The sequence below is a fragment of the Balaenoptera musculus genome, chromosome X (assembly GCF_009873245.2).
Source record: "Balaenoptera musculus isolate JJ_BM4_2016_0621 chromosome X, mBalMus1.pri.v3, whole genome shotgun sequence".
Classification (NCBI taxonomy): domain Eukaryota; kingdom Metazoa; phylum Chordata; class Mammalia; order Artiodactyla; family Balaenopteridae; genus Balaenoptera; species Balaenoptera musculus.
Genome location: NC_045806.1, coordinates 88,228,632 through 88,300,720, shown reverse-complemented (window position 1 = coordinate 88,300,720; position 72,089 = coordinate 88,228,632).

The window sequence follows — 72,089 nt, the reverse complement described above, 5'->3', positions numbered from 1 at the left end:
GTTTTTCTCTTTCTGACTTACTTCACTCTGAATGACAGTCTCTAGGTCCATCCACCTCACTACAAATAACTCAGTTTCATTCCTTTTTATGGGTGAGTAATATTCCATTGTATATATGTGCCAAATCTTCTTTATCCATTCATCTGTTGATGGACACTTAGGTTGCTTCCATGTCCTGGCTATTGTAAATAGAGCTGCAATGAACATTGTGGTACATGACACTTTTTGAATTATGGTTTTCTCAGGGTATATGCCCAGTAGTGGGATTGCTGGGTTGTATGGTGGTTCTATTTTTAGTTTTTTAAGGAACCTCCATACTGTTCTCCATAGTGGCTGTATCAGTTTACATTCCCACCAACAGTGCAAGAGGGCTTCCTTTTCTCCACACCCTCTCCAGCATTTATTGTTTCTAGATTTTTTGATGATGGCCATTCTGACCGGTGTGAGATGATACCTCATTGTAGTTTTGATTTGCATTTCTTTAATGACTAGTGATGTTGAGCATTCTTTCATGTGTTTGTTGGCAATCTGTATATCTTCTTTGGAGAAATGTCCGTTTAGATCTCTGCCCATTTTTGGACTGGGTTGTTTGTTTTTTTGATACTGAGCTGCATGAGCTGCTTGTAAATTTTGGAGATTAATCCTTTGTCAGTTGCTTCATTTGCAAATATTTTCTCCCATTCTGAGGGTTGTCTTTTGGTCTTGTTTATGGTTTCCTTTGCTGTGCAAAAGCTTTTAAGTTTCATTAGGTCCTATTTGTTTATTTTTGTTTTTATTTCCATTTCTGTAGGAGGTGGGTCCAAAAGGTTCTTGCTGTGATTTATGTCATAGAGTGTTCTGCCTATGTTTTCCTCTAAGAGTTTGATGGTGTCTGGCCTTACATTTAGGTCTTTAATCCATTTTGAGTTGATTTTTGTGTATGGTGTTAGGGAGTGTTCTAATTTCATTCTTTTACATGTAGCTGTCCAGTTTTCCCAGCACCACTTATTGAAGAGGTTGTCTTTCTCCACTGTATATTCTTGCCTCCTTTATCAAAGATAAGGTGACCATATGTGCATGGGTTTATCTCTGGGCTTTCTATCCTGTTCCATTGATCTATATTTCTGTTTCTGTGCCAGTACCATACTGTCTTGATTACTATAGCTTTGTGGTATAGTCTGAAGTCAGGGAGCCTGGTTCCTCCAGCTCCGTTTTTCTTTCTCAAGATTGCTTTGGTTATTTGGGGTCTTTTGTGTTTCCATACAAATTGTGAAATTTTTTGCTCTAGTTCTGTGAAAAATGCCAGTGGTAGTTTGATAGGGATTGCATTGAATCTGTAGATTGCTTTGGGTAGTATAGTCATTTTCACAATGTTGATTCTTCCAATCCAAGAACATGGTATATCTCTCCATCTGTCTGTATCATCTTTAATTTCTTTCATCAGTGTCTTATAATTTTCTGCATACAGGTCTTTTGTCTCCTTAGGTAGGTTTATTCGTAGATATTTTACTCTTTTTGTTGCAGTAGTAAATGGGAGTGTTTTCTTAATTTGGGAAACAACTTTGAACTGGAAGTGGAATTGAGGGAATGACATTTATGTCTATATATTTGGATGCAGCTAATTTGAAAATAGTGATAATAATCCTTATCATATTATTAAAGAGGTTTTAAGAGTACCTAAAATTACAGGGAGAAACTACTTAACATATGATTTTCAAGCCTCCTTATACATACCAGGATGACTCACTTGTCAATATCAAAAAAATATATATATATATATATTTTTTCTATTTGTGAAATCAAGTTTTATAACCTTTGTTTGAAATATTCACTGCCTCTTCCTACAGGAATATTATACACCTTTTACCCTATTGTCTTCTGTCCTAGACATATGACTTGCTTTGACCAATGTAACATGAGTGGAAGTGATGTGTACTGATTCCTAGAACTTTTAAAAGCAATCGAGTGATCTAACACCTTGCTCTTTTCCCTCAAATTAAAATGCCAGTGTCCTGGATGGGGATGGTTCTTGAGCCTAGATCCCAGAGTGAAGAGAAAATGGAGCAGAGCTGCAGTCAACTTGCAGAAAACTCCTGAGTGATAAATGAATCTTTCTTTTTGTAAGCCACTGAGATTTGGGGGTTGTTTACTACCGCAGCATAACTTAACTGAAGCTAACAACTGTAACTTCCATGAGGCAAAATAGTATATATGCTTGAATTTAATGGGACTTTGTTAAAAACCCATATATTTACGTATATAAGTGTCTCTACACACACACACATTTTAAATTTTCTTACTTGTAAGTCCCATTTATATTGCTCTACTATCTCTCGTTGCTTGGATATAAATTCACCTATATGTTGGTTCTGTGGTATAACTTTTTTGGTGTTAAAGTTTCTAATATGTTTTATAATTTTTATTTTTGAGCTCAAGTTCCATGGAAATGTGAGCATATTTTCTGCATAAGACACAAACAGACCACGGGTTGTGATGGCCTCCTCTTTCATGATTTCATAGATGCTTCTGCCTAAGTACTAAAAGATTCACCATTTCCAAACCAGTTTTTAAATCTATTTATTAGCTCTAGGTCTTTAAAACTCAAGGATAAGGTTCTAGTTTCTCCCATATGACCTGAAGCTTAGGGTAATTAGTGAATTATCCTACACCAGCCAGCAGAGATTTTCTGATAGCTCTTCATAAATGATACAGTGCTTTTTTGGCTCTGGGAAGCATGTACAAAAATGAATTCCTGTTCCTTTCCCTTTAAAAAGCTTGTGATCTTGATAATAGGCCAGAGGCAGATTTACCACATAGCTAACGAAGCTTAGGTCTCAAGGCCTCACTTGTATGGGCTCCTTCCATGGTCCAAGGAATAGCCCTAGAAATGTGTCCACAGGATCATGAATTTTGGTGAAATTGGAAAGATAATTTTTAAGGAGAGCTTTTGAAATTTTATACATTTTCAGGTCCCAGAAAACTTGAAATTACTCATGCTACCAACCTGTGAAGTATTTAATTCCCAGCCCCTAAGATAAGGTACGTTTAGAGCCCAGGTCCTTCACAATCTGTGCAGCTTCAACAATCACTTCCCCATTTAGCTGTGGTTTCTTCCTCATTTCCAACATCTATAGACACCCCCCCCCTTTTTTTTCTTTCAGGTTTGGCTATAATCCGTTTTAAAATATATTCTATATAGCATTTTGTTTGTTTGTAGTAGTAGAGTATTTCCTTTCTGCTCAGTCCACCATCTTGGTCAGAATTTATTCATGACACTAAATTATACAGGATTTCTCAACAGCAGATACAACTTAAAAATGGTCTGAATGCCCACCATGAGTTCTTTTGGAGGCCAGGCATGTGGAGAATACAATGTAAGACAAAGCCATGATTTCTGCCCTTAAAGAACTTATAATTTAATTGAGACTATAAGTTTAACTCCCACAAAAGAGTTTAAAATAATTTCATTAAAGTGAACAAAAGTGTTCCTTCAAGATGGTAATTGCCATAAAAGTCAAGAAGTTCTGATGTATAATGGGGATTAACTAGACGAGAAGGAATCATTCACACCAATATTTTGTTAACATCTCAGATGTCTCAGTTTGCATTCAATCACCTTTGTGTGTCCTATCTGGAATCCTTCCAAGACCTTCCTGTCCCTTTTACACAGGGGAGTTTAGAATTAGGTACAGTAGACTAGTAAAAAGTATAAAATTTTTTCAGGAAAAAACCCCAGAATGACTATAATCACTGAGGATTTTAAAATAATGGAAAATGTTATTTAGAGCCAAATCACCCACGGTAAGGATAAAAAATGATGTCAGAGTTGGAGAGGATCCTAAAGGTCAACAAGACAATCTCTTTGTTTTAAAGATGAAGAAATTAAGGACAAAAGAAACTAAATGGCAGTACGTGGTTCTATATTTCTATTTTTGTGTCCCAGACTTGTATTATAATGTGACAGCAGAAAAATATATCATTTGGAAAAATGGAAGAGACTATGTGCAGGTTTCCTTCTACATTTTAAAACAGTTATAAAGGCAACTTCCTTACAAAGGAAAAAATTAGTAGAAAACTTGAGTATAAAATATTTCTAAACAAACCGACTTTTTGAGTAAACAGTCTGATTTAGTGAGATTTATATGAATAGGGACACACTTATCCAGAGGATTTTTACATACTCTGAAACTTTTTCAAATCATACTTGTTTCCAGTTTGAGTTTCCCCCATATGTTTATCTTTTTGGAGGATCTGAAAATGCTGTCCAGAGTCTCAGGAGAAAGTCCACAAAGGGTCTGGTTACACAGTTGGGGTGATTTCACAGTTAGAGTATTTTCACAGAGAACTCAGGACCTTGGTGTCATTTATATAGAGAGAAAGGAAGTGCTCCATAAGGCATACGAATGCCTTCCATACTTACAATTGACAATTTGGAAATGACAGGAAACAAAATAAAAAAGACTTAAGTTTTCCTGAAGACAATTTTCTCTCTTAGGAGGAGAGAATAGAACAGTTCCAGGAGAGCCAATAAAACAAGGCATTCTGAGAAAAATCACAGAGAAAGGAAAAATAATGCCACCCTGACAATTTCCCTTAATAGTGTAACAGACAGTTACAATGATTGCAGTATATGGTGGGGAGATGTGTAGGACGGCAAGTAAAGGGAGGTAAGAGTTAAGAGCATGGACTTTAGAGTCAGCCAAAACAAGGAGTGAATCCCAGTTGCCCAATTTATGATGTGGCCTTGAGCCAGTTACTTAACTTCTCTGATTCTCAGCTGCCTCATCTGTAAATTTACAGTCTCTCGTTTGTAATAATCCAGATAAGGCGCTTAATATAGCAGCTGGCACATAACAGGCACTCAATACATGCTAGTCATTATTGTTATTCACAGTTAAATGTAACTATAAGAACACATTCCAATGCCATATACTGATCCCACCACCATGTGACAGTCATGAGTAATCACAAATCTATTATATTTTTAAATAAAGTAAGCTTACTTAGTATTCCCCTCATGGAGTTGTTGTGAGGATAAAATGAGATAATGCATATAAAGTGCTTAGCACAGCACCTAGCACATTGTAAGCACTCAAGAAGTAGCCACTGTTCTTACTCACAGAGCTGACTGCTGGCTCCAGACTCATTTGATCTATACCCTTATTCAGGGAAGTGATTGTAAAATGGCTGCAAGGGCAATATATTACTGTTGTGATAATGGAAACAGCAACACCCCAGGGATATGTGTTACCATGGGGTCTCTGTGGGATGCATATAAGAAACAGACACTCTAATAATCCCATCCAAACAGAGATAAATTTTTTAAAAATAGGAGTCATTCTACATCCAGTGAAATAGATGTTTTTCCAACTATTACCAGAAATGTGCCACAGGGTAGGAGTGATGGAATAGATCTTAAAGAAGAAATGACATTGGAAGGGTGGGAACTAAACCTCACCAATACAACTTTCTTCCTATTTTCTATCTTTGAACGTCTGCATCTGACTGATATTCCTGCAGATTTATAGATAAAGTTTGGCTCTAGCTCCTTCTGGATGAAACTGGTCACTAATTCAACTCAATAATACAGTTTGGTTAGAACTCTCCCAAGAGTAGGAAAGACCAAAAAAAAAAAATTTTTATAGGGAATCATGAAGTGTCACATGAATTTTAGGGAAAAATTATTTTAAAAGGAAGAGACTTTTACTAAAAATGTATTTACAGTAGCTTCTCAGAGCCTTGAGTGAATGACACTAAAGATATACAAGATACTCCCCCACAAACAAATAAACCAACAACTTGCATTAAAAGAACTTTAATAAATAACTGGCCAGAAAGTTATACCGGGGTCCAAGAAAAGTTGATATTTTTCTTGAAGCCCACAGAGAAAACACAAGGTAGGATATTTGATATTAAAAGAAATGAATGAATATTTGATGGTAAACATATGTTCAGAAAGAGAGAAAAGATCATTCAAGGCATCTTCAGACATCAAAGTTAATACAGAAGGGTAAGGAAATATGTCTGAACCTAGTGAGTTTGCTCTCCTGTGTGAGAAAGAATGGCATAACAATTTGATTGGAGACTTTTTAAGGGAATGAATATATATAGTATTCAGAGCTGTGCAAGGCTGACTCATGTATTTGGCCAAAAAAATTGATTTGAGTAAAAGTTAATTAGCAGTGTAATTTACAGATGACTACAATCCCTTCCCTTTGCAAAAATTAATTGGAAAGGTATAGCTTCACAGGAGATCTTGGGCTGTGCAAATTTATGCTGCCACAGAAGCAGCACTTATGTTTTTGAAGGGATCAAATATATGACAATTATATATACACATGATGATGTCACAATGTCAGATGTCCCAGTGGGGACAAATCATCAAGTTCTTTCCTGCAGTCAATTGCTTGTTGTAAATATCTCTGGTACTAGATTTCAAACAAAATGAAAAGGAAGGAGCGGGACCATTGTTTTTTTTTTCCCCAGTTCTCTTTAGAGCAGACAGGTAATTTAATACCCTAAGGGAGGGAAAGTATCCCTAAACGATAATCTACCTCTTCAGAAGAGTATCTCTCAAAATACATGTCCACATAGAGAATTTCAGAGCTTTGCATGAGAGAGCAGTCTAATACCCTGCTACTGGTATGTCTAGAATATCTTCTCCTCAATCTCACAATGTAGCCAAAGTTTATACTCTTACAACTGGATTATTCCACTTGAATCCAGGAGAAGACAGGAGTAACTTAATGTAATGAATATACTCATAGACTCATTCAAAAGCACTTTCTAACCAGGTCTACTGGAAGTAGCCTCCTGATGGGTCTCCCTACCTCTGGGCTTGTCTACCTTCAATCCATTTTTTACACTGCAGCAGAGTGATTTTCCATCAGTGACTCCCTAGTACCTTTAAGGACAAAGTCTGATTTTTTTTTTTTTAGTAAATGTTTATTGGAGTATAACTGCTTCATAATACTGTGTTAGTTTCTGTTGTACAACAAAGTGAAATCAGCCATATGCATGCATATATCGCCATATGTGGCATAAATGGCCCTCCATTAGAGGCTCCAGCTTAACTTCCAGATGAATCTCTTTACATTTCTCTCTACAAATGTTATAATTCTCCCTCCTAAATATATTTCAAATCTATGCCCATGAATTGGTCCACATATGCATTGCAGTCACTGTGGGCCTTTATTACTTTTTAGCTACATTGGTAAAATAACCTCCTAACTGGTCTTCCTTCCTCCAGTCTCTACCCCCTCCAATCCACGAGCCAGACTATGAAGAGTGCACCTAAAATGCCAATCTGATTATCTACCTCCCCTGGTTAAAAGCCACCCAGAGCAACCTCTTTCTTACAGAGCAGAGGCCAAATCCTTCTTAGCTTGGTTAACAGGGTCCCTCTCATATAACACGTGGACATCATCAACCTCTCTAGTCTCATTGTCTCACAATCCACATACCCATGCTCCAGCCATGCTGATTGTTATACTCGCCAGCATCCAGCATAGTTCTTGTATATATGACACAAGTTTTAAACAAACACAAAGGAGTATAAGAAGCAATCATTATTGCTTCTGAATAACTTAAACAGCCAAAATTTGGGGAAATAGAAGAGGCAATTAGATGCTACTTGCTCTGCTTTGTTCCTTACACATACACATTCCTCATGTCTACCTCCCTGTGGTACAGTTTTTAGTTCCCCAACTCAAAATGGCATTTTTATTTGGGTTTTTGTTTGCATAGTGATACAGTTTTGAAAGCATATATAAAGGCTGTAAGTTGGATTGGTCATATTACTGGTTTCTAGAATCTTCTTGAGTAGTGGTTGCAAAGTTTACACAGGGTGAGGAACCTTTACTACACTATACCAGATAGCCTCAACCCACTATCCAAGAACATGGCCATGTTCAGTAAACACACTCATTTTTGCCCCAAATTTTAAAATTATCTTCCATTAGCTCAACTAAAATACACTTACAGGCATTTAAACCCTAGTAATGTTTGCTCTGAGTCCAAACAAACAAGATAAACTCCCAACTATGTATAAATTGATTATATTAGCTTTTATTTTCTTCTAAAACCACAAAACCAGGTTCTCTAGGCTGAAAGGTCTCCTGTATCACTTAATATAGGGGGTCAGCAAACTTCTACCACAAACAACCAACGAGTAAATATTTTAGGCTTTTGTGGGTCATAAGGTCATAACTATCTAGCTCTGCCATTATAATGCAAAAGAAGCCCTAGAAATATGTAAATGAAGAACATAGCTATGTTCCAATAAAACTCTATTTACAAACAGAGGCTGCTACAGATTGAAGGTCAGTTTCCTCTCAAAATTCATATGTTGAAATCAGTTCCCCCAAGTGATGGTATTTGGAGGTGGGACCTTTGGGAGGTGTTAAGTCATGAGGGTGGAGCCTTCATGATTGGGATTTATAAGGGCATTCTCTTATAAAAAAAAAAAAAAAAGGGCCCAGAGAACTCCCTTCCCCCTTAGAGATGTGAAGCCAAAGAAAAAGATTGTCATTTATGAACCAGAAAGGGGACTCTCACCAGACATTGATTCTGCCAGTGCCTGATCTTGGACTTCTCAGCCTCCAGAATTGTGACAACTAAATTTCTGTTGTTTATGAGCAACGTGATTTACAATATTCTGTTATAGAAGCTTGAACGAACTAAGATAGAGGTGGTATGATAAATGTGGTTTCTGGGCCACAGTTTGCTGACCTCAAACTATTTTGACTGTGATTCACATTAAGACATTTTACTCCCGGTCCAGTATATATTTACATACATGTATATAAAACAACATTTAGCAAAGACAAAATTATCCTTACTATGTGCAATGTACCCCAGTATCTTCCATCTGCTTCCATTTTATTTCTTTAAAATGCTGATTTTAACCTACCAAATTGATTCTAAAACCCACTGATGAGTTGTGACTCACAAACTTACAAAACATGTTCCCATGGATTTCACTGTCTTATTCATTGTCTGAGTCACATCAGAAGTCACTTTAAGTAACTAGCATTCGAATACTCATTCTTTCATTCATTCATCAGTTCAATGCACATTTATTAAACAGACACTGTGTGTCACATGGAAAACACCATTACAACTAATATACTAATTGTGTGGTCTGTAGAAGGAAGGCTACTGCCAATACAGGTTCTGAATCCAACTGAGTGAAGATTCCAGAGGTACTCTGAATAAGTACTCAAATATGCCACTTTGAATGTTCTGGCTTTGCATCTTTTCCCAACTTAAAGCAGTTTCTCTGCCACTTTCTTCCTGCATTGCTATCTCAGGATATGTTCCAGAAACATAGTGAATCCTCTTGAAGTTTTAAGAACTCAAGAGCAAAGAATGCGAGACTTAATAAGTGTTTCTGAATGAGGACTATCTTTAGCCTGAGCGACTCTCTTTATCTCTGTTTGGCCTCTGAAGTTAATTGATCAATCTATAAAATTGAAAGGAAAAGGAAAGCACACTGTGGGGATCCAAAGGCTCTTTATAACACAGCCTAGAGGCTAAGTGAATGCCAGGTAGCAGGGCAATATCCAGGACTCAAGGAAGGTAATTGGTTGTTTGGTTTACATCCCCTCTGCGTTCTGACAAGAGTTCTTAATGACAGCTCCACATCAAGCTTCTCCCAAGTACGGGAGCCTTTAGGGGCCCAAAAGCTAAAGAAAGTCATATACTATTTCAGAAAGATGGCTTCCATGTTAAGACAAGTCTTGCCACCCAGAGTGAGAAAATGGCTGAAAAAATGATCATTTTACATTTCAGAGTTTGAATTGAAGTGGTCAATGTTATTCAACTCAAAATATGAACTGTACTCTTTCTTGACAGAAGAGTTAAACTGAGGGACCAAAGATGCCCATAAAATAGTATTAAACTAACCATTTTAATAATAAATGTGGTGACAGAAGCTAAGTCTTAGTTCTAGAAATCAGTTCATGATTAGCTGGGCCAAGTGGCAAAGGGAAACTATTCTTCACAGCTTAGATGGATACTTTGGGAATTAGCAACTATTCCATGAGCTTCTGACCACAGCCAAGCTGTTTGAGACAGTGAAACAGTTTCACAGAGCATAGGGTCACTGTTGTCTGAGAAGAATCACTGCATTCACCCTGGTTCTTAATTTAATCCCAAGATTTATCTCTATAATCTGTCACTGGAAGCTTTTGAGGAGGAGAGAAATGAAAAAGATATTGGGAGTTGCAAATTTCTAATTTATCATCTCATTTGAAAAGGCCTACCTTGGGTAGCAGAAATTTTGATAAACAATGCAATTTGTTACCCCTCAGGATACTGTAATAAATCTAAACAACTATCCCCCTTTCTATCATGTCCCAAAAGAAGTTTTTACAGAAACTCATGGGTGGTTAAATGATCCACATTTCTCAACTGGGTGGAATAGAAGATTTGGTCTCTTTTGCCTTCTTTTCTACCTAGACCAGTGGGCGGCAGTGATCTGAGCAAGTGTACTCTGTTTCACAGATTAAAATTACCCTTGACTGGGTTGTTCCAAGTTCCAGCCTGGGGCACAGAGAATTAATGAGCCTATTTGATTCTCACACTCAACGACATTCTCCAGCCACCTTGCCTTTATAGTGTTATAGGTGTTATTTCTATCTCCATCTCCCAGTTTTGTGTTTTATTTCTCAATTGGTTTAGAATGCAAGCAGGGAAAAGGTGTGCTATGGGATTTATTAGCCCGCATAAAGACTCCCAACATTTTCTTAACTGGCTTTCCTGTTTCTAGTCATAGTGTCCTCCAATCCTCCCTCCACAGTCCTTCAAGAATAATCTTCCTAACACACATCTGACCTTGTCACTACCTTGCTCAAAATATTAAGATGGCTTCACTGATTTCTCTTACACGTAATAAAGCAAAGTAAATGGGAATCATGTTATTATTATAAAAATGAAGTCAAATGTATTTTTGCTTATTTTAAAAAATAAATTATGAATAAAGTTTACAACTTTATTCCTAGTAACTGTATTAGCTTTCTAGACTGCCATAACAAAGTAACGCAGACTAGGTAGCTTGAACAACAGAAATTTATTTTCTAACATCTCTGGAGGATAGAAGTTCCAGATCAAGGTTTGGGCAAGACTGGTTTCTGCTAAGGGCCTCTCTCCTTGGCTTTTAGATGGCAGTCTTCCTCCTGTGTCTTCACTTGGTCTTCCCTCTCTGGCTGTCTGTGTCCCAATCTCCTCTTTTCATAATGACAGATTGGATTAGGACCTCACCCTAATTGTTTCATTTTACCTTAATTACTTCTTTAAAGGACCTGTTCCAATTCAGTCACAATCTTAGGTACTGAGGGTTAGAAATTCAACATATGAATTTGGGGGGAGACATGATTTAGCTCACAACAATAACCAACAAGTTGTTCAATACAAGCAGGTCACAAATTGCCGTTCACCAATGCGCCTTGAGATACAGTACAGATCTTTAATATAACATAAAAGGGCTACCGTGCTCAAGTCTATGTCAGCCTTTCCAGCAACATTGTTCACTTCTTCTTACACTAAATTTCAGTCTCAAACTACATTCAAGTTGTACCTTGCTGTTTCATGCTGCAGAGCATTTATGTAGGCTGTTCTATGCCTGGAACGCCTTCCCTCCCTTTGTCTAACAAACTCTTATTTATCCTTTAGAACCAACTCAAACTTCATCTCTTTTCTGGCTACACTTTTCCCTGTACCTATGTTTCACAGAACCTACCACACTCTTATTTTTTAGTATGTCTGTCTCTTCTGCGATATAGAGAGCTCCTTGAGGGCACTGACTGCATTTTATTTGCATTTATGTCCCCAGTCCTCCCAGGTGCCTGGCACATAGTGGACAGTCAATAAATATTTGTTAATAAGCAGACAAATAATTTAGTTATTAAAGAAAAAATTAGACTTGTTCAGGGGTCACTCTTAGCCTTATGAAACTGAATGATATAAAGGACAACCAAAATGATTTTCCATGAAGCATTTTTGGAATCTTTGTCAGTTAAAATACTAACAAGACAAACCACTGATCTGACCTGTAATAGCATTTTGTCAAGGGAGGGGATTTTAGCATTTCTTTCTAAACCTTCTAGGTGTTTGAAGAATCCACGTAATACAGTTAAGAGTAAGGCCCTGGCAATAAAGGTGGAAAATACTAGGCAGAAGTCTAGGTCAAGGTTTGTCAGTATGAGATGATATGTACCAAGGCCAAAGTCCAAAGAGAGGGAAAGAAAAGGAGGAAATGAGACAGCTAGAGTCAAGATCTAGGAAGACCATCTGGGGGTCTTAAGTCCTTGACTGCAGTTGGCAGTAGTCTCACATCATTCTTATCCTGGATTCCAATTTAACTAATTTCCTCCCACTTGGCCAACCTGGCCTCTCCTGAGATAGTTTTTATTTTCCAGTCATATATCGTTTTTCTAGATGCTCCATGAGGCAAGGGTGATGTTTTATACATCTTTGGTGTGTCATATATCACACAGAGTTCCAATTCAGATGAGCAAGGGGAATAGCTGTTGATTAATTATGTTTGAAATTCAGAAGGAACATCATATGGCATGCAAGGACAAAGGTAGATACAAAGAAACAGAGGGAAAAAATAGAAAAAACAAATCAACTGAGCAAGTGAAAATAACAATGGTGGCATTTTCCCCACCATATCTACTTTACCCTGAGATACAGCCAGGGGGTAGAAAGAGTTTTTTCACCATGAGCTATTTCTTTATATTCATTACAGAATTACAGGGCAAGGACTGCCTGTCTCCAGCCTCCATCTCTGATAAATGGGTCAGCTCCATTGGCTATAGTTAGTGACAGTCCTTGGTTTTGACAGCTTGACTTAATTAATCTATTTAATTTATTGATCAAGCAGACAGCAAAAGAACATTCTCCATTAAATGGGTTTTTATCATCTGGAGTTATAGAGCTAAATGTCTTTTTAAAATCTGAAATTTAGTTAGCACATGACATGCTGTCTGTCTTACAAACTACTTGCAAAGAGGAAAATGCAAAGATTAGAAATGCCTCTGTGGCTTTAAGTAATGACCAAGAGGTCAGACTGTAAAATTGAACTCTATTCTGCCTGTCGACTTCACTGAAACTGCAACGCAAAGCAATATTGCCTCCAAGTAGTTTTAGGCTGATGTCTGAAGTTACAGTCATTAAACTATATTACATATGTTGTTCACAGCAGGCAGGTGATAGGCTGTGATTTTCTGAGGCCCATTATGTTCATTATAGAGAAGGCGGTTACCTTACACCAGTTAGAATAAATCCCCGTCCTATCCAGATCCAATAACTTATTGTTTCCTCAAATTACAGCTCCATGGCCAACTCCCTAATACCAGTCTGTGATAATCACAGCACCCATCATTAATTGGGATTCAGGAACTGCATTAGGCACTTTAACATGTTTTTCCTTTGCATCAATACATCCTTTCCTTTCCTTTCCTATACATCAATACTGTCAGGAAAATTTCATTATATAAGCACTTCTTACAGCTGAGGAGACTGAGGCTTAGAGACATTAACAGATAGGGCTGGAGTTTGAACCCAGGTCTGTGTGATTCCAAAGCCTGTGCTCTTTCCACTATACCTTGCTGGCCCACTCTGACCTTGCTTCAGCACATAATTTAGCACTTGATTAGAGGTGTCTTTGTGTCACTTTCAGGTTGTTTCATGTCTCTTTCAGCAAACTAGAAGCCTTTACTTTATCCTCTCCCTTTACTCTTGGCCTTCACACATCCAGAAGATTCATAGGTAAATAAATGCCCACAAGTAAAGGCACCCATAGATATCTCAGTAGAACAGCTAGAAACAGTGAACTCTTTAAGGCTGACACAGCATTCAATATGGAGGGAAAAACATATTAGCAATAGAGCACACACCCTAGTAGCCTCATTAGAAATAAATTTAAAAGCCATTTGAACAAAACCTCAATGGGAGAAGAGCTGAATAGGATAGGTCAATCAAGCCATTATCTGTATAAATTTAGTACCATATTACTGTTTCAGAGTCTCAGCAGTGTGGGAAAGAGATTAATCTCTGGTCTTCCTTACAATCCCATTTTTATTTATTTCTAGCCAGCTGTCTAGCTAAAGAATGACTCTTCCAATTCAAAGGCTGAATGAAAGGTCATTGGCTCTTGACAATATTTTCAGATCCTTTGGGGAAACACTTGGCTTTTGCTCATCTCTATATGTAATACCACTTCATTCATATTATTCTGATTTGTGCATTTTCTTTTAAACTGTTCTCTATAAAATGCAATAGTCCTTTATTTTAGACCAGACACATGCTTCACACTTAACCTAAACCAAACAGATGAGTGAAGGTGGAGTGCATGGTGGTTTAAATTTTTTTTAAGTTTACATTTCTCTTGATCTATGAATTCTTTGGAAGAGGTAAGAGCTCCTAAAAGCTTTAGGCAAATGAATTTGAGTTTTATTCTCTTTTAATTACTAGTTTTAATGAAATACAGAAGTTGGGTTTTGTTTTGAAACAAATTTGTTCACAAGTTTACTTGTTTGTGTTTAACTTTGCCTTGGTTTATGGCTCACCAAAAAAAATTAGCAATTGGTCTAAATTAGGAAAATGGTGAAGTTCATGCCAATAGGAGCTCTGCAGTTGAGGTCAAGTCCCTCTGCCAAAAATTCTGTAAAGCCTGTGCTGTAGGTAACTTCCCAAATGCTTAATTAATATGAATTACAATCATTTAAAAATTTCTTCTGAGCATCTACCATGTACAAAACTCATTGCTAGACATTAGGGATACCAAGTAAATATAGTCTCTACCCTCAAGGAACAAAGGAATCCCAAATCTTGGGCACTGCATTATTTAGCAATTAAATCTAGGAGCATTTTGATTTATATTTTCATCATGGTACCAACACATGCCTTTATTATCATTATTAATAACTTTATTAAAGTCCAAATTCATCCTTCAACCTTAGGATCTGAGTGATGAAAGACTATGTGTACTGGGTGAACAAAAAACTTTTAGAATATTGCCTCCTGCAATATAAAGGTGAGAGAACTCTAAATACAATGCCCCTGATTTTCCTCTAAAACCACAGGATTCTAAAAATTAGCTAAAAGAATGAATATTTGATTACAGGCATACCTTGGAAATACTGTGTGTTCAGTTCTAGACCACCGAATAAAGTGAATATTGCAAAAAAGCATGTCACACAAATTGTTTGGTTTCCCAGGGCATATAAAGTTATGTTTACCCTATACTATAATCTGTTAATTGTAAATACCATTATGTCTAAGAAAACAATGCATATACCTTAATTTAAAAATAATGCTGTTGGAAAAATGGCACAAATAAGCTTGCTTGACCCAGGGTTGCCACAAACCTTCAATCTGTAGAAAATGCATTACCTGTGAAGTGCAATAAAGCAAAGCACAATAAAACAAGGTATGCCTGTATGTGTAGCTGTATGATTGCTACCAGCAGCAGGTACTATAGGGACAAGAACATAAATTCAGGGTGAAGAAAGCAATGACATTCCATATGGCAGCCCTGATTAACCCGAAGAGTGGGAGGACTTAAAGCTACTACCCAGGCAATAGTGTTCTGCAAGCCATCCAATAGCCACTTGTTCTCAGCTCTAAAACTGTGGCCTGAGGACTGTTGATAGACTACAAGGGTCCTCCATAGAAAATCCACACTGGCCCCTAATTTAAATATTTATAATAAGGCCACACAACACCACTTTCCATCACAAAAATGTAATAGCAACATTTAATAAAGAAACAGGTCTCACTATATTGGAATCTCATAGAAGTGGTTCCAGTCTTTCCATTAATTCTGGGGTGAGAGTTTTCTTTGTGGAGGGCCAGATTTGGGATAGTATGTACACTATGGGAGATGATTTGTTGCATCTGTGAACCAAAAAAATGTTTGCGAATTACTAACCTGCTGTGATCTGGTACATCTTTATAATTCTTCACCCTCCAGCCCTTGGAGCCTCAAGAAAGGACAAAGAAATTTACACACAGAAAGTATTATGTCATTCCTCAACACCCTGCCACCTGCAGGTCTAATATCTTAAGTCCTAAACCTATATGCCCCAACCTGTCTGACTTTCTCTTACCACTAGGGAGGCCCATGACCTTTTCAAACATTCAATAAAGAACTGACTTGTCAAGTATTTAGGAGTCAGGCCGGGCATAGGAGTTCTAGCCTCCAGAGGCCAAATAAGTTTTTTCTCAGTTGCCTGTAAGATAACCAGTATTTTTTTTTTAAGTTTTGAGGAGTGCTAAAGTGAACAACAGAGGATTGTCACACGTAGAAGTTCTAATAAGTAATATAGCATTATGGGAATTTTCTCGGCCTGTCTTATAAACAGTATAAGACAGCCCATTTCACTCAAATAGAGAAAGCAAAGTTTAAGGGCAAAGGTGAAAACCTGACAGAATTGTTTTGAAGCCCCTGGAATAGTTAAAAGCAGATTTATATTGAAATCTCACTTTCTGATTAGAAAAAATTAAACCACAGATTATAACGTTTTTATATAGTATTGCAGAAAGCATTTCCTCTATAAATTTTATCTGTGAATCAAAGCTATTAAAATCTTTTATTCTTAATAAATTACAAAATGCACACATTAATTTTGCTTTTGAAGATAAGTTTTACAAAGGCCAAAAAAAGCTACCAATTTCTATGAGCTGAACCAATCTGTATATGAGCACCCACTACCATTCTATATAAGACACTGGTATTAAGCATAGCAGGAGTAGAGTAGTTAAAGAAGTATAAGAAATTATTCCAAAATTAAGTGTGCATACTCTCTAAACACGCAAGAATTCACAACAAAAAATGTAGCCCTATAAAGGCATTTTAATCATTCATGACCTTTCAAGGTCGTGTGGAAAATAATTTCTTATTAAGCCATTCCCTTTAGGTTAGAGACTAATTTCTGTCACCCATTTTCCATGTGAGCTTCTGCAGAATTTGTCCTGATTTCTTGTTGTGAATGTGAAAGTTGTCTTGTTGACATATCAAATACACAGCTGAGTTTCAGCACTTAGAATGGTTTGGGCTCTGAGATAATAAATATTTGAATAGCAGGTAACTGAAATTTTCCGTCTCAAATATTTTACAATCTCTAGTCTAGAGAATGTTCCCAAAAGAAAAAGACATCCCAAATCATTTGGTTCAATCTTTGTGGACTACCATATACTGTTGTTTTGCTGCTCCAAATTGTGTTAATGACCCTGTGGTGGAGGAAGGGAAGCGGCAACAATAGTAATTCCAGCTACTTTATATTGAATGTTGACTCTGTGCCAGGCACTGTGTCAGATATTTAATAAATGTTATTCCATTTAACTCATACCACAAATCTCTGTGGTCAAATACTACAGTTGTCCTCATTTTCAAAACTGAGCCTTATGACAGTTAAGAAATTTACTCAGGGTACCACAGCTGGTGGTTGGCATAGTTGAGAATGGTGTTCAGGCTATCTGATTCTAAAACTTGTACTGTTAACCCTGTGCTCAAATATACAGGCTCTTTAAACATGTGAGACACTTTGCTAAGAGAAATCTGGGCAATCGCCCCTAACTTTGGCTTAACCTCTGCTATACTGACCTTTTAACTTCCCCCATTTTGAATCACAATTTTCTCATCATACATCAGCCTTGGTTTCTAGCCCACTCTGTTCCAGATTACCATTCCCTCACCCCATCCCTTCCCCTTGGATTACATATTCTTGCTCCCTAATCCATTTGAGTAAGTAGTTGCCAGCTTTGGCTAAGATTAGTCTGACTCAGTAGCCCCAAGCTCTGCCACCCCATCCATCACCCTGGCATCGCACATCCTGTCTTGTTTTCTGGACACGCATATGGACCTCAGTCTAAGAACCTCCATTTGTGAGTTCAGAAGATGGGGATTTGCTTAGAGTCTAGGACAGAGGTCAGTCCCTTAGCCCAGAGTGAATAGACATGCTGGCATGAGGAACAGAGTCTCACTCTGTGATGCTAGAGTCACTTATAAAAGCCTCTTGTATAACATACAGTAGTCCCCCCTTATCAGGGGTTTTGTTTTCTGTGGTTTCAATTACCCACGGTAACCTGTGACCAAAAATATTATATGGAAAGTTCCATAAATAAACAATTCATAAGTTTTAAATTGTGCACTGTTCTGAATAGCGTGATGAAATCTCGCACCACCCAGCTCCATCCCACCCTGGACATGAATCATTCCTTTGTCCAGCATAACATGCCCATTAGTCCCTTAGTAGCTGTCTAGGTTATCAGATGGGCTGTCCTAGTATTGCAGTACTTGTGCTCAAGTAACCCTTATGCTATTAGTAATGGCCCCAAAGTGCAAGAGTAGTGATGCTGGCAATTTGGATATGCCAAAGAGAAGCCATAAAGCGTTTCCTTTTCATGAAAAGGTGAAAATTCTCAACTTAATTAGGAAAGAAAAAAATCGTATGTTGAGGTTGCTAAGATCTATGTTGAGAATGAATCTTCTATCTGTGAAATTGTGAAGAAGGAAAAAGAAATTCATGCTACTTTTGCTGTCACACTTCAAACTGCAAAAGGTATGGCCACCGTACATGATAAGTGCTTAGTTAAGATGGAAAGGACATTAAATTTGTGGGTGTAAGATGTGAACAGAAAACATGTTCCCATTGACAGCAACATGTTGTGCATGGAGCCTATACGAAGACTTCAGCAAGGAATCCCCTGAAATGAGTGACACCAAGCCATTTGCTGCAAGTAAGGGATGGTTACACAGATTCAGGAATAGGTTGTGATTGAAAAATATAAAAATTACTGGAGAGGCTGAGTGTGACAATGAAGAAGCAACCGTCTTGCTTCCGGCAGAGTTAAAGAAGTTGACTGAGAAACCACATTCACATAATTTTTATTACAGTATAGTGTTATAATTGTTCAATTTTACCATTAGTTACTGTTGTTAATCTCTTACTGTACCTAATTTCTAAATTAAACTTTATCGTAGGTATGTATAGGAAAAAAAACATAGTATATTTGGGGTTTTGTACTATCCAAGATTTTAGGCATCCACTGGGGGTCTTGGAACATATTCCCCATGGATAAAGGGGGCTACTGTTCCTCATTCACAAAAGGTTTTGGCTCTTCTAGAAAGATGTGATGGTTTGCCACTAAGGAACCACATTAATAGAAGGGACATTTTCAAATCTGATGCAACTGAAAGTGTTGGCCAGGAAGGAAAACAGTGTCCCCTTCTCTTGTTAACCCACACCATGTGAGGGAAAAATGGCTCAGGTCAGAAAATTATAATGCTGTGACTCCCCCATGACTCAACCCTATTTTGTGACTTCTAGCTCTTTGGCACTGACTCTAAGTTTGTATCTTATTTATCCCCTTTAGATACTGCTTTACAAACGTTCTCATACATTTTTCAAACATTCTATTGCCCACTTTACACCGCAGCATCCTCAAAGGCAAAAATATTTTCTTTCTTTTGTAACCAGTCCCCATTTCAGGTTTTCTGCATACAGTGGGCGCTCGACACATGCTGTTTACTGAATGTACTCCTACTGCAGTGTCCTTGGATTGTTAGGATTCCATATTTATACACAGGAAGTCAACATAAAAACGCAGACTATTTCTCTGAATGCTTTCCCAAATAGCCTGTGTAGAATTATGTTGTGCTTTTTTTGTGCATGTGTGGTTAAACCTAGATGGTGACTCATGAAACAATGTCACATTTCACACTTAGGAATTATTATGAATAATTATCTCTGGGCTTTGGTTTGAAAAGCAAACTGAAAGCTTTGAATGAGTCTTTTCTCCCTCATCACTTAATGACACCTTTTAAAAGAAAAGTCAGGGCTGCCTGATGACCTACGCAGCTGTTTCTGAAAACCTGAACCTAATCAAGTGGAAGATCTGAGTTAGCTAACTGCATTCCAAATACAAGTCACTAACATGAAGAATTTAAATACACTAGTTCCTAAGATATTAAAGACTATTTATCCATTTAAAAAATTGAGCATAGATTAATACTCTGATACTTTCTGATAATACTCTGATACTTTCTTCATGTTGCCCAGATGACCCTTCCTAAAACGCCATTTAATTAGACCAGTCTCATGCTCAAGGACTTTCAGTAGCTCACCTTTGCCTAAGAGATGATTTCAGATTACTCTGCCTGGTTCTCTACTTCTTTCATAATCCAGTGCCACCTATCTTACTGTGTTCTTTCCACTACCTTGCAACAGAAATCCTCTGGTCCAGCTAAGCCATGCTCTTCGATGCTCCCTCATAACACATATAGTGTATAATGCCCCAGAGAGTTTACACAGGTTTTTCACTCTGTAAACATCTCTTCTCCCATATAACTGCCACATTCTTTTTCATTAGTCCTTGCGGACTTAGCTCAAATCCCACTTTCCTCCATGACGCTTGTCCCTACACCTGCCCACTATAATGACCCACTGTCCCTACAAAGGAGTGCCTTGGCACTTTGGATCCTTACTCAAAGTCACTCTACTCTGATCACCTAAGAATGCGTCCTCTGAAACCAGCTGATACCATTCATGTAACACATAATTGCATCCTTACTTTTGATATTTTACAATATTATGTACACTGTATTCATCACAACAACAAAAATGTAAGCTTTTCAAGAGCAAGAATAATGATCAATTTTTCTTAATATTCTCCAAATTACCTAGCATTATGCAGTTTGACTAATAGTAGGCCCTCAATATATACCTGACTTGAATTATATTTAACAACTGCCTTTTCTTTAGAACGTATCTGTTAAGTGTCTACAGGCAGAGGTGAAACCAAAGGGAATTTTAATTCTCCACAATTAAGTTATAGCGGATGCTGTTAGTGCTCTGACCAGATCCCCCTTATGGGGCCAGCTTCTAAAAGGGCTGGCTGCTAACAGCTTACAGCTGCACCCTTCTCAGGAACCATCTGCATATGCCAGGGAGGTTACGCCTCTCATCCCAGAGGCGACTCACTGCCAGTGACTGACAGGTGCAGGGGTAAAGTCCATTCTCCTTTGCCTCTGGGCAGGACAAACTCTGCGATGTAATTCATGTTCCAAAGGCCTCAGTGGGATCAGGCTATACTTCTGAAGCCACACTCCTACTTAGCTTCTTCTGTTTCCTATCCTGCTTCCCTTACTCCCTTACACATTTTTCTTGAGCTCACTCTCTCAATAAACAATTTGCACAAGAATCCTAATCTCAGGCTTAGCTTCTAGGAAACACCACCTAAGACAACAGTATCTCTAAAATAGACAAGTTGTGGATGTTTATAACTGCTTCTAAGTAGCAGAAAATCTCTGATGAACTCAGTTATCAAGGAATATAACACCAGCAAAAAACATTGTCCTTTCAGAGAGCCATACACAATTTTGGGGCGCCTGAATTTCAGTAATATAACTGGTATGTGTGAGGTGGAAGTGAGCTCAAACAGGATCCAGTCCTGTGGTTCTCAACCTCTGCTCTCCATCTCAGCACAGATAAGTAACATTCCACGCTCCCAAGGTAGCACTACCTTTGAACTTCAAAGAGGTCAGAGGAGCATGTTAGACCTTGGTTAGGAGGTTGGGAAAGCCTCAGAGTTGATTCTGATAAATAATTCTCACCCCTAACTCTAATCTCGTTCAATTTCATAATTTTTTACAAATCAGGAAACACAAGAAACATGAAGGCAACTTCTCCAAGATCACAGAACTACTCTGTGGCAGAGGAGGCACCAGAACTCATATCTCCACATACACAGTACACAATTTGATTTAACGTAGCATTTCCTAAAATGTGCTTTGCGGAACACTAGTCACTAGGTGTATGAGATGTACCATATGAAAGAAGTTCCAAATAATGCCTAATATATTCTTTCCTGGAAATTCACAAAGAACATTAGCATATTAAAGACTGAAAAAAAGCATACATTAAAATATGTTTCCCAAATTTACTTAATCACAGATACTTCCTCTTCTTTCATATAATACCTGTTAACCAACATGCCTCAGAACTAGTGATTCAAGGTACTTACTTTGGAATAAGCTGACCTAATTGATTATCCTAGGGAGTCGCTAGGTACTGTGAACATTTATCTGAGCCACTTGGTAAAAATCATCTTATTCTTAACGTTTAAAAGGAAGAATAGAAAACGTTAGCACCGTGATTTTAATTCCCAAAAAGAAATGGAAGGAAGAAGGATCAGAAGGTTCATGGAAGGTTAGCAACCACTTGAAATTATCATTAAAAAACACATCAATACTTGGGCACCTATAGAAATCTCCTAAATACTAGATTACCACAAGTTAAAAGTCATGAGAACATTTAATAGAAGAAATAAAAGGTAAATGGAAATACCTTTTCAAGCCTACATGGTAAAGGCCAGATTATAGCTCAAACAAACTAAGCAGAGAAAATGCCTATGTTAAATCTTATATGGAGTTATTACATCCCACGCATTCCTCAGACCAAAATCAGAAATAGCTACAACTCATATGTTCTTTTCTTTCACCTATATATAATAATAATAATAATAATAATAATAAATTACTAACCATTATGTAAGTAAGATACAGTATTCATTCTTAAACATAGCCTACTGGTCACTGTGGTTGTTTCTTGATGTGTATAATAAACACCATCGGGGCTTCCCTGGTGGCGCAGTGGTTGAGAATCTGTCTGCCAATGCAGGGGACACGGGTTCAAGCCCTGGTCTGGGAAGATCCCACGTGCCGCAGAGCAACTAGGCCCGTGAGCCACAATTACTGAGCCTGCGCATCTGGAGCCTGTGCTCGGCAACAAGAGAGGCCGCAATAGTGAGAGGCCCGCGCACCGCGATGAAGAGGGGCCCCCGCTCGCCGCAACTAGAGAAAGCCCTTGCACAGAAACGAAAACCCAACACAGCCAAAAATAAATAAACAAATAAAATTTTAAAATAAATAAATAAATAACACCATCAAACATAATGGATCATCCCATTAGCCTCTTTCAGCTGACCCCGTAATGTCAATGCTTGAAAAACATTTGATGTAAGGAAGCCAAACATGACTGCTACTACAATGTGACGTCTGGCTGTGGGAAATGAGATTGAAGTCAGTGTAACTTAAGGCAAGTTCTTCTGTTTTGAAACTGGCTACGGGTTTCATCCACAGAAGGACTTTTTCTAATGCATTCTTAGCATATCAGGTAAGGCTTCAACTGGGACAGATGAGGGAGAAAAGAAAACATCAGTTTTAATAACGTCTTGGTATAAATAGTGCCAGTATTAGTTGCATAAATTTCTACTATACCCAAGTGGGAGATATTGGATTTTTTAATTTAATTTTTTGAGTGTATAGTATGCATAGCCCCATACCAAATGCTGAGGAACTGGGGATTTTTTTTTAAAGTAAAGACATAGCCAAAAATTTCAAATGTAAATGAAATGACATCTCAAAAACATATCAAACAACCAAAAAATAACTAATATGACCTATATGGGACCTATAATGAAGAGATAAACTTGGCCATATAGGGTTGAGCCAAGTTGTAGAGACTTAAATACAAAGGTCAGACTTCTTCTTTTCCTTGTAAGATCAATTTATGGAATCTTTTTGTTTAACCTGGAAATATTTTTACAAGAAGAATCACAATCCTCACACACATTTGTTTCATGAAACACCTAAATAGCTTAAAAAAAATCACTTTCCCTCTCTGAATCTCAGATTTAGTGGTTATTACACAAGTTTTTGAGTTAGTATTCAGTCAAAATCCAAAGTCATACTGTAACTCAATGGCTCAATAATGAAAACAACAGATTTATTAGAAAGTGATTTTTAGGCTTTTAGAAAAGGACATTTATAGAACAAGGGAGTTAGATTAGGCTAATGTGATCAATGACCAGTCTAACAATACACTTCAAAAAATACACACAAACATTGACAGAGATTGATTTTCTACCCAATTTCCCATTTTCAGGAGCAAATACTAGGGCCCTGTCTGAAGCAGACTGAAGATAGTCTCATCTTTCATGTTCTAAAAAGATAAGAACCAGAAGATACATGTTTCAAAAGGAGTAAGGAGAAACACCAAAAGAAGAAGCTTGGTTGGGGGTCAGGTTGGTAGCAAAAACTACCTTTGGCCAATTCCAGCTTGATTTCAAGGCCATCTAAGCCCAGGAATATAGTCATGGTGAGCAGGAAGAGTCCAGGTTGCATTACCCCATATGCTGTAGACCCAAGAGCAAAACTGTTACTAATGAACATGAAATTCTGCCAAAGCTTTGCATTCTTTATATTTTTATTCATCAGTAAGTCTCTCTAAAATGTGTGTTTATGTCAGAGGCTATGAATGAGAATAACAACTCTCAGTCACTACAAGTGAATCATTTGTGTGTAAAATATTTATAACCGATTTCCTCTTATCTCCCCCACACAGCTTTGGGGCCATTTTTCTCTAATGTTCAGTGGTGGGTGTTCAGGGAATGCAAACTGACTTTAATATTATTATGTATTATAATCATCCAAAACCCAACAGAAGCCATTTTTCAATTATTTGTTATTACAGGTGATTCATCACTGTAAATAGTTAGGAGATAACCAAAGAAAACCACAGGACCTGCGAACATCTAAAAACTTTAGAAAGCCAATAACAATGTAGACAAAGAGCCAAAGGACAAGCTAGATAACAGAATATTAAAACCACTGCAGAGGAGGAGGAGCTTCAAGATGACGGAAAAGTAAAACGTGGAGATCACCTTCCTCCCCACAAATACATCAGAAATACATCTACATGTGGAACAACTCCTACAGAACACCTACTGAACGCTGGCAGAAGACCTCAGACCTCCCAAAAGGCAAGAAACTCCCCCACGTACTTGGGTAGGGCAAAAAAGAAAAAAAGAAAAAACAGAGACAAAAGAATAGGGATGGGACCTGCACCAGTGGGAGGGAGCTGTGAAGGAGGAAAGGTTTCCACACACTAGGAAGCCCCTTCGCAGGCGGAGACAGCTGGTGGCGGAGGGGGGAAGCTGCAGAGACACGGAGGAGAGTGCAGCAACAGGGGTGCGGAGGGCAAAGCAGAGAGATTCCCACACAGAGGATCAGTGCCGACCAGGACTCACCAGCCCGAGAGGCTTGTCTGCTCACCCGCCGGGGTGGGTGGGGGCTGGGAGCTGAGGCTCGGGCTTCGGTTGGATCCCAGGGAGAGGACTGGGGTTGGCAGCGTGAACCCAGCCTGAAGGGGTTAGCACACCACAGCTAGCCGGGAGGGAGTCCGAGAAAAAGTCTGGAGCTGCCGAAGAGGCAAGAGACTTTTTCTTGCCTCTTTGCTTCCTGGTGCGCTACGAGAGGGGATCAAGAGCGCTGCTTAAAGTAGCTCCAGAGACGGGCGCGAGCCGCGGCTATCAGCATGGACCCCAGAGATGGGCGCGAGCCGCGGCTATCAGCGCGGACCCCAGAGATGGGCATGAGATGCTAAGGCTGCTGCTGCCGCCACCAAGAAGCCTGTGAGCAAGCACAGGTCACTATCCACATCTCCCCTCCGGAAGCCTGTGCAGCCTGCCACTGCCAGGGTCCCATGATCCAGGGACAGCTTCCCCAGGAGAACACACGGCACGCCTCAGGCTGCTGCAACATCACGCCGGCCTCTGCCGCTGCAGGCTCGTCCCGCATCCGTACCCCTGCCTCCCGCCGGCCTGAGTGAGCCAGAGCCCCCAAATCAGCTGCTCCTCTAACCCACTCCTGTCTGAGCGAAGAAAAGATGCCCTCAGGCAACTTACATGCAGAGGCGGGTCCAAATCCAAAGCTGAACCCCGGGAGCTGTACGAACAAAGAAGAGAAAGGGAGATTTCTCCCAGCAGCCTCAGGAGCAGTGGACTAAATCTCCACAGTCAACTTGATGTACCCTGCATCTGTGGAATACCTGAATAGACAATGAATCATCCCAAATTGAGGAGGTGGACTTTGGGAGCAATGATATATATATTTCTTTCCCTTTTTATCTTTTTGTGAGTATGTATATGTATGCTTCTGTGTGTGATTTTGTCTGTATAGCTTTGCTTTTACCATTTTCCTAGGGTTCTGTCTGTCCGTTTTTGTTTGTTTGTTTGCTTCTATTACTTAAAAAATTTTTTTCTTAATTATTTTTATTTTTTATTTTAATAACTTTATTTTAATTTACTTTACCTTATTTTATTTTATCTTCTTCTTTCTTTCTTTTTTTCCTCCCTTTTATTCTGAGCTGTGTGGAGGACAGGCTCCAGGTGCTCCAGCCAGGCATCAGGGCTGTGCCACTGAGGTGAGAAAGCCAAGTTCAGGACACTGGTCCACAAGAGACCTCCCAGCTCCACATAATATGAAACGTCAAAAATCTCCCAGAGATCTCCATCTCAACACCAAGACCCAGCTTCACTCAACGACCAGCAAGCTACAGTGCTGGACACCCTATGCCAAACAACTAGCAAGACAGGAACACAACCCCATCCATTAGCACAGAGGCTGACCAAAATCATAATAAGGCCACAGACACCCCAAAACACACAACCAGACGTGGACCTGCCAACCAGAAAAAAAGATCCAGCCTCATCCACCAGAACACAGGCACTAGTCCCCTCCACCAGGAAGCCTACACAACCCACTGAACCAATCTTAGCCACTGGGGACAGACACCAAAAGCAATGGAAACTACGAACCTTCAGCCTGCAAAAAGGACACCACAAACACAGTAAGATAAGCAAAATGAGAAGACAGAGAAACACACAGCAGATGAAGGAGCAAGGCAAAAACCCACCAGACCTAACAAATGAAGAGGAAATAGGCAGTTTACCTGAAAAGGAATTCAGAATAATGATAGTAAAGATGATCCAAAATCTTGGAAATAGAATGGAGAAAATACAAGAAACGTTTAACAAGGACCTAGAAGAACTAAAGAGCAAACAAACAATGATGAACAACACAATAAATGCAATTAAAAATTCTCTAGAAGGGATCAATAGCAGAAAAACTGAGGCAGAAGAACGGATAGGTGACCTTGAAGATAAAATAGTGGAAATAAATACTGCAGAGCAGAATAAAGAAAAAATGAAAAGAACTGAGGACAGTCTCAGAGACCTCTGGGACAACATTAAACACACCAACATTCGAATTATAGGGGTCCCAGAAGAAGAAGAGAAAAAGAAAGGGACTGAGAAAATATTTGAAGAGATTATAGTTGAAAACTTCCCTAATATGGGAAAGGAAATAGTTAATCAAGTCCAGGAAGCACAGAGAGTCTCATACAGGATAAATCCAAGGAGAAAGAGGCTAAGACATATATTAATCAAACTATAAAAAGTAAATACAAAGAAAAAATATTAAAAGCAGCAAGGGAAAAACAACAAATGGAACGTAAAGGAATCCCCTTAAGGTTAACAGCTGATCTTTCAGCAGAAACTCTGCAAGCCAGAAGGGAGTGGAAGGACATATTTAAAGTGATGAAGGAGAAAAACCTACAACCAAGATTGCTCTACCAAGCAAGGATCTCATTCAGATGTGATGGAGAAATTAAAAGCTTTACAGACAAGCAAAAGCTAAGAAAATTCAGCACCACCAAACCAGCCTTACAACAAATGCTAAAGGAATTTCTCTAGGCAGGAAACACAAGAGAAGGAAAAGACCTACAATAATAAACCCAAAACAATTAAGAAAATGGTAATAGGAACATACATATTGATAATTACCTTAAATGTAAATGGATTAAATGCTCCAACGAAAAGATGTAGACTGGCTGAATAGATACAAAAACAAGACCCGTATATATGCTGTCTACAAGAGACCCACTTCAGACCTAGGGACACATACAGACTGAAAGTGAGGGGATGGAAAAAGATATTCCATGCAAATGGAAATCAAAAGAAAGCTGGAGTAGCAATTCTCATATGAGACAAAATAGACTTTAAAACAAAGACTATTACAAGAGACAAAGAAGGACACTACATAATGATCAAGGGATCAATCCAAGAAGAAGATATAATAATTGTAAATATTTATGCACCCAACACAGGAGCACCTTAATACATAAGGCAAATACTAACAGCCATAAAAGGGGAAATCGACAGTAACACAATCATAGTAGGGGACTTTAACACCCCACTTTCGCCAATGGACTGATCATCCAAAATGAAAATAAATAAGGAAACACAAGCTTTAAATGATACATTAAACAAGATGGACTTAACTGATATTTATAGGACATTCCATCCAAAACCAACAGAATACACATTCTTCTCAAGTGCTCATGGAACATTGTCCAGAATAGATCATATCTTGGGTCACAAATCAAGCCTTGGTAAATTTAAGAAAATGCGAATCGTATCAAGTATCTTTTCTGACCACAACGCTATGAAACTAGATATCAATTTCAGGAAAAAATCTGTAAGTAATACAAACACATGGAGGCTAAACAACACACTACTTCATAACCAACAGATCACTGAAGAAATCAAAGAGGAAATCAAAAAATACTTAGAAAAAAATGACAATGAAAACACAATGACCCAAAACCTATGGGATGCAGCAAAAGCAGTTCTAGCAGGGAAGTTTATAGCAATACAACCCTACCTTAAGAAATAAGAAACATCTCAAATAAAAAAATCTAACCTTACACCTAAAGCAATTAGAGAAAGAGGAACAAAAACCCCCAAAGTTAGCAGAAGGAAAGGAATCATAAAGATCAGATCAGAAATAAATGAAAAAGAAATGAAGGAAATGACAGCAAAGATCAACAAAACTAAAAGCTGGTTCTTTGAGAAGATAAACAAAATTGATAACCCATTAGCCAGACTAATCAAGAAAAAAAGGGAGAAGACAAATCAGTAGAATTAGAAATGAAAAATGAGAAGTAAGAACTGACACTGCAGAAATACAGAGGATCATGAGAGATTACTATAAGCAACTATATGCCAATAAAATGGACAACCTGAAAGAAATGGACAAATTCTTAGAAATGCACAACCTTTGGAGACTGAACCAGGGAGAAATAGAAAATATGAACAGACCAATCACAAGCGCTGAAATTGAAACTGTGATTAAAAATCTTCCAACAGGGCTTCCCTGGTGGCGCAGTGGTTGAGAATCTGCCTGCCAAAGCAGGGGACACGGGTTTGAGCCCTGTTCTGGGAAGATCCCACATGCCGTGGAGCAACTGGGCCCGTGAGCCACAAATGCTGAGCCTGCGCGTCTGGAACCTGTGCTCCGCAACAAGAGAGTCCACGATAGTGAGAGGCCCGCGCACCGCGATGAAGAGTGGCCCCCGCTTGCCACAACTAGAGAAAGCCCGCACACAGAAACAAAGACCCAACACAGCCATAAATAAATAAATAAATAAATAAATAAATAAATAAATAAATAAATAAATAAAATTAAAAAAAAAAGATTTATTAAAAAAAAAAATCTTCCAACAAACAAACTCCCAGGACCAGATGCCTTCACAGGCGAAATCTATCAAACATTTAGGGAAGAGCTAACACCTATCCTTCTCAAACTCTTCCAAAATATAGCAGAGGGAGGAACACTCCCAAACTCCTTCTACGAGGCCACCATCACCCTGATACCAAAACCAGACAAAGATGTCACAAAGAAAGAAAACTACAGGCCAGTATCACTGATGAACATAGATGCAAAAATCCTCAACAAAATACAAGCAAACAGAATCCAACAGCACATTAAAAGGATCATACACTGTGAACAAGTGGGGTTTATCCCAGGAATGCAAGGATTCTTCAATATATGCAAATCAGTCAACGTGATACACCTTATTCACAAACTGAAGGAGAAAAAACATATGATCATCTCAATAGATGCAGAGAAAGCTTTCGTCAAAATTCAACACCCATTTATGAAAAAAAACCCTCCAGAAAGAAGGCATAGAGGGAACTTTCCTCAACATAATACAGGCCATATATGACAAACCCACAGCCAACATCATCCTCAATCGTGAAAAACTGAAACCATTTCCACTAAGATCAGGAACAAGAAAAGGTTGCCCACTCTCACCACTTTATTAAACATAGTTTTGGGAGTTTTAGCCACAGCAATCAGAGAAGAAAAAGAAATAAAAGGAATTCAAATTGGAAAAGAAGAAGTAAAGTTGTCACTGTTTGCAGATGACATGATACTATACATAGAGAATCCTAAAGATGCTACCAGAAAATTACTAGAGCTAATCAATGAATTTGGTAAAGTAGCAGGATACAAAATTAATGCACAGAAATCTCTTGCATTCTTACACACTAATGATGAAAAATCTGAAGGTGAAATTAAGAAAACACTCCCGTTTACCATTGCAACAAAAAGAATAAAATATCTAGGAATAAACCTACCTAAGAAGACAAAAGACCTGTATGCAGAAAATTATAAGACACTGATGAAAGAAATTAAAGATGATACAAACAGATGGAGAGACATACCATGGTCTTGGATCGGAAGAATCAATATTGTGACAATGACTCTACTACCCAAAGCCATCTAAAGATTCAATGCAATCCCTATCAAACTACCACTGGCATTTTTCACAGAACTAGAACAAAAAATTTCACAATTTGTATGGAAACACAAAAGACCCCGAATAGCCAAAGCAATCTTGAGAAAGAAAAAAGGAGTTGGAGCAATCAGGCTCCCTGACTTCAGACTATACTACAAAGCTATAGTAATCAAGACAGTATGGTACTGGCAGTAAAACAGAAATATAGATAAATGGAACAGGATACAAAGCCCAGAGATAAACCCATGCACATATGGTCACCTTATCTTTGATAAAGGAGGCAAGCATATACAGTGGAGAAAAGACAGCCTCTTCATTAAGTGGTGCTGTGAAAACTGGACAGCTACATGGAAAAGAATGAAATTAGAACACTCCTTAACACCATACACAAAAATAAACTCAAAATGGATTAAAGACCTAAATGTAAGGCCAGACACCATCAAACTCTTAGAGGAAAACATAGGCAGAACACTCTATGAAATAAATCACAGCAAGATCCTTTTTGACCCACCTCCTAGAGAAATGGAAATAAAAACAAAAGTAAACAAATGGGACCAATGAAACTTAAAAGCTTTTACACAGCAAAAGACACCATAAACAAGGCAAAAAGACAACCCTCAGAATGGGAGAAAATATTTGCAAATGAAGCAACTGACAAAGGATTAATCTCCAAAACATACAAGCAACTCATACAGCTCAATATCAAAAAAAACAAACAACCCAATCCAAAAATGGGCGGAAGACCTAAATAGCCATTTCTCCAAAGAAGATATACAGATTGCCAACAAACACTTGAAAGAATGCTCAACATCATTAATCATTAGAGAAATGCAAATTTAAACTACAATGAGATATCATCTCACACCAGTCAGAATGGCCATCATCAAAAAATCTGGAAACAATAAATGCTGGAGAGGGTGTGGAGAAAAGGGAACCCTCTTGCACTGTTGGTGGGAATGTAAATTGATACAGCCACTATGGAGAACAGTATGGAGGTTCCTGAAAAAACTAAAAATAGAACTACCATATGACCCAGCAATCCCACTACTGGGCATATACCCTGAGAAAACCATAATTCAAAAAGAGTCATGTACCAAAATGTTCATTGCAGCTCTATTTACAATAGCCAGGATATGGAAGTGTCCATCAACAGATGAATGGATAAGGAAGATTTGGCACATATATACAATGGAATATTACTCAGCCATCAAAAGGAATGAAACTGAGTTATTTGTAGTTAGGTGGATGGACCTAGAGACTGTCATACAGAGTGAAGTAAGTCAGAAAGAGAAAAACAAATACCGTATGCTAACACATACATATGGAATCTAAAAAAAGAAAAAGTAAAAAAAAATGGTTAGAAAAATCTAGGGGCAAGACGGGAATAAAGATGCAGACCTACTAGAGTATTGACTTGAGGATACGGGGAGGGGGAAGGGTAAGCTGCGACAAAGTGAGAGAGTGGCATGGACATATATACACTACCAAACGTAAAATAGATAGCTAGTGGGAAGCAGCCGCATAGCACAGGGAGATCAGCTCAGTGCTTTGTGACCACCTAGAGTGGTGGGTTATGGAGGGTGGGAGGGAGGGAGCTGCAAGAGGGAAGAGATATGGGGACATATGTATATGTATAACTGATTCACTTTGTTATAAAGCAGAAACTAACACACCAGTGTAAAGCAACTATACTCCAATAAAGATGTTTAAAATAAATAAATAAATAAAACACTGCAGAGATAAATGACCAGCGGGGGCAAGGATTCCGAATAAAATAGGGAAGGGACTGAGTCACCATGGTAGCTCCATTGTCTCTCATTCCATCAAATCAGGAAGATTTTGTAAAAGAGGTTTTCAGCATCATATTAAACGACAAGGAGAAGTGGCATAACAAATAGGAAAAAAATAGATGGAAAAAAATTTGCCCCAAGATAGGATCAAAACACTTCTAAGTGAACATGTCTGCAACTATTTAAGAGTTGGGCTTGGTATTAGGGATCAGTTAGGATGCATCCTAAATGAACTATTTAGTTTCAAAGATAATGTCTAAATTTACTTTAGTTGCTATTACCAAAGATCAGTGGTTCCTCTGTTTAGAGAAGCAAAGCAGACTTAGAGGTTCAAATTAAAAGACTTGTAGATTATGAATGAAGAAAACCAACTACATTACCAAAACCAACCAACCAACAAACAAAAGAAAAACAATTAATATACTTGTGTTATATTAAAGAGAGCAAAGAACAAAGAGGAAGACATTTTCAAAGAAAGAATGGAGTTGATTGTTAACTTCATAAATTTCTTCTCACTTTTATATTGATTTAGCTCTCCCAATATTAGTTTATCCTCACTAGATAAGTCAAAACCCAGTGTTTACAAACCTGACTTACAAACCTTTTGACCAATAGAAGTCTCTATACTCCAACTAACTTTACTGAATTGTCCTTAACTAACTCTTGCTATGGTCTTGGCACAAATAGTGCAAGGTTCTCTTAGGGCAAACCTCCCCAATGGGACTCTTTCTCCTGTAGTAGAGGCTTCTGATGGCACCATATGCACTCAGCTGTTTCTAATTTACCCAGTCAGTCTAGCTTTGTGTGGATGACTCAGAAGGCTGATTTTTTTCTTTGAAGAACCAAAGGATTTTACACCGAATTCAGATTTAATAAACTTAAACGATTTCATAAAATGCTTATAATTTAAACATGAAAGGATTTCTTCATGGTCACCCTGAAAATTGCTTTCACCATTCAAAAATGAACAGCACTTATGCTGTATATTAAAATGCAAGTGAGTGGAGGAAGTCAGATGTACTGAAATGATAGGAAAAAAATGTGCAGGAGTAATCTTGTATTCATAAAGAATATATGATATATATTTTCTATACAAATTACCATTCTTATAATTCTCATTTCATATATTAAATGTATATGTAAAATTTCTGAGACTCAGAATACAAATAGAGCAAAATGAAATTGTCTGGGAACCAAACTCAACTTTTCAACTGATGTTGAGCCCATGTGTATAAAGAGATGCACCTTTAAAGCAATGAAATCCAAGGCAGAGCTAGATTAGCAGAAACAGAAATCAGACTAAGGTGAAAATGAATTACTTCTATGTGTTTGAAGGAAAGGGGGAAAAAGTACTTTTTTAGTGAACCTCAAGAAATTCTTCCATAAGCATTCATTTCAAACTGAAATGTTCCTGTTTAAGGTTTCACTGTAGTCAGAACACCTAAAGAACAGGAGCTCTAACCTATCCTATGAAAGAAGCAATTTATTTCATGAAAATCTCCATAAAGTAGGGGGAAGAAAGCTACCCATCCAATACATCAAGTTCTCAAAAGAAACTGTGCCACCTCCTCAGAAAATGCTTCCTGCTCAGAAAGACATACCAAGAAGAACAGAGACTCGAGTTTAAGAGAAAAACCAATGTGAAAGTAGACAAAATCAAATATTCCACAATGAACAACTGGGGCTTGAAATATCAGATATTAGCTACCTTTAAATAATATTTTTGAAAATATCATAATGATTAATAAAAGGCAACTGGAGTTGAATAGGCATGTTTAATGTTTTAGTTTCTGGAAACCAAAGGAATCACTCAAATGTTATGATGAAAATACTTTACATTTATCCTCAAAATATCTTTTGTCTGGGAGGAATACATATCTGTTGGTTTTTAAATTCATATGACAAGTGCATTTCTAAAACAGTATGTAGCCAAGGCTATAAAAGGCTAACGCATTGTATAGAAATGTCAAATAACACTGAACACAGCAGACAGATTCCTATACAGGCAGACAGGCAAAGAGATACTCTTGAAGAAAAAAATTTAAAATTGCTCTCTTTTGACTGCATATCTAACTGCATATCAATGTCAAGTTTCCATGAGACAGACATCTGTGAGCTTCAATTTCACATAGGCAGAATAGTAAGAAAATATCAGAAAATGTGGATGGATAAATATATAAGTATATTTATAAACATAACTTTAAAATATAGGAACTGTCAAAGTGGAATATTTTAATTAGGCAGCACATGAAGAAAGGTAACTGCAATAGATTTTTTATTGAGGTATAATTGGCATAACATTATATTAGTTTCAGGTGTACAACATAATAACTCGATATTTGTATATACTGCAAAGTGATCACCATAGTTAAGTCCAGTTAACACCTGTCACCACACACAGTTACAGTTTTTTCTTGTGATGAGAACATTCCACATCCCTGCAATGGATTTTGATGCAAAGTTGGTAAAAACAAAACAAAACAAAGTTTTGGATTCCCAGCTAAGAGAAGCAAAGCAAATTATAAAGGAAAAATCCTAACTAAGGTCTATGAATGAGACCAAGAACTGGAATAAATGCATAATATTTCAGAATCAATGATAATGACAGCCAGAGTTCATTTCATTTAAAAACCTAGCACCAAGGTATAGTAAGAGGCAGCATAATTTTGAAACTAGGAGCAGATTCTGGAATTGGATCACCTATGTGTGAGTCTCTGCCCATGTTAGCTGTGTGAGCTTGGGCAAGTTACTTAACCTCTCTGTGCCTTAGTTTCTTTATCTGTAAAATGGGGATCACAGCAATATTCTACCTCACAGAGTTATTATGAGGATTAAATAATTTAATGTGCACAGAGGACTTAGAATAGAATCTGACACATAATTACCACTTGATAATTGTTAGTTAGCTAGTTTTAAAATACCGTGTTTACTAAGAATCTTTAATTTTAGCTATTTAAATAGGAATTTCCATCTTTGGAAAAAAATATTTCTTCAATAAACTACTCTTGCAGTAAAAGGCTATTAGTCAAACCACGTGACATAATGAAAGAGTCACTCCCACCTATAGCTTTCATTAATTGCAGACAAAATACCTAGTAAAAATAGCTTAAAATTTTAATAATTATCTTCAAAATAATATATCTTCAAAATATAACTATATAACTTTTCTAGGATAGTCACTGCAAAGAGCTATGGAAATAAATAAATAAATAAATAAATAAATAAATAAACGAATGAATGAATGAATGAATGAGAAGGCCTAAAGAAGCTCCATCTCTGCATCAGCTTTGGTAGTTTATGGAATGGAATGTGGAACAAAAAAGAAAGGTGATCTGAATATTGTTGTTGTAGGCACGAACTTTGTAATCATTATGAGCAACCGCCATATATTAAATACTTATGAAAGGCCCTAGAGATACAAAAATGTTATTAGACACGTTCCCTGTCCTCAAGAGAAAAGCAGTCTAGATGTGGAAACAAAACACATACATACACACGTAATAGCTGCCATGAGCAGTGCACAGCTAGTGGAACTTAAGCTACTACAAGAGTGTTGTCATTATCAGCAATGGAACTGGCTTTCATTCATCTCCATGTAACATTTTAACAGAATATAAGGGAATATGTACATATATTTTCCCTCATTTCCTCTTTATTATACATCTATAAGGTAGTCTTAGCCCTATTTGATAGAAGGAATTGAGATTCAGAGAGATTAAGTAATTGATCATGGGTACTTAAACAAAAATGGAAGAGCTGAAATATGAAATCTGATCTACACTATAACATTATGGATGTCGTGTATGTTAACAACAAGAATGAAACTGATGGCTGAATTGTCCTGGGGAAAGTTATCTGTAGGATGCATGATAAATGCATTAAAAACCTATACAATTCTCTTAGGGGCATAAGACTATAGCATTGCTGATTTATTTCCCAGTGAAAACAATAGCACACATGCACACATTGAGTAAAAAACACTGCTGGCATCCCCTAGTAAGACAGTAACAGGAATGACGTGACACTAAAATGATTTACAGATCTCATTCCACATATGATATACTTCCTCAACACTGACCTTCCCTTTTTCGAAGATGGCAGGCTGTAATCATTGAGTTTTACATACCTGCAGGTCCAATGTGCAGTGTTTATGAATTAGCTGAATACAGCATGCCTCTGAATGTGAGCTATTCAGCCTTTGCCTATTCTCTGTTCCCTTACTAACCTATCTTTTTACACTCAGTTGTATGTGTTCACTGCCAGGAATTGGATTAACCGTTGAACAGCTCCAAGTACAGAGGGTCTTCCCTACCATTCTGGTATCAGGAGACAGGAGTAGTTTACCTCAAGTAGTGAAAAGGACACATAGAACTGGAATAAAGAAGACATGAGTTCGAATCTCAGCTCCACTCTGAACTAGCTGTATAACCATAGACAGGTTACTCAACTTCTCTGAGCTTCAGTTTTCACATCCGTAAATCAGGAATAATGATATTTGCCTCCCTGAACATTGAACAGAATGCTGTATATTAAATACCTCTCTATGCGCTAAGTACTCTAAAAGAGCTGATTTACTTTCCCATCTTCTTTATGGTTAGATAATGTGACACCAATCATTTTAATCACATGAAGTTGTATTTCAAGAGCATGACTTCACCAAAAATATATAGATTAAAATGCCATGTTATGTTGCTGTTTTAATGAATGGCACAGTGAACATAAGAAGCAAATCACATCTTATAAATGGACAAAAGTTCAAATTATTTCTTGGATAACAAGAAGCTTCACCACCAAATACACAAATATTTGTTCTTATAATCACTGTCATGTTTTTGTTCAGTTCTAGATATACAGTTTCTCTGCAAGAAATTTACAAGTTGTCATATTAATTGTTTTCAGAAGGGACATAATACAATTGGTGATCAGGATACATAAGAATTGAAGATAAATTAATTGGGAAACTTGGGATCATTGTTAAAATGAACTTGTGTGGTAATTTCTTTCTGACTTTTAAGCAGGAAACTTTTGTCACTGATACTTTTTACTTATGGGCTAGTATTTGCTCTGAAAACAAAGTACTTGCCTATAAAAAGAAACTAATTAATGAAACAGAATTGTGTATGAGAATATCAGATTTAACAGACATGTGCTAGTTATCATGTTAGGGTTTTATTTTTAACATATGATATCTTATTTCTCATTTTGTCCTCACAAAAATGAATGAAGCAAAAATTATTCCTATTTTACAAAAGAAGAGACTGAATTCAGAGAAGCTAAGCTATTTGCTCATAGACATTTAGTGAGTTTCTGGAAGTGCCAGAATTTAACCCCAGAGATTCAAACATCAAGCATGGCATCCTTTACATTCTACGACTACTGCTATGAAAATCAGAAATGCTGTACTGTGTCAGATCAGTGATTTATTCAGCTCTCAATGCCGGTGCTGGGAGTTACGGTATAGCATGGAGGCCAGGGTATAAAGCTGGTACTCTAGGACAAAAATCAGTCCCGGGCTCAAAAGTCAGAAGGCATACCTGATTGAGCATTTGAGAAAAGTTAGTGAATTAAACCAGGCAAGCACACACATGTCTGAAAACACACAGGACAAAGCATGACAGGCCAGACCAAGCAAAGATATGGGAACTAGAAAGGCCTAAATCCTAGAGGCTAAGGCAAATATGCAGGAATCTGGAAATTCACAGAAACCAAAGGGCCAGGCTCAGTATTTAGGAGAACAGACATATGGTACCAATAACAAGGCAGGTTCAAAACCAATGCAGCCCACTTCCTGGCCAGGTAGCTTCTTATACACTTTAACCAGGACAACAGATAGTTGTTTAAAGAGCCTCTCTCTCTAATACTGATCTCAAATAACAGTTTGAAAGTTTTAAAGCGTATTCTATCTTTCATCTCTAATACCAATCAAACTCTTTTTTTTTAATCTAAAAAACATAGGGTGAAAAAAAACAATCAAACATTTAGACTTCTATTGGTTGCATAAAGACCATTTGGGGAAAGAATTAAAAACCACATATTTATAGGAAATTCTGAAGCATTTTTGAAAAATCACAAAGCTTGCATTTATGCTCAGAGATGATTAGGCAAAAAGCATTTCAGGATGCTGGGAAAAATCAGACCTTAACAAAAGGTACTTGTCTCTAAAGGAATAATAGCTAAAACGCCTTCAGCTTATTGTATTGAGAGCACAGACAATGACATCATAGAAACAGCATAAATCACAAAGCACTTACTGCTTAATGTCATCATATGGAAGCACATTTTGCTGAGGTAAATATAATGGACGGGAACACTTTCTCCTTAATTACATGTGTTACAGGGACAACACACACTGTGAGAGATGCTGATCAGTGAATCTCAATGGAGCTCAATCTGCCCATTTCTCAGAGCCACGTCTTTGAAGTATACTTGATAAAATAAAAGTACCTTGTCTTTTGTCCACGTCATAATCAGAGGTGCCTCGTACCCTCCCCTGATATAAAAAATATGGCTAGGTTAGGTGGGACAACCTAGCCAAATGCATTTATATCTCAAAAATCACATTTTTTGGGTCTTTGTTTAGAATAGCACACCCTAAATGCCAACTCCTTACCCAGGCTTTCCTTCCACTAAGGCTTGGGCTCTGAGCATACTCAAACTGCCTTTTCCATGTCCAAGTCAGCATGGCTCTTGAGCTTACAACAAAAACAACAAGCATAACAGCTACTAATTACTGAGCACTTACTATATGTCAAGCTTTGTGCTATGTGCTTTATCTCATAGAAATAAAGGCAATGTTCCTGCTGCTGTCAAAGGCCAACCCCTCCATTTATGCTCTGGATTCTATCTCGTCCCGTTTTCTCTTCCTTGATCTCTCCTTCTCTAACAGATCACCTTTGCTGACATATAAACATGTGCTAGAATTTTTGATATTTTAAAAAAGAGATCCTTCCTGATGACACATCCAGCTATCATCCTCATTATCTATGCTTCTTCATAACCAAACTTCTCAAAAGGGTCAAATTCAATGGATATTTCTGCCCTCATTTTATACAGTTGACCATGCCCTCCTTCTTGAAACCTACTTAAAAAGTAGGTTTCTTTCTTTTATTTTTGCCATACCTCTTAATCTCCTTTACTGGTTCTTCATTATCCATACCCCCAGAGACTGATCCTGGACCCCCTCATTCCTTCTCTTTCTAAATTCTCTCTCTTGGTTATGTCATCTAGTATCATAATCTTAAAAATATAGTATATTGACTACTCTCAAAAGTATATCCCTGGTCCATAATTCTGTGAACCCCAGACTTGTAGAAAAACTGCCTAATTTGAAACTTTTATATTCATATTCCACAGGCACCTCACATTTACATCAAAAACTAAAGTTTGCCATTCCCAAAACTTATGCCCAAATCTACTCCTCTCCCAGTTTTCTCCATCTCAATAAATGGTACCACGACAGAACCAGTTGCTTAAGCTAGAGACCAAGGTATCATCCTTTATCTCAATCTCTACATCTATCATCTTTACTTATTTATTTATTAGTAGTAGTGTTAACAACACTTGTATCAATAATAAGAGGAGATAGCCCTTCTTGAACACCTAGTATGTGCCAGGCACTGTGCTAAGTATTATAGCTGTATTAATTCATTTAATCCTCATACCAAGCTTTTGAGGTATGTACTATCATTTTTTTTTAACAGGAGAAAAAGAAAAATTTTAATTCATGAGCATGGAGGCCTCATAAAAATGGAAACTAAGAAGTGGCCAGAGCAGACAGCTTTTATATTTTTTAGACAAAACAAAAAACAAATTTATGAGGAATTGATAGGACAAAAAAACTTAGGTTTTGGGTGCCCAATGAGTGAATCATCTAAATAGAGTTTGGGATTGGGGTAGTGAATTAAAGAAGTAACAAGGTTTTTTATACAAGCTTCTCAGCCCCAAAATTTATATCTGGCTTATTAAGGGTGTTCTTCTATCTCCAGATACAGGGAGTGCACCTTTCACATGAGAGATTTATTAAGTAACTTTAATTCAAAAAGTCAATATGCCACTGAAGCACATTTTGAGACAGGCTACCCTGGGCCACAACGAGGTATGTACTATCATTATTCCTACTTTATAAATGAGAAAACTGGAGCCAAAAGATGAAATAAGTTGCCTGAAGCCACACATCTATTAAATGATAGAGCTTGGATTTGAATCCAAAGCATCAGGCTCCAGAATCCATCCTTTTAGCCACTACACTAGGCTGCCCTATTTCAGTTTGATGTACAATGTGCCTCTGTATTTATTAGATTTTTTGGATGGGCAGCTACCCGCTTGCTTAGGGAAAACAGCCTTCAATGACAATCTCCCTGTGATTCAGTTAACCTTCTAAGATATACATTACTACATATGTAGAAAGTTAAGCTCAAAAATGTAAAGTAATTTGTTTAACAACATAAAGCTAGTAAGTGTTGGAGTTAGAACTTAATCCAACTCTTCATGAGTCCAGAGACCAAAAATTTAACCACCAGACTATACTCAACCTTGTTGAGTTTGCCACATGGACAGATTTAAACAGCCATCATCCATTTCCTCATCACCACACCTCAGACTATCAAATCACAGGCAAGCTCTTATGGTACAAAGACGACTTTGCCTTAGGATCATAAAGTCATTAGCAGCTATGCTCAGTTTTTTTTTTTTTTAACATCTTTATTGAAGTATAATTGCTTTACAATGGTGTGTTAGTTTCTGCTTTATAACAAAGTGAATCAGCTACACATATACACACGTTCCCATATCTCCTCCCTCCCGCATCTCCCTCCCTCCCACCCTCCCCATCCCACCCCCCCAGGCGGTCACAAAGCACCGTATGCTCAGTTTTAAAGCCATGTTTCTTTGTTAGCCATTCTGAGAGACATGAGGCCATCCTGGTAAAGAAGGACTAGTAGAGAATAAGATGAAAAATGAAAACACTCTTTGTCTGCAGGGCTGGCTGTGCAGCTTCCTTCATGTACAAAGATGAGAGTATTGACCCACCATCAGTAGGGAGGAAACTCAGGAATTCTTTCTCTAATAGCAGACATGGAAAGCTAGTATACATCTAGTCACTTTTTTGGGGGTTCCTCTGAAGAACTTCTGTAAAATAACCTCCAGGATAAAGAGCACTGACTGTAGTAATGAACTAGAGTTACACTACAGTCCATGGGAAAATCAAATCCATAGCTCTGGCCAAAGTATGTTAGAGAAAGTCATACAAGTTATATAATATCCTCAAAAAAAGCTATTTTTTTCCAATCAGGCCACATGTCAAAGCACAGAAAGAGTAAAAACATAGAGGGGCTCTAGGAGATTTGCTACAGGGAACCATTAAAATTTCATCTATAAACATGAAATCTAACTAGCATGGGATTAAATTTGAAAGGGTTTCCCAAAACAGAAATTCTGCCTCCAAAACGTATATATGCTGGGCTTGACTCTATTTATTCTATTAATTGCTCAGCTAAAAATTTATATGATGTCAGTAGAAGGACAAAAGGAAAAGCATAGGAACCAAAAACAATAGGAAAAAATAGGAAAGGGGGAGGGAGGGAGGGACGGAAGTGGCCCAGAATGAAACAGAAGGACATGAAGCAGAGGACAGAGGAGATATTAAACAATTAACTTTGGGATTAGACAGCTAAATGTAAAAACATTTACAAAATTGCTTACATGGACTTTATCTTATACTACATCTTAAGTCACAGAACTCTAATGCAAACACACTGCATGTGCAAAGCAAGATGTATTCATATGCACTATAAATCATAATGAAATTATTTTAAATAGCATGACTAGGCTCTTAAGCTATCTGTTTCTGATAATATTTACATAAGTTTTTACATCTTTAGAAGGGCATTGGCTCTCATTCAGTGTTTCCTGGCCCATGTCTCCTATGTCATCTACATACTTAGCACCCAAGTTTGTCCACATATGGTTACTTGGTTCTTTGTAGATGGAAGGGCACCACAAGCCGAGGAATGCAGACAGCCTCAAGAAGCTGGAAAAAACAAAGATATAGATTTTCTCCTAGTGCTTCCAGAAAGGAATGCAGACCTATACACACCTTGTTTTATCCCAGTGAGACTCATTTTGGACTTCTGGCTTCAAGAACTGTAAGATAATAAATGGGTGTTGTTTTAAGCCACCACGTTTGTTGTCATTTGTTACAACAGCCATAGGAAACAAATACATTTCCTTTCCCATTTCTTTGATTTCTAAGCCCTTTCTCTTTCTCCATTACTAATTTCATGCAATTTTTTCAATGGGAATATCAGCAACCTAATCTCTTATCTTGGTTTACCAAGCACAGGCTGGCAAAACCAAGGAATGTTTTCATCTTCACACACGGCTCCTCTCTCAGCTCTTGCCATTTAGTCAAAACAATCCAAAGACCTGATGGATTAATTTGTAGCCTCAAATGACATCTGTCCCCTTCATTTATACCATATTCCAACTTTCTCATGTTATTTTCCTCCTACATTATTGTCCTCTCTTCCTCCTGAGCTGCTTCAGAGGGTAAAAGAACAAAAAAGGGATACAACCACTCATTAAAAATATTATTTGGCTTTCTCTTGCCCTGATGTAGAGATAAAGCAAAGGCATACATGTATAATGGAAACTGCCACACAAAGGGACAGAATTTGACATGAAGAAATGGATGTTTCATCTTAATCTATGCCCCCTTACTGGTTTACAAAGAGAAAGACAAATGAGGGAGGGTGATGATGCAATAATTATTATCAAAAATTCTATTACCCTCTAACAATCAAAGAAAGGCAGGTAGGAATCCAAAGGTCTTCCTCTATGTACAATAATGTGACAGGTCTCATTAATTCAATCAAGTGCCATTGCATGGCTAAACTGTATGCCTGCCATTTTGCTCAGTTCTAAGGGTGATAGAAATTAAGTAGGGTCATAGTCCTTTCCCTGTGGGAGTTTACAGTCCTATCCTGTTAGGGTAACAAAATCAGCATCTATTAAAGAATTAGAAACTAGCCCAATGCAATATATTATCAAGAACTAAATCTTATGATTCTTATTCAATGAAGTATACACTTCAGAAAAAGGTGAGATCAATGAAGGCCAGAGTATATGGAGAAAGCTTCTTAAATTGGTGTCCAGATGAGAAAGCCACTTTTTTGCCACTGACTTAATTTCTTCAGCATAAGTACTCTTTGTGAATGAGGATGAAGATGAAGATATCTGTAAAAGTTCATTCCTAGGTCAGGGCTAGCCCATATGAGTCACTCTGCTTTCCCTGCTACTGAGAGCAGAGTCTTTACTCCTGGTACTCATGCTGAGAGATACAGCTAGGATAATGGAATAAAAGAGATGGAAAAAAATGGAAAGAGGCAGTAGGTGGAAAAAAAACACAAAAACAGAGTCTAAATAAAGCAAAGCTAGAAAGAGAGAGAAAGAAAAAAGTGGCATCCATCAGTCTTCAAAATGACAATTATAGGCTCCTCGTCAAAACTCATAGAACTGAGGATAAGACAGTAATGAGAACTAAGCCTAACATCTCCCCAAATGCTGCTTCAGTGGCACAAAGACACAGCTCTAGTTTCTTTCCCTCTCTTGCTCTTGCCCACCAGGAGCTTCAGGACACCCTTGGAAGATGTATTCCAGATTGCTGGCAGCAGAACTCACTGACATTGGGCCCTGTTCTCCAAACCGTCAATACTATACCCAAGATAATAATAATGAAAAGAAGCTAAATCTGACTCTATCATGACAGGACTGACAAAGTGACCACATCGTAAGTGGCAGGTTGTAATTTACAAAAGTCTGGGAGGTATACAACTCTGGCCCAAAGAACATGGCATAGATTAGACACTCAATATATGCTTGGCGAATGAATGCTCAAACGAGTGACTGTACAGTACAACATAAGCTCGAGAATACAGAGACTTTCTAGTATAATACCTCTAATAATATCATGAACTTGTTTTCAATGAACGTTCATGGGACTCAGGACACTGTGTCCCACAAAGGGTATTCTTAGGCTTCCAGTTCTTGCCTATCTCTTCAGTCTCCTCTGATACCATCCTCCCACTTGCTCACCAGGCTCCACTGACCTTCTTTCAAATCTCCAGATGTCCGCTGCTTTCTGCCATCTCAGGGCAGTTGCATATGCTTTTTTCTCTGTCCAGAATACAACCTCTTCTCCTCACCCCACCACCACTGACTAGCTCCTACTCATCCTTGAGGTCCCTGGATTTTTCAATCTCCTATTTGAACCAGTATGTAGTTTATAATATTCATGTAATTAAGAAAAACAGTTGATGTCAGGAAAGGTCTGTAATAGCATGTCCTTAGTGTCATTGTCATAGTTGGAAGAATAAGCTGATCAGACCATGAGTCTTGCCCATTGTACTAATTCTTAAATGTTTTGCCTAGTGTAGCCTAGTGACAAAGAAAGATACAAAAAAGGTAAATTAAACAGAGTTGAGAACTACTCATTCTCTTTGATTTTTATTCTACAGTCCAAGAATCAGTCCCATTCCTCCCTGCACATTCCCTCCTGCAGCAGAACATTTCCCACCACCACACTATCAATCCCCTCTCTATATTCTGACCCCATTCAAAATTCAGAAAAATGAACCCGCTGAAGTAATGGAAAAGTAACTAAAACCCCAGAAAAATGGGGCAATGAGTGTAATTTTGTTTCTATCCTCCAGTCTCTTCCAAGGCAAATGAACCTATGGGCCACCTACTATCAGAATCTATCCCAAGTACCCTCCCCGTCAACGTGCCTTCACAAAACAGAGTTTACCAGCTATAGCAGCATAAATGCTGATGCTTTTGTTAAGGCAGGTAAAAAAAAAAAACACTATCTTATTTGCTTTAATTCTCCACTAAGACTCCACTAGAAATTCATTCCTTGGCAATACTCTCATTGTGGTCGTAGTGGGAATGACAGCATGGCCTCCACAAACATCATGATGCACAGTGGTTTCTCTCTCTTTGCTGTGTGACAGGAAAGATCTATAGGTCAGTTGTTGTTTTTTTGGTCCAAACCCAAGCATGATAATGAGATGCTAATGTAGCATAAGTAAATCCCTATTTTATGTCATTAATAGAAATATAGACACTGACATATTGTAAACACTAATAGTATAAGGGCCCAGTATGCAGACCACCAAGAGGGTCTCCTGGGGGTCTAGGAGCACAGGCTGAAAATTACTGAATTTAGCATATTTTGTCATTCTATATTCCTTCTTCAGAGGGTGCTGTTTGATGAGTGGTATGGTTGCCTCTTGAAATGAAATTCAAAGCCCTTAGTTGCATTTCAAGTTTCTCAGTTGCCATTTGCATTGCCCTTCCTGCCATCATAATAAACTGCATTTTTTTCCTTCTCAAACTCATTAACCTATGGGAGATAAGAGACATTTCTTATTAGTGCAATTGCAGAACTGACAGAAAAGGGGGCCAGAAAGGCACCAAGATTCTATCTGGGCACATGGCTCGGGTTCCTGCCACAAATGGCTTTCAGTCTCTCAGTTATCAGATCCTTCACTGCCTGTCTGCTCCTCATTCAAGACTGTAACCAGAGAGAGCAGACCTTCTCTGAACTACTAGACAAGGTCATCATTCTTCCATTACCCCACCCCCACCATGGGACCCAGATACTGCTTTCTTCTGAGTTACTGCTGATGATTCATTAGGACCCCATATTGCACACTAACAGACTTAGATGAAGGTCTATTATCCCTTATTTCCAAAGCTAGCTGCTTCACCCGTGTTCTCTATCCATTACTCCTAGCCACCTCCCAAACTTCGTTCCCTCAGTAACCTGGTTCCTTTTTACTGGCTCTTTTGCCAATGCTTTTCAAACATGTGCTGCCCCTTGCCCTTGTCCCCCAAAACAAGAAGAGGGGAAAAAACACATTCGGTTTGATTCCACTGCCATTTTAGAAACCAATTATTTTTCTCCTTCCATTCAATACCAAACTTGTGAAAAAATTTATCTCAACACCTCCATTTTCTCAGCAGCTCTTTGCTCCTTAATCTCCTATCTTCTGTCTTCCACGATAATCAAAACACAGCAATTATTCTCTCAAAGGTCACATATGACCTGCTTTTTTCACTGTCTTTATTCTTGAACTCTGTAGTTTTCCCTGAGGTTGACCATCCCCCCTTCTTGACTCGTCTCTTCCTTGTTTTTTGTTTGTTTTGGTAACTGTCCAATTCTGGTTTTCTTCTTCCTTTTCTAACCAGTTATTAAATGTCTCCCCACTGATTCTTTATCTCATCCACGCAGGTGGGTATTAACTAAAGTTCTATATTCAGTCCTCTGGGTTTTTTGCCTCTAGCATTTTCTTGCTGAGGGGTGGGAAAATTTGATATAAAGTCAGAGTGGCAAATTCAAGTGCTTACAAGGGCCAGACAGGTAATGTAGATAACTGAAGAAAAAGATGGATAGGTGTAAGATACAATTAGGGAGTATAGGATGCTGGGGATAAACTATAGCGTTAGCTTCTATTTCCAAGGGGTAGATGCTATACAGCTCCAGCCAATGTGTACCAGGTTGGCCAAATGTGTCAGCCCTGCCAATTTTTCATCAGAAATCTGAAGTCTGGATCTTTCTGCTAATTCTCAAAATTTCCAAATGTTAGTCACTGATTCATTTTTTTTAATGATGTAGATTGTATCAGTTAGGATTGACTAGGTTATACTGTATTTACACATGACCCCAGATTCTTAGCTTACAGCGAAAGGTTGTTCCTTACCCACATTATAATCCCATCACAGGTTAGTTGTATCTCTGCTGCACATCATGTTTAGTCTAGGACTCAGGCTGACAAAGCCACTTCTATCTAGAATATTGATGAACTCGTAGCAGAAGAAAAAGAAAACCTGGTGAATCATGCACTGAAACTATGTACTTAAATCATGCTTTATAGTTCCTCTCTGGAATACTGCACATCACCTCTGCTCACATTTCATTTGCCAAAACAAGTCACATGGCCAAGGCTGACTTTAATGGGAAGGAGTTTAATCCTCTCCTAGAGAGAGGCGGCAAGTATTTGTGATCAATAACACAATCTACTCTACTGGCCAAACACAACTATCAGTGGTCCATTACCAGTTTGCAACCTCTAAAGTTCAGGAAAGAGCAAGGAACAGAGACTCAGAAAATATGATTTGTCATTGCCACTCAGGACATTGGGCAAGTTACTTCACCAATTGGTCTCATCTGTAAAAGGAGGGACTCAGAATAGATGATATTTAAAGTCTCCTTACAGACCTACTATACTGAGTGTGTGAACAGCTCTGTAAAGATAGAAAACTATTGAGCCTGAACCTGCAGAACTGCTTTCATCCAAGTCCCAGTACTACATTTTCTAAAAATAGCTGCACATTTTTCCTTACATATCCAACCACCAGCATCCAGCAAGTCTTAATCCAAGCTGCTCTTCACTCCAACATTGATTTTCTTATTTGTAAATGGTTCCACTAACAATCCAACTAATATGTTTGGAATCATCCTTATCTCTTTTATTTCTCTAGTCCCCCATCTCCAGCTAGTCATGAAGCTCTAGAAATATTGTCTTCCTGATATTTCTTCCATCCATCCCTTCCTTTTCAGTCTGATTGCTATCAATAGTATCCATGCTTCTTATCTATTCATATCTGAATAGCTGACCTGGCTTACTATCTTGGCTCTTGCCACTCCTATTTCTGAAGTGTTAGTGCTATCATACAATCATCTACTTACCCCATCCACCTAACTCTCACAACCTCACCCCTATTCAAAACCTCCAGTAACTCCTTGCTGCCTTCAGGTCAAAGGCTGAAGGTCAAAACTCCTTCACCTGCCATTCAGGTTGCCTTCAGTAACTGACTATATAACTTTAAGCTGTTTAATAAAAAGATGCTCAACATCACTAATTATTAGAGAAATGCAAATCAAAACTACAGTGAGGTATCACCTCACACCAGTCAGAATGGCTACCATCAAAAAGTCTACAAATAACAAACGTTGGGGAGGATGTGGAGAAAAAGGAACCCTTTTCACTGGTTTCATCCCCACTATTGGTGGGAATGAAAATTGGTGCAGCCACTGTGGAAAACAGTATGGATGTTCCTCAAAAATCTAAAAATAGAACTACCATATGATCCAGCAATTCCACCCCTGGATATATATCCAGAAAAAAAAAATGAAAACACTAATTTGAAAAGATACATGCACCACAATGTTCATAGCAGCACTATTTATAATAAAAGAAGCAACACAAGTGCCTATCAACAGACTATTGGAGTAAGATGTAGTATATATACAATGGAATATTAGTCATAAAAAGAATGAAATACTGTCATTTGCAGCAACATAGATGGACCTAGAGAATATTATGCTTAGTGAAATAAGTCAGAAAAAGACAAATACTGTATAACATCACTTAAATATGGAATCTAAAAAATAATGCAAATGGAAATATATGCAAGACAGAAACAGACTCACAGATATAGAAAACAAACTAGTGGTTGGTTACCAAAGGCGAGAGGGAATGGGGGAGGGGCATGATAGGGGTATAGAATTAACAGATACAAACTACTATATATAAGATAGATAAGCAACAAGGATATACTGCATAGCACAGGGAATTATATCCATTATCTTGTAATGACCTACCATGGAGTATAATCTACAAAAATACAGAATCACTGTGCTATACAACTGAACCTAACATAATACTGCAAATCACCTATACTTCAATAAAAAATTTAAGCTGTTTAATTACCCTGAGCCTAAGTGTCCCCACTTGTGAAATGGACTTAATAACAGTTTACCCTACTTACTCCAAAGTGTTAGCATATCATAAGAAAAAATGTTGATATAAAATATAAAGGTTGTAAGATAAACAATTGCTTAAGCAATCCAGAGTTTCTACCACTGCAAATGCAAATAATTAAATGAAGTTTTATATCACCAAAATTAAGTTTTGGAAATGATTTTTCCCAAAGAGGAACCATCTAATGATTTGCTTGTAGAGTCAGAGGTTGGAATAGATAACCTGTCTCAAAGGTCTATTCTAATTGTGAAATTTTGTTGATACCTCATAACTACTGCTTACCTTAGAAACTGAGGGTAAAAGTAATTAAGTTACAGAAACAAAGGAATGCGTAGCAGTTAATATCATGTGTTCTGGAGTCAGCCAACATGGGTCCAAATCTTGACTCTCCCACTTAATAATTGTGTGAACTTAATAAGCTTCATTAACTTGTAAATGGCATTACCATCTAAAATCTGTTTTGTTCATAAAGACAAAAACTGAAGTTACCCAAGAATCCATCTATATTGTGCACTTGCTAAAAAAGGAAAAAAAGTTTGATGTATTGACACAGAAATAACTCCAAGACATGCTATTATGCAAAAGGGGAAGCAGATCAATATTTACGATAGAATCCAATTTCTGGACATATGTTTATATATGGATGGAGAAAACCTAGAAGGATACACAACAAAGAGTTAACAGTGGTTATCTGTGGGGTAGGGATTGGCAGGGTAGGCACGTGGATTAAGAGGGAGGCATTTTTACTTCTCTATTCATACACTACCATACTAATAGAATTTTTTACAAGTCTGCATTATTTTATACTAAGCATTTTCCAAGGGAAAAAAAATCCCATCTAGAGATGTTTGTTCCAATTTGAAGCCAAGGTCTTACCACTTCAGAATAAAAATAAACCCTATTATAAAGCATCACCATAGTCCAGCAGAAGTAGACCTCAAACAGGCCTTAGCCTTTTCCTGCTAACTGACATTTCCAGGAAAGTGACCTTACCCTCACCTAGTTTTCCCATAAATACTTAGGAATGTGAAGGAGTTATGATCATTTATTTGCCCCTGGTGGGTACATAGGTAGATTTGTAGCCAGAATCTGCAGAACAGTTGGGTGGAACCAGGAGAGAATTAAAAGAAAAGAAAATAAGAATGGCAAAAGGATCTTTTAGAGCCTGGTAAAAATCCTTACTCTATGCAGATGGTGTAGCTCAAAGCTGCACATCCCTAGGGGGAACTATGGGAACCTGAGAGCCATGTTTTCATCTGGGAACATAATGCCCCATCTACCACTATACATAACAATCCCTCTATGTCTCTAGATCCTTTGCCATGAAAGAAATATCACCTCAACCTGTGTTTTTAGTGTCTTTCTGCTAGTCTCACCACTATCCTGTTTTGACAAGTACAGAGAAGTAAAAGCAGCCAACATTTACAGAGTACTACCATAGACTAGGCACTGTGTTAAGTGATTTACATGGATTATCTCACTTAATCCTCTCAGTTGAAGAAATAAGCCTCACAGAGGTCACATCACTGATAAATAGTGGAGTCAACTGTCATGTAATAGGAAGCATAAACATAAGGATTCAATCATAAGGATTGAATCAAAGGTTGGTAAGGTTTTAGGATAGAAAGAAGGTCTGGATCATGGTACTCACTCTACAGGAGAGGTAGGACACTGCACTGGGGGGCAATGGGAAGCCATCTGGGATGAAGGTAGCAAAAACATGTGGTAGTGATGGAAGTAATAAAAAAATCACAGTCTAATAATAACAGCCAATATTTATTGAGTGTTCACTACCTACTAAACAAATCATATGCAGCATCTCATTAAATTCTCCCAATATAGTCAGCTGAGGAAATGGCTCAGAAAGCTAATGTGGATCATCCAAGTTAGCAAGTGGTAAAGCCAGGATTCAAACTCCAGATATGCTTGATTCCAGAATGCCTAATCTCTATGGATATTTTGTCTTTTATAATTGTCATGACTCCCTAATATTTAGCATCTTAGCAATATTCAGACCATCCCATCTTTCATTGCACAGGACAGGTTTTACCATTGTTAATAAGAGTATAGATGTTCTGCTTCTCAGAGCATCCCCTCTTTTCCAGCCAAGTACCTAGTTATCAATGCTATGGTTGCAGAGAAACTGGAGACAGCTGCTTCAAGGTAGATTCTAGCAAGGTGCAAAGAGTTACCAAATCCAAACACCATTTGCCACAATCTATTTTGATGCAAGCAAGCAGTCAAAACTGAAAGGGAATGAAATGAATTCTATGGGTCTGGGTTTGACCCAAGGTGATCTTCTTCCCTTTTCAAGCACCATAAACCTCTGCAGCTAAGACATTTAGAGGTAACCTCGCCAAGATGCTGCACAACAATTTACTGAGTCCCACAGTCCTCCTCTGGAGCCTGTTTCCAGAAAACCCCAAAATGGCCCTTCCCAGCTGGATAACTGTATTTTTAAGCCAGTAGTTAATCTAGCCAAAAGATTAAGTAGTCAGCAGGAAGTGTATTGCCAACAGAGTTTAAGTGGTATGCTTATAAAAGGCAAACAATTTGAGCACTCTGAAATGTTCCTAATCAAGGTGTCCCTTTCCTGACAATTCCACTGCAATGAGTCTATCAGAACACTCATTAGTTACTCAGCAGCTGGTTTACTACCAATTTCTTTCCAGTTTCCTATCCCCTCAGGGATACCGTCCTTAGGAAGCCACCCCCAACATCAGCAGCAGCCGCTGCCAAAACCCAAAATAAGCCACTTGTTTTGATGCACTGGCCAGAGAGGAAGGTTTTCAAGAGTGCTGTAAAACCAGCCCCGTGACAAGTGTTGTACCGTAAAGCAAGGAGAGATCATTTCATGTCTTTTCTAAAATTCTTTTCTTTCCAGCTTTCTCAATCAATCTGATTCACAAATTCCAAATGAAAACCATCGTGTAGAAATGGACAGGTTGGCAGTCCAGTGTACGGGTCAAAGAGAACCTACTGTCCCCATGCAAGGAAATAGCTTGTCCCATTGACCTTTGGCAGAAAAATGGTGGCAGGAGACCCAGTATAAGCCAGTGCAGAAGCCATTTCTCTCTGAAACTGGGAAATTGCGTTGAAACTGTTTCGAAATCCACTTGCAGCAGGGATGAAGTCTGGTCTATGCACTCATGTCTTAGTAGCTTTGATACAACAAAGGACTCTTGCTTCAAAGAAATAAGACACATTCAGATAATTGTGCATCACCTTAAAGCTTAAAAAAAAAATTCCTATCCAGAATGTCCTCCTTTCTCTTGCCCATCTAAACTCTACCATCTCACAAGACTCAGCTGCAGTCTCAAAGGCTGAATAATATAATGCAGGCGTTCTCAAACTTGGTGGCACAATAGAATCCCTCAGGGGAGCTTTTAAAACGGCCAGTGTTCAATCCACTCCTCAGACTAAGTGAACCAGAATCCCAGAAGACTTGGGCCTGGCCATCACTATTAAAAAAAAAAAAAAAAACCCAATGACTCTAATGTGCATTCAGGGTTGAGAATGACTAGTGTGGTTGTTAAGAGCATAGACTTCTAGGTTCAAAAATATTTGAACTAGAATCTCCATTTCAATAATTTCCAGCTGTGTGACTCTGGGCAAAATTAGTCCACCTCTTGGAGTCTCAGTTTCTTCATCTGGAAAATGAGTGTAATAACACTGACCACATAAGCTTATTTGGAAGGTTGAAGGAGATCAATTTTGATCTATGCTTAGCACATAGCAGGTTTGCCGTCAACATTAGCCATTGTTGTTTTTGTTGTTGTTGTTGTCAATGGCGGTTATGGGAAAATTTAAGAACCACTCCCAGTCTAAGATTACACAGTTTTAACCATTATAAAGAACTTTAGAGATCATTCTAATTTAGTCCACAGAGGTGACATGACATGCATTTCCTAAAAACATTTCCTAAGCTAGGCACTGTTGTCATTGACTCCAAATCCAGTGCTCTTTCCACTGCACTCATTTTGTTTCATTTCATCAAATGTATTGAACACTGACTATACAACTCTAAGGTAGGTTCTTAGGACAGAAAGATAAATTCATATCAAATTGACCCTACCCTTGAGTTTCCATCTAGTGGAGGAGTACAATGGGTAAACAGCAATATAATGTGCTTTTATAGACTCAGTGAGTTTAAGTTTCTATGAGCTCACGGGAGATAATGTGGTTAACTCTGGGTGGGTTGATGAAGTTTGAACTGAGGAAGCTATGATTGAACAGTATGTCAAAAGATAAATAGGGGTTTTACAGGTAGGGAGGGATGTATGGAATGGATATTTCAGGCACAGAGAACAGCAGGAGTAAAGGTACTATATCAGCATGCCTTTCAGCTCTATCTTCTTGGGACTCCTAGAACACTTGTCTGTAGCATTCATTTGTCAAATAATAATGTTTTGTCTCATGACACCTCTTCTATTTTAACCTTGAACTATTTATCTCCTGTTACCTAATTTTTCATGTCTTGTCACCTCAACTAGAATTTAAGCTTGAAGGAAGAAGAACCAGTTTAATAGATCACCATATCTTCCACAGTGCTTTCCACATAGTCTTAAACAGAGTGGCTGCTTAATGAATAGTTTTTGACTTGTTGATATAAAGGGGGGAAAGCAGAATAATCCTGAACATATCTGAAATTCACTACTCATTACCAGAACCTCCTGTGAAATAAAGTTTTTTCACTCTCTCCTCCTGATTGTTCATATCATGGCCATCAAAAAGAGTCCTTTGAGCTCCTTCTGCATGCCCACTAATGAAGAATACTATGATATGCTAAGGTTAGCAGATGCCCACATGGTAGCAGCTCCTTGCATATTTCAATACTCTATTCTGTTTATACTGAGCAAATTCACAAAGATTTCAAAGTTAGTCCTAGGTAGTCATTGCTGAAAACTGCTGATAACAAGAAGCCTGGACCAATTAGCCTGGGTCCCTGCACGTTTCAAAAAGGCATCAGGCATTCTGATGAAATTGCAAAGAATGGATAAACTATGATGCCATTCTCTAGTAGCATCCCAAAGAAGTCTTCAGGCTGGGTGGCCTGGGGAAACAGAATAATCTAATGCTCGAGCAGGATGAAAAATTTCTACATTTCTTATAAACAGGGGGGCAGAATTTGAACTGAATGAAAAATCAGGATGAGCAGAGGGAATTTCTTCCACATAGAAACATTTTGAATGTTGACTTCAAGAGTGGAAAAAAACATGTTCTTACCCAGACCAGTCTTAGCCTCCATTGTGCACAATTGAGAGCCCCAAGTAGTGAGAAGCTGGCAAATCTAGGGTGGGAGAAGGAAAAGAAGATATCCTAACACATTTACCCTCCTGCAAGGACAGCTTGTTCAGTGTTTAGTAAATGCATTACCTCCATTATTCTCTCCTTTCTTCCTCCCCACCAGTAGGCAACTTTTCCTACCCACCCATCATCTTCCTTCATCCCAAGTGTCTGTTAATACTTCAAGACCTTCTTATAGACATATTGAGAAAATTAAATGAGATAATGTCAAACACCAAACAGAGAGCTTACTGCACTGTAGGTGTCCCCTTGCAACCTTATACTATGTGGAAAGATCTTGCACTGGGTGACCATCCTTTACCTGGCAGAGTTCAGACCAACTCAGGTAGAAATGGGAGAGATGAGACAGTCAAGCAGAAACACCTAGGGACTGCTATTGTAGAAAATGGTGATTGTAAAGTCAAACTTTTGCTTGGCCACTCTAATAGAAAATGAATGCATAACACAACAGACAATCAAAGCACAACAGATAAGGGAGTGACTAAGTAAATTATGCTAGATAAACAAGAAGGAATATTAAGCAGTCATCAGAAATTAGAATCCTGAGTACTATGGACAAAGACGGAAAAGTATTGATGGGTAAACGGAAAAGGCAAAACATAAAACTCTGCATAAAATGGCTGAAGTGACATAAAATTATGTAGGCATACACAAAATGAAAATAATTATGTTAGGTGGGTAGATTATAGTCATATAACATTAATTATATTAACAGTAGAAATATTAACTACAAAAAACAGATAAAGTATAAGTTGGTTCTATTCAGCTTTATGATATATGATAACTTTCCTTTGGAAGTCAACTTATTTTTCTGATGCTGTTTCCTTAGGATGCTGTTAATATGAGTTTGCAGTCTCTGAGCCCTCATTAAGGGATGGTAGGAGGGGTAGGTAGGAGCGCAAAGTAATTCAGGAGTGTTCTGTTTTGCAGGGGGAAGCTATTTGAGAGTAAATATTTGTTGTAAAATCTATTGAGAGGAAAATTTGAAGACATTTTTTAATGGTTATAGAGATACATTTTTAAATGGCCTATATATGAGCGGGAGAAAATGAAAATGAAAACGTGGAAGAGGAAACTATAAAGAAATGGTTGAATAGCTGTGTTTTGAGTACCAATTACACGATCCTGAATTCAGCTATTGCTAGAAATAAAGACATAAAACAGAATTGTTCCTTTTCCCTCTGAATCAACCCTAAACTGCTACCAAATCACATACTGTTACCATGACCAAACCACCTCAAATAAGGAAAGCAAACTTAAGCTTGCACTTCTAGACTAGGAAAATACACATAACTTTATCTGATTTATAAATATTTATGGCATGTATGAAGTTCCAGCAAGATATTATGAGTACCAACTGCCCTCTTCCTCTGACATGAAAACAGAAAAACAAAACAAAAACCCAACTGAATGTTCAAGTCAATGAGGAAGTAGACAATTAAGAGGGCATGGAACATTTATCTGAATAATGGATATAATTTAATGATACCAACCACAGTCCCCTTAATGACAACTTGAATTTGCTCAGCACCTTATTCAGCAATATTTTCACACAGTCTAAGTAGCGACCAGAGCCCAAATCCCTGAAGATAATTATTTTATCAAAGTGACTTGAAATTTCACTCCTGCCACCAATTCTTTCCTATTTCAGGGACCGTTTGCTGGTCATTTTAGAGGAATTTGACTGGAAAATGTAATCAGAATAAATCAACAATGCATTTTCCTGCACTAGGCATAAAAGTCCCCCAGGGAGATGCTGCCATCCTAATGGATTTCCAGAGTCCTTCTGGAAGGCTGGATACATCATTGGTGTGGGTGGTTGTTCACTTGAGACACTCAGTTACCTAAGAACAGATAAGCTGGTCAATGGATTCTCTGACCTTTTTGGCAAAAACTATTGATGTCTTTCTTCTTCCCTGATATCTTCACATAGGCCCTTAGATTCTCAGAGTGCCCCACTACAGCAGCTCTCTAGATCATGCCCTCCTTAAGCAATATCCCAGGCTCTGTAACTTCCTCTCTCTCCTCTGCTTATCAAAACTGACCTGGGCTCCCCTCTTTCAGAGGCCTGCTTTTTGCTGGGGAATAGTGAATTATTATTCAGATAAACAAGTGCCTCATACCTTTTTAAACTGTGAGGATCTTTCTTAAATGTCAAAAAAGTTGATCTTTTAATATCTGTTGATAAAAATGTAAAGACTGCATAATGACAGAAAATTATTAGCAATTCAGTAACATTTATGAATTAATTTGTATTTTACTAATTAAATCAACATCTATATACATTGGAAAATAATTGTAAATATATATGTGCTATTTCTCACTGATTCCATCTGTAGACACCAGTGTGCACACAGTGTCATGGATCCTTTGCAACAACTTTATGGTGCCTCACAGGTCTGAAGATAAGAGGTTAGCAACCACTAATATAAATTAGGCACTATTTATTGCATTTGTTTCATGCCTCTCATGGTAGACTGTGTTATCTATACATAATCTTATTTACAGCATCATGAATTTGATACTATCATCATCCCCTATTGTAAAGGTAAAGAATAGAGTTCAGAGAAATTGCATTCCTTGAGCACAATTACACAACTAGTTAAGTGGCAAACTTGAGATTCAAAACCAGATCTAATTACAAAGTCCATGCACTTAATCCCCAAGCCATATTGCCTCCCATTAAGTATTCTTGTAGTAAATATGCTTCTACTTATCATCTTCTTAATCAAGTTAAATGTCACAAGGTATTTAAGAGATGATACTAATGATGGGGAATTACTTGGAGGTGAATCCCCAAAATCACACCTGTGTGCCTAACTACTTCTGCTCAAGAATATGATCATGACATAGTATGGGGAAACTGCTGTGAAAAAAATAACTTGGAGATGTGCATGTTTAGAAGATGTTTTAAATGGAACAAAATAGAAATATTTGGTTTGTTTTAATAAACAGTGAAAAGCAGTCTTGCTCAAGAGAAAACCAGCTTATAAAAAAGAGTGGGTCCAAGTAGTAATTACAGCTTGTCAGTGGTTCTCAATATAGTCTTTGGACCAGCACTTGGGAATTTCTCAGGAATGCAAATTCTCAGCTTCCCACCCTACCCCCATAGCTCCTACCCTACCTTCTAAAGCAGAAGCTCTGATAATGGCACTCAGAAATCCATGTTTTCACAAGGCTTCTAGGTGATTCTGATGCACGCTGAAGCAAGTTCAAAAACTGTTGAACTAGATGGTTATTGACCAGAGGGACAGAGCTGGAAGGAGGGTAGGAATATGCTTACTGCAAAGGCAAGATTCTGGTTGAAGAAAGACTAATCCAGGTGTATCAGGACTAGTATAATACAGTGATTAATAGTACATGCTTTTGGGTCATACAGACCTGGGTTTGATACCTAGCCTATTAGCTGTGTAATCTTGAGCAAGTAACTTAACCTGACTGAACCTCAGTTCTTTCATCTGTAAAATGACAATTACAATAATACCTCCTTCATAGGGTTGTCTTGAGGATTAAATGAGTTAATCCATGTAAAACACTTAGAACATGCCTGACATATAAGGAATGTGCAATAAAAGTAAGCTATAATTAAGTGGATGTCATCTTTGTTGAGTTGGAGCCAGTTTTGTCTGGAGACATGGAGGTGTTTCCATTAAGTCCATGAAAGGAGGCTTTAAGCTGCTTCTCTAAAGTGATAACAAAGGAATGGATAGGGTTCTAGTGAGAGTGAGGAGGGACTATTAAATGTACTTCAGGTGAGGGACGTTATATTTATAATCACCTAAACAAAGGGTTTAAAAAGATGACCACCAGCAATGACGGTGTAAAAAGCTAGACATGGGCTTAAAACTTAGTAACTGGGCAAAAAGAAGTTTGCAAATCTAAAGATATCTATGCCTATGATCCTCAGGCACTTTAAACTGATCAGCTATTCTCCAGTTCAATGATACATATACTACTATTCAGACTGACTCTGGCAATACTTAACTGAAAGACAGACTCCTGAATGCTGTAGAATCTTGGCTGACACATTGTTCAGTTACAGAACTGTGAAATTTTTGGAACGTCATTTTCTATTTAGGAGTCAGGGTCTCACTTTAAATATTTTAAATCCAAATCATGGACTCTGGCATTCAACAGACCAGCATTCATATCCCAGATCTGCCTCTGATTAGGTCTGTGACCTTGGGTGAGTTACTTAATCTCTATCCCTCAGTTTCCTGGGTTCTAAAATGGGGAATCACTCAACCTGTATTGCAAGGTTGTTGTTAGGCTGAGAAGTAACAGAAGAAAGTGCTCAGCACAGTGGCTGGCTCAGAGGAACACATGAAAAATGTTGATTTGCTTTCACTGTTGAACTATCTTATAATGGAGAGGTTGTCGAATTATTCTAGTATTTTAATAGCTTCTTTGGAAAGAAAACATCACTGGCCTGATTGTACCTTTGTCACAGTGCAATGATTTTAATTTTGGAGAAGGCTAAGGAGCAATACTGAATTCTATCACCTGAGGCTTAGCTATCTAGTGCAGCAACCTGAGTTATGGTCGTAGTAAAGAATGAATCTGCCTCTTAAAGGCCTTCTATTGAACAAGAGCAAAAGGAGGCTCCCAAAAGGAAATAAGTTTATGAAATGCTGGATTAAGCAAAGTTAAACAAATGCCTTTATCATTAGATTTCTCAAAGTTTTCACTAACCTAACATGTGTGGTAAATTTCCTAGAGGGAACCATACTATGGAAGCATTTCCCAGTGTGTTTGACCATGTAACACTTTTTCTGAAACAAACAAACAAACAAAAAAACACATACAGAGATGAGTATTGCATAGAACACACTTTGGGAAATATTGCCCTCATCATTCTATACCTTCTTTCAGTGACACAGGGGGAAATACAAGGAGGCAGAGCTCTCACAAGTCAGCTATCCTCCCTTTATAACATAAGTTAAATTGCCTTGTACCAAGTCATAGAGAAGTCCAAACTCCTCTGGACATACTGTAATCCTGTTGTAGAAAATGTTGCTCTGGGGGGTTGAAGAGATAATTACAACTTAGGTAGCAGGATTTGGTCTTTATGGAAAAAGAAGATATTTTAAATATCTGTAGGGGAGAGAAGAAATGGGAAGAACCACCCTCTTCCCCCAAGCTCTTACATTTCCTGGCTTTACCCTAAGCACTGGCCACCTTTGTGAGGATTTCTTCCCCCTGCTGTCTCTTTCTGCCTAGGACAGGGAAGGAGGAGTCACCATGATGAAGTTTTCTGATAGCAAGCAACATTTTTCACTGGAAGCTTGGGAGCACTTTACTTCCCATCCCTGCACAACATGTAAATCAGGGTCCCAGTAGCCTTCTTTACTCTTTGGGCCAGCTCTCTTTCCTTCATCTGTTCAGCCCTTCCAGAAAGGTCCAGCGTCTCTCTAAGTCCTTCCCTGTTTGCATTATTACTTTTTATTCTCCATAACATCTATGGCACTGCCTCACATCAATTTTTCTCTTTTCTCAGGGCAAAGGCACCAAAGAGCTTATTCCCAAAAAGCTATTAAAAATATTAAACAATAATAATTTCTCCACAATACCTTTAGTTTGAAAATGACTTTTGTTTACAACTCTCAGAGGACACTAGGATGCCCATTTTCTTGTTGCATTCTCACTATATCCCTATGAAATAGCTAGAGTAAGTATTGTTACCTTCATTTCATAGACAGGGCAAATAAAATGCAAAAAAAGTGAAATAAGTTTCTCAAGGTTATTCAGCTAGTTAATGTCAGGGATGGAATTAGAAAGCGGGTCTCCTGATTCCCAGTCTAGTGTTCTCCCTGCAAATGCCACCAGGATCAGTCTTGTTCTACTGGAAGTGAGATCTTTGGCTGAGGTCAGCAGCACACAGAGAAAAGTAGGAGTTCAGTCAAATGCCTTCCCTAGCATGGTTCTCATACAGGGCAGACTTCTTCATTAGTCTTTTTGTTGGAAATATCTGCCTGGATATTGAAACCACTGTAGGAACTTCAGATTGTTATCTGTTTCAACGTTACTTGCCCACTTAAGTCAATGAGGACTTGAAGATGACATCCCTTTTTGTCAGGAAGGACAAGGCTCTAGCAGGTTCCTTACATACAAGAGCAATTTGTTCACACGAATTATTCTTAGAGACAGCTACGTCCCAGCTGCAAAAGCAGAAGTTTATCTGAGTCCCCAGTGTAAGCAGAGTAATTTTACAGCAGACAAATGTATACATACCCCAGCACCTAATGGTTCACGAAGGGAGAATTCATACTCCTGGAGAGATCCAAATAACAGAACAGGTCCTCAAGGCGGGGCCCTAAAAAGCCACAGTTGCTCCCTTTTCTAATAACCCAATCCGTCATATTTTATTGCTAAGATTTGTACACTGTGAAAGAAAAAAAACACACGCAACCACAGCTTCAGATTTTGAGGAATTAAGATTTATTGGTGAGGAAAAAGCAGCTGCGAAGTAAAAAAGGAGAAGGGAAGAGGTCTTTCCTCAAAGATTACTTTTTTCTTCCATGAAAACAAATGGTTTCTTCTCAGGCCTGCTCAGCAATGAGGCTGCTGAAAGTGGCTCTTTCCTCAGAGTTGACTTGCTCCTAAACCTAGTTCTGGGGTCAGAAGAAATCTATTTTTAGTCAATTACATCAGTCCAGAATAAATGCTATGCAGCCCTGATGTAAGCCAGTCTGGGGAAGGCACAAAGGAACATATTTTCCTCTCTACCCACCATGCTCCAGGCCAAAATGGTGAAGCATTTGACTACAAAGAAGGGAAACTCACTCCCAAATCCTCTCCTACAAAACCACTTTATGTTTTCCTAAGGGGTAGGTTCATTTGGAAGGAAGGGCTAATGAGAAAAGAAGAGCCGTCTTTCCATCAAGTTTCTGAACTATTATTCTACATCCAGCAACATCTGGAGGTCCGTAAAGAAATGACCCTACAGCAGAGCCAGAGAGTCCTCATATAGGAGATGCTAAAGAACACAAAGGAAGAGAAGAGGAAAGGGAAAGCAATTACAGAGAAACTACTCTTTAACTCAAGTAAAAACATCTTATTTCAAGTGTCCTTTGCCTGTTATGAGCTATAAGAGAAAATATGCATTAATTCTTATCACTGGGGAAATCTTCACCACTATCAACACTTCCATTCACCTATTCCCTCATGGAAATACTACCTACAAAGAGACACGTATTTATGAAAACACAAAATTTTGATATCAAGGACAGCATAACTCCCTCCACATACACCACAACAGAGCTTGCTCTTTTCTGAAACCGTTCTCAAGATGAGCTTGCCTATTTCCACAATATCCTGTACAAAAATGTCTGTCCCCAAGATGGAGCCATCCAAATATTTATCACATTAGGAACCTCGTCACCCGTCTTCCTCCCTGACGAGGCACAGGGTAGGAAATCAACAAAATGAGATAGCTGTACAGATAGGTACTTATCTAATTAACCACCACCATGAAACTTGTTGAAAAGGGTTGTGAGTGGGAAAGGTGGGAGTTGCAATGGAAAGAAAATGCTGAAGTCTGCTCTCAAAAGCCACTATCTTGTCATCACAAAAAATTTACTTAATGATAGCTCCCTCGCCTATACTCCGCCACCACTTAAACACTGTGCCACATTCCCAGCATTTCTGTATTAGAGTGTGTTGTTCTCTGAAGATGTCAGGCACTTTCCTGTTATCTCCAGTAGAAAACTGCAAACTGCTGAAAAGCATGGACTGTTTCTCTACACTTTCCTATCCTCTATGCTGCCTGTTACATGAGAAGTGGGCAGGAAACACCTGGTAATATCATATTCCTCCTCTAATATTTATTAGCTTGGAAATGAAGTCAAACCTTTATACTTGGTGGGATTTTCTTGAACACAGTTGACTCTGACATACATGTAAATTAGTCAATGGCTAATGGCCCATCACACATTTTGTAGAGTCCCTGAGATATTTTCCAGCACTGAAATCAAGTTGCCTACTCCAAGGCAAATCTTTCCATTGTTAATTAGTGGTAACAGTAAGGGGTGGTGACAAGAACACTGAACTGGGAAACAGCAGATTCACCTTAGAGTTGCAGCTGTAACATTAACCAGTCGGTGCTCCTGGTAAGTCACTGACCCTGGGTTTCTTCATCTGCATAATGGTGGTGGTGAAGGGGAGTGATTAATACCTGCTGTTTTGAAAATCCAAATGTAGGATAGCACTTTCTCTCTACTTCAATTCTACAGACATTCACTGATCTAGTATGTGTCCTCACTAAGAGATTCTCGTTAGAAAAACTATCATTCCTACCACCCAGCTCTGCCTCCTACCCAATCATAGAACCTAAACAGCAGCTAATTAGCTTCTATAGATTAGGTTTTGCAAATTAGACCCAATTATCATGACAAACATCATCAACAAACAACGATTGTCTACTTTGAGTAGACTACAAAGAGGTACACAATTTCTGCCTATTACCCATTTACCTTTCACTACAGAATGCTTACTCATTCAACGCTAATTTACTGAGCACATATTATGTTGCAGCCCCTGTGCTGTACGTTGTGATATAATGGTGGAGAGGACTGGCACAGACCCTGCCCTCCTGTCCTCCTGAATTTATTTATTTATTTTCATTTTTTTCTTTCGTTTCTGTTTTTGTTTTGCCCTCCTGAATTTAGAGTTTCGAGGCAAAAAAGCAGATTCTCAGCCTCCCAATGGGCCTTATGGAGGAAACATACCATTAAGTTCACCCTCAACCTGAATTATAAACAATAAAAAGCAAATCTACATATGAAAACGATGGCAGCCCATAGCCTGAGCCACTCAAGAATCCAGAAGGTGGCCTTAACAGTGGCTACTCCCATCACAGCCTCAGTTCCTCAGCTGGAAAATGTGAAATGTAAAATATGACTTTCAATCACCTGGAATAAAGAACCAAGGTCTTAACAATGCCAACATTTAATGGGATAATGAGCTTTCAAATTTTTAATGAATTTTGACCGGGAGAAATAATATGAGACTGGTTTAGTGACAGTTACTTTATGGTCTTGCTTCTCTTGGGTATTTATTAAAGCAAATTCTCTTCACTGATGGATGGAAACTAATTTAAAAGGTCCCTGATACTTAAAGTCCCTTAAAATTTTTCTTTTCTTTTCTCTTTGCAGGAGTTTAGAGGTATCCTCTAAATAAATTAAAACAAAATGAAGATTAAGCAAGTTGATTATGAGGGCCATGCTCCAGATCACCAATTTTATTCTAATAACTCCAGGACTATTCTCTTAACCTCCACAACTATTAGCCATTCTTTTCTTTGTTTTCATTGCTACACTTCCCCCCACCCCAGCCCCACGATCCACTGTCTATGTACCTTTGATCTGTTTCTCCTATCATACCACTAAAAATGGCTATGAAAGTGCTCTGAAAGCCATAAAATGCTATAACAATGTTAGTAGTGTGTTCCTGTATGCAACAAAAATGTGTTTAGTGCCTACTCTATGCTGGAGACACCAGGAATCAGATCCTCACATCATCTTGCACAAATGGCTGCCTTTTCCTCCTAGGTATCCAGCTACTCCTCTGTACCCCTTGTGTGTCTTGGTGTCACCTTCTATAAGTTCAGGGAATAGGAGAGATAATACATGTGGCCCTCAATTTCCTCAGTGAAGAAGCCTAAAACTTCTGTTATTCCATTGTCCAAAGATTCCTAGTAAATAATACCATTGAATTGGGGATTAGGAATCAGGAGCCCTGGGTCCTAGTTCCAGCTGCCACACACCTGGAGCCAGAGACTCTCCCCCCTGGCCCCAGACTCCTCCTCTGCCAAGTGAGCTGATCTCTAATGTCCATTCCAGCTCTGCTATTCAAGAGATCTATTCAAGAGACACAAATGTAGAGAATGGTCATATGGACACCAAGGGGGGAAAACTGCGGTGAGGTGGGGATGGTGGTGTGCTGGATTGGGCAATTGGGATTGACATGTATACACTGATGTGTATGAAACTGATGCCTAATAAGAACCTGCAGTATAAAAAAACAAACAAAACAAAAAAAAAAAAAAAAAAAAAAAAAAAAAGAGATCTATGATATCCATCTAACCTCATTTCACAGTACATACTGGAAATAATTCTAGAGCAGTATTTCCTAACACATGTTGCTACGGCCTGAATGTTCATATCCCTCCAAAATTCATGTATTGAAAGCATAATGCCCAATGTGATGGTATTAGAAGGTGGGGCCTTTGGGAGGTGATCAGGTCATTAAGGAGGAGCCCTCATGAATGGGATTAGTACCTTTATAAAAGAGGCTCCAGAGAGATTCCTTGCCCCTTCTACTACGTGAGGACACAACAGGAAGGTGCCAGCTATGAACCAGAAGAGAGCCCTCACCAAAATGCTACCAGGCTGGTACCTTGTTCTTGGACTCTCCAGCTTCCAGAACTGTGAGCAATAAATTTCTGTTGTTTATAACCTACTCAGTCTGTGATATTTTGTTATAGTAAACAGACTTCTTCCTGAACAGACTAAGATGGATGCTCTTAAAGAACACTGATTCCTCAAGATGTTAATAGGGTACTGCATGCAAAAATGTTTCTGTGGTAAGCTGAGCATACTGATTTAATAGCCCAGGCTCTGGAACCAACCTGCTTCAGTTGAAATCCCAGCTCTGTTCCACACTAGTATGTGACCTTGAGCAAATTACTTTATCTTTCAGTGCCTTGGTTTTCCCCTCCCAAAAAAAATGGGGATGATGAAAACTCTCATGGGGTTTTCATGAGTATTAAGCATGTCAGTTTATATGAGGACTTAGATCAGTACCTGGCATACACAGTGACAATTCAATAAATGGAAACTACTATTATTGGTATCACCTCATCATTGTTATTCACGTATTTGAGAAACTTAGAAAAATAAAGCTTATAAGGATTCTATACTGTAGGACTTCTCAAGAGTCTTCAATGTGCATATGAGTTCCCTAGACAGGGCTACATTTCCCAAACTTATTTGACTTCAGAATCTTCCTTCCCATGTTCCCACCCCCACCCAGAATATTTTGAGAGACTTGTATCAAGAGGAATAGACTTTGGGAAACCCTGTCTAGGGTTTAAGAGATCTGGGTTCTATCCTGTCTCTGCTACTAATTAGACAAGTGACTGGGCAAAAAATCACTTACTATCTCTGTGCCCCAATCACTCTTGTAAAAATGAAAAACTCTAACAATCTTATTGAAAGTCCTTTGTGATGTTGAAAATTCAAAAATACTATGATAAGCTCTCTTCTAGGATCATAGGAGCCTAATGGTTCCCATTTGATAGACTATGAAGTGATTCACATTTTTATCATGCAGTCTTCCACAGAACAATTTCTAGCAACACTAGACAAGGTTAGGCAGTCTTGAGAGGTCATGAAAAATTAAAAATAAGAGAGGTCCAGGAGAAAAATCCAAAGTCAGACCAGTTAGGAACTGGTAGAAACACAGGCTCTTAGAGCTCAAAAGACCCTCAGATTTAATTTAGTCTCATAGCTCTCTTTTAGAGAAAAAGCAACTGAGGCCCAGAAAGGGGAAGTGACTAGCCTAAGGTCACACAGAAAGTTATTCACATGTTCTGCTACTTCATGAAAAGTGCTGGCAGAATATAATGAGAGACCTTCAATTCTCTATCCAGCACTGTGTTTATGAACATTTAACCACCCACTCCAGTTTAATGCTGGAAAATTGTGGGAGTGCTTCATGTGATAAAGGTTGATATTACTCTTGGTATTCTGGCCTGAGGAAGAATAAAAAGTAAGATTCAGAGCCAGAAAGGGGTTACTCTTTTCCAGGTACATGTCTGTCTGTGTGTGTGTATGTTTGTATGTGTGCATTTGTACACATACAGAAGTGTATCTATAACTGTCTCTATTTTTCTTCATTGGTTCAATTTCAGCTCATGAAGCTCAACATTGGAGAGAAAGTTCTGTTTGGTTTATTTAGTAACGAACAAAATGCAAGGACATCTTTCCCTAGAACTCCTAAATTTGAAGATTCACAGCTGTTTGGGACTCCCCCAGCTCTTTGCTTACCCACTAGGCTCCTTATTTGTTCCTTCATTGGCTGTTTCTCTCTGGGTCTTGCTGTTAAAAAAAGAGAGAGAGACAGGGACAGGGAAGGTGGAGGAGGGAAGCTGTTCCTTTCTCCTATACCAAGGCCTGATTCAACATTGTGGTTCAACCTCATGACTAGCCTTATAACTTTGCTAAACCTCAGTTTCCACGAGACGCTAATAACACCCATCTAGTGTGGTTATTGTGAGGATTAGATGAGTTAATGCACACCAAAGGCTTAGAGCAGTGCCTGGCATATGGCAATTATTCAATAAATGGAGACCGGTGGCTTCCTTCTGCACTTTCACACACTGGTGCTGCAGTGTAAATTAGCCCTGTCTTGTGAAGGGCCATTTTTATGGAGGAATCACAAGTTCTGAAAATGTGGATTACATTTCTAGAAATTTATCTTGATGAAAATAAACAAACCACTTTTTCAAGATTACAGAGACAGACAGGAGATAGATATATCAAAATGTTAACAGATGTTAATTCTGATGTGTGGAGGAAGGGATTATAACAGGTGATTTTTACAGTTTTAAAGCCTTCTTTGTGCCTTTTTGTACTGTTTGAAGATTTTAGAATGAGTACGTTACTTTCATAACAGAAAACAATAAAGCAGTTTTCCTTGTGAAAAACTGTTCAAAGACTCCTTCCATTCCCCATCTGATCCTATCCTAGTGATTTCCTTTTAACCAGTCACCATGCTTGAGGGCAAATGGTAGAACCCTTTCCATAAGGCTGGCTCCTGTTTAATGCAACAAAATTCATGTCATGATTCTTGTCACCCTTTATTCATTGTGGTCTCTCTTTTAAAACGAAGGTGAAAGCATGGAGAACAAAGAGACACCAAGGGGAAAAAAAAAAAAAAACTACATTGAGCCAAAGCATTCCAAACAAACAGCCATGTAGATGAACATTCCATCATGAATAGAGACTCTCTCCCAGCATCTATCCTTTTCATCCCCTCACCAACCTGCTCCCTGGGTAAGTTAATATCCCAGTGTCATCATTAACTCTCCTAGCTTTGGTCAGGTTGTGTCACAACCCTGGTATTATTTAAACATAGGGTTTTTGTATTTATTATAGAATTACAGTCTGATAAGGGAGATCACTGAATGCATGCAGCACCATAAAAATTTTGCAGAATGCCAGCTTCCCCAGCCCGTTGTGCCCTTCAGACAGCAGTGACAAATGGAGCAGTCCGTAGAGAGCTTCTCCTGGTGACATGAGTTACCTCGCCAACTAGGGCTCATTACAAAACACAGACCATTGCATTGGGCTGGAACAGAAGGCAATTTTCAATTCATTTATAACTCATGCCACTCAGTTGTTTAACCTCAGCTCTTAAGGGGACGGCTTTGCAAACGAAAGTCCCCTTGGCCATATTAACTAGTGACTAGTAAAGATGAGCTTACAATCAAAGCATTTTAGATATTTTAGTTCTGTTTGTTTGTTTTAAATTGCCATTAGAAATGGTACCTTTCTGACTTTAACTTTACATGGGGGTCTTGAAAATTAGATTACTAGAGTCATATGCCAAAATCATATTGCAAATCACAAGGCATATTTCTCCTTTATATTCACCATTTAGATATTTGCAAACAACAGAAAAATGCAGCTTGAGTGGTTATTTTTTCTCACATTTCATTCCAGAAACCAATAGTCTACTTATCAATTGGTGTTTCTCCTTTCAAATACTTTTACTACAGGCACATAACAAATGCATATATAAGCTAGAGACTAAAATTGTCCAATTAACAGAGGATAACAACTAGTAAATACATTAATTAGAATCAGACTCAATTAAAAAATAATTTCACTTGTTACAGTGAGAATGGGAAGGGCATCTAAAGAAGATCTGGGAAAAGAGTCAACCTTTATTGAGCCACCTACTATATGCCATGTGAATTTATATACATTGTCTCATTTAATCCCCACAATGGCGTGAAGAAACTATTATTATCCTTATTTTATAGAGGAGGGGACTGAAACCCAGAGGAGTCACCTACCTCGACTAATGGGGCACAGTGCTAAGTATCAAGGACCAGAAATCAAATTCAGGCTTGTCTAACATTAAAACCCCAGGCTCTTTCCAAGATTGCAAATGATGATGATATTAATAAAAATCACTGACCCATATACATGTCTCTTCCGTTATTTAAGTAGGGCCTGTAAGTTTGGGGGTGGGGGCTGGTCTCACCTGCCTAGGGAAAAATCTCAGACTGAATGAAAGCTCCTGATAATGTTTACCTCAAAACCAGAATGAATCACTATACCACAAAACCTCAAATATTCAGAAAGCATTGTCAAATAACTGCTATTTTCCCCAGTATCTGCTTTTAGAAGAAAGTAACATTTCTTTCTCAGCAGGTAAGATAAGAACACTTTGCAAATAATCAATGTTGAATCAATTGCTTTTTTTTTGTTGCTGTGTATACTACTAGGTCCAAAAACTCTCAGAGAAATGCTCTAGGTTTATCCACATCATTTTACCAAAAGGCAGGCCCATCTTACAGAGGTCTGCCCAAGCTATTTACCCAAGGTCTCTCTGAAAAGCAGAAATGGAACTAGGGTCTTTGTCTCCTAAGCACAAGGCTGACTGTATGTCTAGGTGGACAAGATATGTAACTTTGCCGAATTTTCCTGATTTCAGATCTACCAAACAAGCTATGATGTCCAGGCTTTCCTTCTGTGTAAATCACTCCAAACTGCACACTGATGTCTAAAATCCTACATAGACCCTAACTGGTAGAAGACTTTGATCACTCTTTCATCTTTGCGTAAAGCCCCTCCTTTTCACCACCTGACACTTTATTCTATATCCACTTGTCACCGCCTGACACTTTATTCTATATCCACTTGTATATTGGTTTCTTGTCTGTATACACATTATAAGGTAAAATCCAAGGGGGCAGAACTTTGTTTTGTTCACTGCTTTGTTCCCAGTGCCTAAAACAATGCCTGGTACAGAGTGGGTACTCAATAAACTGTTGTTAAGTGAATAGATAAGATTAAAAAAAAAAAAAGCACTGTGACAGAGATATGCAAAGGACGTATAAAGGGAGAAAGAAGACCTATCTAATCTAGAGATATAAGGTGTGTGTGTGAAAGAAAGAGTGAGAGAGTCTGGGTGAGGGGAGAGAATTAACAAATCTGAATGAATATTCTCATTCTGTGAGACAATGTAACCCAGGCTGGGTTAAGTACCCCATCTCTGGATTTCCATAGTACCATCTGTATGTCTCTACTCTTATACTTATTTTTAAGACATTTCATTTATCTGTTTGTCTCTCTCCCCTAGCATATTTGATATTTACAAGAAAAGGCACTGTGTTTTTGTCTTTACCCCAAAGGTCCAGCATAGTTGAAGTCACAAGATAAAGCTCAATAAATGTGTGTGGCCTAAAATTAATAGGAAGGATTAAAATTTTAAGCTACTATCAGCCCTAGATTCTACATAGTCTAGCCATGTGACCTTAGACAAGCTGCTTAAGCCCTCAGAACCTCAGTTTTCACCTTCCCCACAGTAATTCTACTGGGATTAAGTGAGCTAATATAATATATGCACAATAGCTAGCACAGCATCTGGCATATGATGGGTTTTAACTATACCATGGCATCTACATTAGGCTTTGGAAGCACTTTGGAACAGATATTGATAAGAGAAGGAGCAGAGGACATGAGATCACTGGGGAGCTTAGTGAGGCACCTCTGAGAGTGGACAAAGTCCTGGGAGACCAGTAGGGTTTGTCCCACCCCAATCTTTGCACTACAGTTACTGGTACCTAACGAGAGAGACTCTGTGGGTTAGAAATAGGTAAGGGCATATGGTGACTGTCAAAAGGGAAAAGAAAAAAGAAAGACAGCTTAGGGTTGCCACTGACCTTGAACCAGGCCATCTTACTGTAGATAAAAGAACTAAGAAAAGTTTTTCATTAAGACCCTGACACATCAAGTGCAGTATTAATGGACTGCTTCCGAAAAGCAGATGTCAAAGTAAATGCCCTCTGCTCCTGGTGGGTTTGAAGAGGACAAATTGTAGTGCATTCTGATGAGGAGATAAGCCAGTCAAAGCCTCATATAAAGTGCTTGAGAATCCCATGTGACAAATCATAGTAAGCAACATGGAGGCATGCATGACATTTGCTTCTGCAAGCTAAGCAAATGTCTCTCAGAGATAACATCAGGCTAGTTTCCAAGTAGTTTGCTTTGCCAAAGTTGCTGCTTAGGTTCATCTTTCCTTTTGAAAAGAGATAAGAGGTAAGTGCTACAGTAGCTGCAACAAGGTAGGACTGCTGAGCTATTGGAATGGATATCTCGTAAAGTCAATGGCATTCAAAACACTAACAGTGGGGATTTGCTAGAGGAAGAAAAAAGAGTAAGGACTGTGAAACTAAAGGCAGATGCAAGGTCAGACACTGAGGGCAGAAGGAAGAAGAATCTGAATAAGGAGAGAGAAAGACAGGACTCAGAGCCCAACATTCAAAGCCCAACTATTTTACAGTAATTGAAATAATCCAGTCATCTTCCCACTCTAGAGAAAACACCAACATAGGCTAAATTAGTGCAGGAATGTCATACCTGGCAGTTATAATTATAATGAAACCCGTCTGTCTTAGGATTTGTTTTACATTACCCAGTAGCTATTATTTAATTTTTTAAGTCTAAAACACCACTTCAAGAAAAAGAGATAACCCTTGAAGTTCAGAGCACTTCTCCACTTACAGCATAATGACGGACATAGAAGAGATTCTTAATAAATAGATTGTCTTGTCAATATAAATGTTGATTTTCCATTTTTTGGTCTCTTTCCTCTTTCTCACAATTTCTCCTTCTGCCTCTGCCCTGGTTCCTGCTTAGCCCTCCTTGGGGGTCTTCAGGGATAAGAGATTTCTGAGCACAGTTCTAAATTTTTAGAGATGTCCACTGGATAAAGATGTCAAAGAAGACATAAAAGAAGTACTAGGTAACTCCAGAATAAGATGAGAAGAGTTAATGCCCCAGCACATGTACTAAAATGGAAAAGACAGTATCCAGAGGACAGAGGAGAGAAAGAGGGAGAGAATGAGAGGAAGATGAGGAGAGCAAGAGAGAGCAAGAGGGTGAGGGAGAGGATGGAGGGGGAGGGGAGGGGAGAGGGGGGAAAGGGAGGGAGGGAGAAAGAGAGAAGGGGAGGAGAAAGCAGGGGAGGGGAGGAGAAAGCAGGGGAGGGGAGGAGAAAGCAGGGGAGGGGAGGAGAAAGCAGGGGAGGAGAAAGCAGGGGAGGGGAGGAGAAAGCAGGGGAGAGGAGGGAAGGGAGGAGAGAAGAGGAGAGGAGAGAAGGAAAAATCAGAAAATACAGGAAGGGTGATGTGTGGATAATCCATAGTTAGCTAGAGTCTACTTTCTCCTCAGAGGCTTCCACTATCATTAAGCACATTTTTTTTTTTTTTTTTTTTTTTTTTTTTTGCAGCATGTGGGATCTTTGTCCCCCGACCAGGGATCAAACCCACTTCCCCTGCAGTGGAAGCACAGAGACTTAGCCGCTGGAACACAGGGAAGTCCCTCATTAACCACATTTTAAACTTGTTTTACAATCTTTATATTCATTTTATCATCACCACAACTCTACAAGGCAGGCATTAC